Source organism: Puntigrus tetrazona, chromosome 10, assembly GCF_018831695.1.
Source record: "Puntigrus tetrazona isolate hp1 chromosome 10, ASM1883169v1, whole genome shotgun sequence".
Classification (NCBI taxonomy): Eukaryota; Metazoa; Chordata; class Actinopteri; order Cypriniformes; family Cyprinidae; genus Puntigrus; species Puntigrus tetrazona.
Window position 1 is genome coordinate 15,537,637 of NC_056708.1, and position 66,884 is coordinate 15,604,520.

Consider the following 66,884-nt stretch of genomic DNA (forward strand, 5'->3'; position numbering starts at 1 on the left):
TTTCTTTGTAATAATTTGAGAACTTTACTAGCAATTGCAAAGTGAAAATATCCACACTAATTTTTTTTGTTCAATTATAAGGATCAATTCTCACTAATTAGCATGCTTTATTATTAACATATTGGTTGTTTATTAGTACTTATAAAGCACAAATTCTGCATGATCATATTCTGCATCCCTACCCAATACTTAAACTTAATATCTACCTCCCTAACCTTTGATAAGCAGCAAAATATAAGGTTGTGTATTGCAGTATATTTACACCGTTAGACTTAATCTGTATGATTTAAACCAACAATACATCACAGGAAAATATGATAGAAGTTAAAAAGCAGACATAAAATTACTAGAGACGACAGTAATAATCGTGACGTGAAAATTTTAGTGAAAACACCCATGGGCACAAATATAAGACAAATTGAATTAGGCAGCATAGTTTTAGACTGTGCATGCGTTTGACCTCTTTAACAAGCATTTAAGAAGGTGTATTAAAGGGTTCCATCACTGTTACTATTTTTTTGTTAAAATACTAATAGAAAACGTGTGTGTGTGTGTGTGTGTGTGTATAGCATATATATGATGAAAAACTATAAAAATTATTAAATTACATTTTAAGAGGCGTAAAACATCAGTATGATAAGGGTATGTGAATAATGTATGATGTTTTAGGCTGATTAAAATTGGGTTTCAGTAATTTACAGTAGCACACTGCTTTTATAAACAGTAAAGTACCCCAAATTCTGTAAATTACTGTAAATTTAATAGAAATTACCCATAATGCAGTGCATATTACAGAGTTATCTGTCATTTTTATATGTGGTATTTCAGTGAGCTTTTTCTTTTTACTAAGTTTAACAGTATATGTGTCTGGGAGCAAAAAGCACTCTATGCAAGACAAAAATTAAACTGCTGAGTAAGATTTTGAAGTGAACATTTTTCATTTTACATTAGCCAAAGTTAAACATTCCAACTTTGTCTAATTTGTTCAGAACACACATTTCTGATTCATACTTACTGTAGCCCACCATACTGTACTGTTTGCTTGGACCTAATTAAGGGCCGGTTTGTTTGGAAAGACACGACAGCCGCAGCCGACCAATGAGCATTAATGCGAAACTAATTTCTCCTAAACATTATTCTCATAGACTTCTAAGTAACTCATCACTCGCTCAGCTAGGGCAAACAATGTGAGCGAATATTCCCACACTGCTATGAGATGTGTAATCCATGGCCATTAAAACCAGACCACTGCAGCAACATCATCTGCAAGTCTAATGATGTTGGCAGTTCATGCCGTTGCAGTATTTAATGAATTTAAATAGCCCAATTTAAAACAATGACATGCGTGCAGGGGAGATTGATGTGCCTGTCAGTTAATGAAGGTTTGTCTGATGATGTGGGATCCCATCTAACTGTAGTTCCCATAATGCATTGCTGGAAATGGGGGTGGGGCTGTTAAATGAGGTTTGGCCGCTACTCATCTCGCATAAAAACGCCTATGAATGCTGAAGCTTGCACACATAGAGTGCACCTACTGATGAAGAAAATTACTAAGATAATCGCTCAGGGTTAATTAGGTGCAAAACCTAGTCTGCCATTTGTAAATAATCCCATCAGGTCTCTTCGTTGTTCGGTGAGATGGTTTGCTAAGAATTTGCTCATTTTAGTAATTCTGCATTCATCTATGTGGAATTTTCTAAGACATTTTTCTCAGATTTATCAGTGTGGGCTATTCATGTTGACTTTAAGGTGGTCTTAACTGTAAATAAGCTTTAATTCATTAACAATACTGAAAGGAATAGTTCACCCAAAATTTAAAAACTAAAAATTTTATTCCCCAAAGCCATCGTGAGGTGTACATGACTTTCTTTTTAGACAAACATCTGAGTTTTTTAAAAACTCCAAGCTTGGTAATGCGTGGTGGATAGTGGTCGTAAATTGATATATCCATAAAGTACTGCGACTTAAAACTAACCTATACGCTTCGGGGGTTATCACATGTCTTCTGAAGCAGATCGATGGGGTTTTGTAACATAAATATTTCAGGTTTTAAAATTATAAGGTAAATAACTGAGTGACACCGGTTCCAGCTTCTTGGCTGACTTCTGGGTCATAGTTGTGCCAGAAGCTAGAACTCGGTTATTTACGTTATAATTTTAAAATTATAAATATTTTTGTTACAAAAACTCAACATTTTTTACAGTGTGATGTAGCATCGCCATACTTATAAATTACTATGATTTTGTTTGTATTATTAAATTGCATCTATTTTTTGTCCTGTCTTCAAATTATAAATATTCATACAAAGACATTCTCCAAACTGCAACTTATGCCATGTTCCTAGATAGTGTTTTTAATACTCTCTATTGTCAAGGATTGTTTATATCTTGTGTTTGGCTTATTTTCATGCTTAGTTTCCTGTCTATTGTGTTTAGGTTTTCCTTTTCTCTAAATAAAATGATTGACTTTCCTAATACTCCTCTCATGTTGAGCGTCTGTTTCACTCAGTTTGATGAGCTCAGGTTTGGCACAAACATTACATTTTTCTGATTTAATGCTCATCAGTTGCAGGGAAAAAAAATCCAGACGTCCCTTAAAGCAGTCGCTTAATTAAAGCTCGGTGTAGGTGTACAATAATGTGCTCATATGTTTGGAATGCATTCTGTTCACTCAGATATTGTTTCTGTCTTGCATATAGAAAACTGACTGACATTTATCTGTTTCTGTTTTTTATTAGGGCTCTCTAGAAAGTAGACAGCAAAAGAAGCTCACTAGGTTTTGGAAGAAGACACTCATTTTTCTTGTTCTTTCTCAGAGGCCTTGAAAATGGCCTTTGAGAAAATAGACTTCATCTTGGAAGAGAATTGAATTGCAGGGCCTTGGATTTTTTTGACTTTGCTTTCATTTAGTTGGTGTTCCCGGGATATTAAGGTTGCATTGTCCCCAAGCAGACTTTTAAGAATCATTTCTTTTCAGAAGTGGTCCATAAAAGCCTTGTTTCGCTCTGATCATTCAGGCAGCCACTTCATAGCCGTGGTCCTGATTGTGCTTTCAGACTGAATCAAGGGAAAATACAAAGATGAACCAGAACCATGAGAACTCGACACTGTGGTGCGGACCTCCTGTTTTTCATCACCACAGATTCTAGCAACACTGCATGCCAGAAAGATTGAGTACATGGAAAAATCCGCTTGAAAAAGAATCATATTCCCACTTTCAAGTTAGGATATCTTTCAAATTCCTGCAATGTCGTACCGGAGAAGGATCTTGATTAATCCCTACTATACTCTCAGGGAAGGTTATTAATTGAGTGGTTTGATGAATGAACACTTGCCTCTGAATTATGGGTATTCCGCAGCAGTAGAGAGCTTGCAGATTTACGGCGCTCTCCCTGGTGATGAGGGGTTTAACTTCTCAGTCTGAAATGCTAAAACCAGAGGAGGTTTTGGTACAGAGTTGTTGTCTGTCCTCCCTTTAATGTGTCTGTCAGAAGACTGCTGGCTAACAATTCAGAAGGAAAGCTCATTTCCATCTAAATCTGAGGCTGAAGTATTATTGGCCGCTCAACGCACCATCACCAGTTTCGCCCCTGACATTTTTCCAGTCTTGGAAATGAATGAATGAATGGATTAATGGATTGTTTTAAAGTTTTAAGGCCTTCGTGAATAATGCAATGACCCCGGTGTGTTCTAAAGAAGCTTTGGAATTTCTTGTAGGGACACGTGGACATTTTGTTTTTAGTCATTTCCTTTCTGTCTGACCTAAATTTAGTTGCTAAACTTGAGTGCCTTGTAACTGAGGCCGTGATGAATTAATAATCATGGCAAAGAACTTTGTCCTCAATCTTCAGAACTCAAAATAGTCGATTGATAGTGGAGTGAAACATATTGTACTTCTTGTGGTTGGCTCCACCACAAGTAACCAAACCAGCTTGGAGACTCTTGCGCTTGTTTTTCGAGCTGTCAGATGCTTTAAGATCTGCCTCGCCCAAAATAAGAAAATTCTGTAAAATCGGCATCTGCAGCATACTGTAATCAGGTCATGGCAATAAGTCCTGTCCTCCTTCGCTGCTCCTTTTCAGGAGACCTTCATGAATAATCAGAGGGAAAAAAAACAGGCCACTGTTGCTCTTTGAAGTTTTCCATGCAACTAAAAATAATCCCATAATGCATTATAATGAAAACTATTTGTTGGTTCCATCACTGCAGATGTAGTCAGCAAACTTCAGCAGTGCACAAACCAAAATCCAGCCGCATTGGAGAGAAACTGAGGACGTTGAAAGTGGAGGTTATTTGCATTTTGATTGACATGTAAGGTCAGGGTTAGCTATCAGATGATCACATATGAGTTATATATATATATAAAACACTTCCCACTGATCTTGTGCGTTTTGCTGTTTCAGTCCTATAACAGCTGTTGAATAGCAAGTGTTCCATTGTGAAATCTTAGTAAATGCAGACATAGAATAACTTTACTTTAATAATCCATTCGTTAATGCTTCTTTATACACTGGAACATTGATGTTTCCATAAGGTGTGGTCATGTGGTGAAAAACTTCCTGAAAACCCAAACAAAGCAGCTTTCCGCTTGTCAAAGCAGTTAATTAGCTTGACCAACTTGAACCCTATAGCCATGTTCTAAAGTAAATAAACATAATAATAAAAAATACAGTAAAAAGTTTATATTTTAGATAGAAAATTTGATGTTAAATGTGACTAAACTGCATTTACACCCTTTAATTCGAGCTGCAGGTGTTACATAATGAATACGTGAATCTATCCATATTTGATGATTATTATTTATTTATTTAGCCACTTGTACAATACATAACTGTCCACCACCTTCACATTTTACTAACAGATAAATGTATGAAAACATTTTTTTTTTTTTTCCTGTGGAATATTGTAGATTTCAGTCAAACATTTTTAACGGTTTAATGGTCACGTGACATGCGTAAAACGGCTTTGGCTGCAAAAACCAAAAATAATAAAGGTGAGTATTAGCCTAAATAGCATATGCTACGTCTAAATTTTGTTCTTCGCACAAAAATATCATATATCTTCAGATTTAGGAAAAAAAGAGAGAAATATAGACTACGTTTATGGTGTTTTTATACTGTCTGGAACTCGAGTTTACATTTCTGAGAGAAGCTATTTCTTTAATCGCCACATTAGTCATTATATGACCACTTAAATTAATTAAGCTATAAAATCCATTCTCTCTTTATAAACCAACTAGTAACATTGTATACTATGTTTAATTAGGCTAGGCTACCGTATCTATGTCCTATATATAGCCTATCACACTACCTACACTTATCATTCATTAATTCAAAATCTTATAATTTAGCTTCACGTCGTCGTTTATGTATTAATTTACATATGCAGCGTTGCACAAAGCGTTGGCTTTTAATTAAATTTTGGTTATTGTTAAGTTTGCTTATTATAAAATGCAATCATTTTACTGCAGGAGCAGTAAAGAGACTCGCATCCAGAGGTCATCTATCTACACGTGTCCCGTAAGGAAATCTGCAAAGGAAAGTGTTCTCCTTTAACTGCAGAGGTCTCCCCATCCTCACACACCTTTACCAGCCCATGCGGTTCCTTCCTACAGAGAGCAGGAGGCGGAGGAGAGGACAGTGATCGTAGATACGCATCCTAGTTGAAGTCAATGAGAACTTCTCTTCGGAGGAAACGGGCGTTCGTGAGGAGCTCCAGACGTTTGGAGATGCTTTTGATGGTCTCAGCCGGCGATATCGCTCCGTTCGTGGTCAGAACAAAACCGAGAAGCCATTTCAATGACTCAATGTGCTCGTTTTGAGGAGCAAAGGAGACGTTTCTGTAGGATTCTCAGTCCGGAGACGTGATGTCTGCCAGCGCTCGTGCCCTGCTCTTAGGTAAGTTTCCTCCTGGTGCTTGCGAGTGATTTTTTTTTGCAGCTCCTGTCAAATGTGATCAGCTGTGGAGATTTAGTATAGCGGTGGACTCTGTAGTAGTTGATTTGGCTGGCGATATCGGTACTTTCTACTAATGTGACTTTTAGATCGCAATTGGCAAACGATAAGCGATCAGATTATGGCAAGCCGTTTTAACATTTCCTTTAAACGAACTAATACCTATTTTCATGGACTGCTACATTTACAATATCTTTGTTTTTCATTTCCTAATGTGCATTCTTGTGTGATTTGTGTCCTTTTGGTTAGCCTAGTTGTTCAGTAGCCTAATGCATTTATTTCTATCCTGGTAACAATATTTTTGCCATTGAATTCTATGGGGTCTTCTTGGTTAAGATAAGAACTGTTTATTTTTAGTTGTTACTGTTTTTTTACTAGGTGCATTTAATTGTTTACGTATTGCATGTGACTAAGTAGTTCGAATAACTAGTTTAACTATTAGCTAAATTAAAATGAAATTAAATGTTAAAGTGACGTGCCATAACCAGGTACACTTCAATCTCCTTTGTGTGCTGTATTATTCAGCATCCGCATATGCATTAATTTATTAATGCCTTCCTGTCCGTGAATTAAGTTATGCTTTTATCTGCAAGTGGTCTTAGACGTATGCTTCTCAGCCTTTTCATAAACTCAACGCGCTGCAAATATTTTAATTGATACAGTGCTGAGCGAGAACTCATTTAAGGTTGAATTTGAAGTTTAAGTTTTGCTTTTTCCATATTTCTTCAGTGGGCATGCAGATATTTAGTGTTTGAGAGTGACGTCAGGTAGAAAAAGGAGACACAGGAAGCATTATAACGTCTCTGCACATTTTCCACACTTTTTTTCGTGTTAAGTCGGATCCCTTCTATCATTTTATGTTAAAATACGTAACAACAAATTACTGTTTAAGCCCAAAAGCTGTTTAAATGTCAAAAGTCTTTTACTGTGCCTGTCAGCACCGCTATGTTCAGTTACAGTAAAATAGGCCAGTGATTCAAAGGCATCATTTTGAACAGAGAAATGAATGATGTGATGTGAAATGTTGCTATTATCCTGTCAGAGTATCTTACATTTTTTCCTTTCAGCCCTCTGTGAAATGATTTGTCCTGTGCACCTCGGCAATCAAATAATTTGTTGAATGTCTGATTCTATCGCGCAGCTGTTAGAACAGAATAGTTGAATCTTAAAAACTGTGACTCGCCAACCTTATCTGGCACATTTTACCTCCTGGCCTATTTTACCTGACATCATCCCAGATATAACTAGAATCGCATGTCCTTAAGGAAATGGTGATTCCTAGTCGCGTGTCAGCAAAATAATAGCGGTAAAGCTTTTTATGAAAGCTTCCGCTTCAGGGCTTTGTTTCTGTGTGAATGAAATGTCGCATCAGCCCTAAACTTTGCTGTTGTCATGACATTCATGCGTGTCTCGTGATCCAGCTGCAGGAAAATCAATACACGAGCTTAGAAGTTGTGTGTAAGGCATTTTACTGGTAAGGTGATATATTTTAGCCTGATTCTGGATGATCAGTGAGGAAAAAAATATATAGGTGAGACACAGTTTTATCCATTGGGAAACGATTGAGAGCGGTTGGAAACTAAAAGGACTCAATGATGGCAAAAAAAACAGTTCAGAGGTGGATCAGGTTATTGTGTCTTGATGAGAAATTGCATTAGTGCTGCAAAAACCTCGTGCAAAAATAGCACCGCAAGCGCTTTAAACCACAACCTGTGTGTGCGTACTTTCACTGAAGTGTTGTGACTAGACAATAAGCGCACAGAGAGCTGCGAGGCGCCGAGTCCTCAGACTCGCACACATACAGGAGCAAACGCCACTGCAATTATCATGATGAGCGCTTTCATTAGTTGCATTAAAACAACTGTGCTAGACAAGCCGTGCAAACAACACAAAATATCACAACACCATCATCCACACCCTGCAGATACGCCAAAACGGCACAAGAGAAGCTATCTGTCTGCCTGTCTATCTAATGGCATTACATTTTCATTGGTTTGGGCTTTCTACTGAAATAATTGACCATTGTCTAATAGTACAGAACATCTTATTCCCTGTAGCAGCAATTATCACTCCTGCAATCCTAAATAGTTGTCTTGTTTGTTTGATTGTTTCTTTCCTCCTGTTGCTCAAGTGGAAATAAGCTTGTGAAGAGACGGCAAAATGCAAGGTGATGACAAACCAAAAATTAGTTACTCTTCAGTTTATATTATAGATGGGCTGAAGAGATTATATTGTATTATATTATATTATATTAGTAGTTATTTTTGTAGATTTATATTAGTAGTAGTTTTAAGGGAAGAAAAATAAATAAATATATACATATATATATATATATATATATATATATATATATATATATATATATATATACATACTGATTGTCACTGTATTTGTATTTAGATGACTTTTGCAATGATGCAGTGTTGACTAAAATGAATAAAAATAATAATATAACAACATTGTTAAATTTAATAATTAGCCAGTTGCAAAATGTATGGGTAGTTGAGAAAGAAAAATTGAACTGTGTCCTATGGTGTGACAGCAAAAATGTAAAAAAAAAAAAAAAAAAAAAAAAGATACACAAGTAACATGAGAACATTTTTTCTTTGTTCTTAGAGTTACAAATAGCATGAGAGAAGTTTATGTTCAATGTTAGAGTTTTTTTCTGTCACACCATATCCGTTTTTAATAATAAAAACACAATATAATTTGTAATTGATTGGTTTAGTGTTTTACTTTTCATTTATTTTGTCAAAATAGTATAAAGATTAACATCAGCCTGTTATTAGTTTTTTTTATCGATCGAACATTAGCTTTTGCATTGCTTAAATCCACATTTGTTGCAGCATCTCAGATAAACAGTACGTTATGAAGCAGATCTTAGATCAGTCTATTTTTAGACAAATCTCCAGGGGCAGCAAAGTATCTGTCAAGTATAAAGATGACATGGGCATCTAGAACCAGAGGTCAGGAAGTGACATCCTGCTGTGTGCTGCCTCTCCTCTCTCTCTCTCTCTCTCTCTCTCTCTCTCTCTCTCTCTCTCTCTCTCTCTCTCTCTCTCTCTCTCTCTCTCTCTCTCTCTCTCGCTCTCTCTCATCTCTCTCCTCTCTCGCTCCTGTGAATCTCTCTGCCCTGTGAATGTTGCTGTCAAACAGACTTTAATAACAAAAGCTGCGTGTAGCGTTGTGAAATATGGAGTATCTCCTTACTTGACCTCAGTGTCTCTAACCCCACCCTTGAAGAGACCACGACCCATTCACCGCCAGCATCTGCCCTTACTTAAAACAAATGCAGTGAGATAATGGATCATTTGTGCGTTGTTATAAAATGTTTTTCTCTGTCATAGTAAATGTTTTTCTCCCTAATATTTCATGGCAAAATAACATTAATATTGAATAGTTTGTTTATAATTTATTAATTTATGCTTGCTAAATGGATGTCCCCGCATTACTTTTTCAGATTCCATAAATACTGTATAGCGCCTTCCTTAATGAATCCATTTGTACAAAGAAACTCGATACACTTCCCACAGGATTAGGAACCATATTAAAGCGCCACCACCAACAAAAAGCTGGGAGTGACTAGCCTGTTTGTGTGTGTTTTTGGATGGCTCTCTGTAATTTAGTAACTTAAGTCAGGAACTGTAGTGGGGTTTTTTCAGCACCTAGCTCTAATTTAGCTTCTGATGAGCCTGGCTTCACATGGACCATGTCAGCTGCGTGTGTGTGTGTGTGTCCCACGAGGCCCCAGCGCTGTCTTTAATTAGTAGAGCACATCACAGCAGGGCCGGCCCTTACTGAGAGTTGTGTCATTCCGTTCAGAGAAATCACAGTGACATCCTTTCTCCCACCAGACACACAGCACCAGCCACTTTACCTCCTCTGCACACACACACACACACACACAGTTTAACATGCACAGGCTCGTACGCATGCTGGTATCAATCACACAGCTATACATGTGCACAACGCTTCTTGAAAACAGTCCAGCAGTGTTGCTGTATGTGTGAGTGTGTGACAGACTGAGTGTGTGAGTGTGCGTGTTGACGGTTGTTATGAAAGTGTGTTCCTTGTCTTATTGACCGTATGACACCTTACCCTTGAAGAACAAAATGACTGATAGTAGGTAAAAAGTCATCAAAAAAAAAAAAAAAGTAAAAACACTATCAACATTGATCATAAGAAATCTTTCTTGAGCACCGAGAGAAAAGGCATTGCACACTGTGTCTAAATTTTTCGACTGACATTTTTGCATGTTGAAAATTAAATACAACCTCAGTTTGAGTCAATCATGTTTATACACTGCCTCTGAAATATTTGTCAGTTTAAAAAAAAAAAAAAAATTAGACCAGGTTAAAATTTGCGTTTTTACATCCTTCTGATATGAAAAGACGAATAAAAAAAAAAAAATGGAAAACGCAGGCAAATATGTTGATGATGCACAAAATTCATAAGAATTCATTAAATGTAACATATTCAAATAATAGTGAAATGTAGTATTAAAATAATATATATATATATTTTTACAGTATTACTGTTTTTAATTGTACTTCAAATGAATGATTTTCTTTACAATACAGTTGTAAATGATGTATGTCTGTGAGAGTGAGTGTGTGTGCACCTTGTATTTATCACGTAATGGCGACCAAATGTCCCACAAGTATAGGAATAACAGTAAATTTTGACCTTGTGGGGACATTTTTAAGGTCCCGATGAGGAAACAAGCTCATAAAACTTTTATTACATTTTTTGAAAATCTAAAAATGTCAGTAGTTTCCTGTAAGAGGTAGGTTTAGGTGTAGGGTTGGCGTAGGACAATAACACATACAGTATGTACAGTATAAAAACCATTACGCCTATAGTGAGTCACCATAAAACATGGAAACACAACGTGTGTGTGTTTTGATAGACAGACAGATAGTAGATTTTACAAATAAGTAGAAAATGAAAAGTAACACATTGAAATACACATGAAATTACCAAAAATGTTTACTAATTAACTAATTAGTATCAATGCACAACACCTTTTTTTGGATAGATATATAGTTGTCATGAGAGCACAGAATGATGTTGTAAAGGATGTTTTCCCGCCCCTCTGCCTGTCCCTGTGCTTTTAGTGTATGTTGGTCATCATTGCTTTGAAGTATCTCATGGCACAGGCCGCTCTGACCTACAAATCTCCCAGCACTCAGAGACACGGGTGAAGAAAGCGCCAGCAGATTGCAGAGGAGCTTTTCAGGCCCAGAGCTGGAATGATCTCCTTTACTCCTGGTTTTCCTGAGACACCGTGAAACGGTTTCGGATTTACTGTAATCCAAACACATGCTCTCACCTCACGCTTTCATTGTGGAAAGACCAAAGTATTTCTTTCAAAAATATTTGGCGGCGGTTTGCATTTCAGCGTTAACTCTGGATTTATAGGCGGCACGATGGGATGATGTTACCTGAGGTGCTGGCAATGATTCGCAGGGTGTTTTTTAACAAAACACTTCTGATACACTTTTAAGGGTATCTGTATTTGATTTGTATTATTAGATTTTTTTTTCTTTTACTTTTGACCACCTTGAAGGTGAATTTAATTTTTCCATTTGGATATTTCTGTAAGAGTCGTGTTTCTTTAAAAACAGGGAAGAAAAACAAGCACTAGTGTGTGTATTTTTTTCTAAGCTTTTAGTGCCAAGAATGAGAACTGAAAACTAAAATCACACAGGGTTACAAACTATTCACATTAAACATTTAATAACTGCCCACTGACACGCGTTTTGATAAATGCGCAAAACCTTTTAATATGAGAAGCTAGAAAAACAAAGTGATGGATGTGTTTAAATGCATTCATTAGTCTTGTGCATTACTTACTTCCAATTTAGTGTCTATAAATGACATCTGCTGTTAACACTGAATTTGTATGTGTGTGTATATATATAATTCTGATCTGTCAACATCAGATCATCAGTCATTTATGTATATATCGCAGTAATGTACACAAGTCATAGTAATGTAACTTGTGGTTAGGTATGATGACCCATACTTGGGTCATTTGTGCTCTGCTTTTAACCCATTTAAAGTGCTCACACACCAGAGCAATGGGCACCCAGGGAGCAGCTGGGGGTTTGGGTCTCACCCTCTCGTGGTATTGAAGGTGGTGAGAGCAATCCCTGTTGGACCTGGGACTCAAACCCATGACCTACAGGTTACAGGTCCAGCTCTCTAGCCACTACTGCCCCAAACCTGACAAGCAAGAAAAGCAGAAATATAAAGTTTGCTTTTTTTCTTTTTTAAAAGCATTTATGTAAATAGGTTTTTTTTTTCTGGGAGTGAATTTGTTTTTTCTCCGTGGACGAACTTTTGGTTATGCATTTCTGATGCATAACATTGTAGCTGGCACACATGCTGGAAGAAGCTAATGAGGTTTTCTCATTCTCTGCCTATTTTTATGTTTTCTTGCAGAACATATGGCACCAGCACTGTTTTTTTACGAGTCGTTAGACAAAACTCTTAATGAAATTGAGCCGTTCCACTGCACCGCATGTGTGAATTTTTTGCTCTAATTGCTCCTGTTGCATCAATGCGTTTGTTCACCTACAAAAACAATAGCAGCAGCAGTTTTTGCCATCTCACATTGCTCATTCCTTCACGGCTAATACCCCCAGAAGGAACACCCACAGGCTGCGTTTGGCAACTTTCTGATTATGGTGCAGAATTCAAGATGTATTTAAAATTAGGTGTCCCTTGAACATAATGCAGCGCAGAAAGCCCTGGGAAAATGCTAGTTCATTTGACATATTGTTTTTGGGCTTTTGCCACTCTTTAATGATATATAACATGAGACTAGAGCGAAACTGTAGTGGAAAGACAGATGGAATGGGATTAGAATGTATGCGCAGATGAAATCAAACCTATCTCTGCATCCCATTTCACGTCCTGAATAGTGTGCAAAATTAAAATGAGTGCACGTTAAAGCATTGCATGTTAGGAAATTAGGCCAAAAATATCCATATTATAAAATATCAGTATTTATCACATTATTCAGTAATGATTTAAGGAAATGCTTGCATGTGTTTGTTAGGCGTGAGTATAAATTAAACATAAATTGTTCACAGTTTTTAGCTACCTCGAATTTAAGGGGATTCTGTTTTGTGATTGGATAAACATTTATAATCAAATAGGTATCTAATGAAATTCAGTAGTAAACATGTAACAATTTAACCAAAATGTAATCAAATTAAAGTAAAACTTTTAATTTACAACAAAACATCATTTTTAAAAAAATGTTTGTCAAGTAAGATGCAAATTCCGTTTTGTTTTTTTTTCAGAAATACTCTGTTGTGGATTCGCAATTTTCTGCTGAATACATTTTCCTAAATAATTTTTCAGGTAAAAATTCATTTAAAGTAATGTTTTAATAATAATGTTTTCAGTAGTAGTACTATCATTATTACATTAAGTAATATTTCTGCCATTGTTTCTTCAGTTAAACCAAGCTTTTATTTTGACGGGTTGCTGTGAAAACCTTTAGGTTTCTGTTTGTATTTGAAATGATGATAGTATGAAATGCTGATGAAGTGACTCTCAGAGTTCATGTGCACATATGATGCTTCAGAAAAACCATATGTGCGTAGTAAATAACATCTGCGTAATTCAGTCAGCATGCATAACATGCAAAAGTAATATATAAACGGGCACTAATCCATATCGTGTGTTGACTCAAGTCTACCGGCCTACTTTGATGTATCCATCTAAAATTTGGCAAATTCCGTCACGTTCCTCATTATACAGAGTATTCCGTGAATCCTTCTGCATTTTTCACATCGCGCAAATCAATGTGCCCTACTCATTTACACAGAGACGCGCAGAACATGTCAATTTATCACTGACGTATGGAATGACCGACCGACCTGGTCGTGTTTAATTCTGATGTGTGATAGGCTGTTTGAATAATCCATATTGAGTAAGCTTATTATAATCGACTTACATTTTATCGCTCGATATAAGCCATATAAGCAATAGTATTCTGATACCGACAGGTTGAATTCACACAGTTTCCTTTTCTAAACTGCAGTATTAGCATGTAAGTGGACCGCTGAAGGGCCTGCCTGAAATAAACCGAGTCTCTCGTCAGTAAAATTGGGTTCAGCCTCCCCAGCCCTCAGGAGCTGACACCTTCCTCCTATTGTTCGTTAAATACAGAGGGCCTTGTGTGTGTGTGTGCTGTGAAAAGCTGTATTTTAAAAGGACTGTCTGGTGTTATTTGCGGTACGGAGGAGGACGAGTCAATACAGGTGCTGCCGCGGCCGCGTGTCGGGCTGCTGTTTCCTGCTGCGTCTATTCTGAGCAGCTTTACCTTGGCGTTCATGCGGTGTGACAGCTTAACTGCAGCGCGTCCCTGCCGGAACAGACGAAAGGCGAAGGTCTCGCTTAGATGCCCGGTCTTCCTCTGCGTGAGACGAAATCTGGCATTTAAAAAGAGGCATGCCATTTACTGCGTCCAGCGGCAGAGGGAAAACAAGATTCTGGGAGAAATCTGGCATTGGATAAAGGTTATGTTGATAATGTCATTTCTGTTTGATTTGATTGCTTATAGACTCCTTTTTGAATTTCTAATGGAAATACATCGAGTTTTGTCGGCCCTGAGGGTTAAGGTGGTTTAAAGCAATATTTCACTTGGAAATAAAGAGAGATGGAGAGAAATCAGTCATCATTTACTCATTTTCATGTTATTCCAAACCTGTGTGATGTTAATTCTCTGGGGAAACTGACGTGAATGTTAGCAGTATGTTGACGCTGCTCTTTTCAGTGTGCTCCACTCAAGTAATTGTAAGTAAATGCAGTCAATGTGTCGTATTTAAAGATAACTTTGTGAGAGAAAAATACCTGTTATAGTAATTATTAACTAAAAGGATTTTGTTCCATAAAAATACCAATTTTAATAAACATAATTAGACGATGTGAAATGATAAAGCTTTGAATATAAAAATAAAACTAATTAAAGGTTTTCATAAAATCTATTCCTACTAGTATTTCAGTGATACTAGAAGAGAAAAGAAATTGTAGCTGTTTTTATCATTCACATTTTTATTCACATTCATGAATACTGGAAAAAAATATTATAAAGTATTTATTATTTGTTTATTTGTTTTCTCACGCAGATGTGTTGCATGTGATTTTAAATACTGCACACACGTATTAGTTTTATGGCATTTTATGGTGCATTTTTGCATGATACCCTTTGGTAATTTAATTGTATGAAAAAGAGTAGCTGGAACTTACAGTATATGAAGACGCTGCCAAAGATCTCCTTTTAAGCAAAAAAAGAATGACATGAGAGTGAGCAACTAATGACTGTTGCTTTAATCACTGGAAAACATCATAGCTGAAGTCACAATAACAAGAAGTCCATCGAAGCGAGCAGGGCGGTATGGAATAACAAGGGTCTTCCATCGGCTGAATGTCTCTTGATTAAACAAACATTAGTCATGTCAACAGCGTATGTCTCTTTCTCTCTCTCCATTGACCTCTCCTCTTACTGCTTCTGTGACTTTGACTAATGCTGAAACCAGGGCAGAGTTTCCACTGCTTCCACTTAATGAGCTAATTAAGTCCGTGGCTTGCGGTTTTAAAGTAGCTGTTGGTAGGCAAAGGAAATCTCAGCAAACATGCCGACTTTAGGTTTGCATGGAAGAGCATATCTGGCACTTACATGGCCAGCACAGGCCATTGGAGGATATTTTTATACTTCACCTTTGGTTTTATGTGTGTCTAATCTAGGGCTGGGCGATAAATAACGATTAATATATTATGCGCATCTCGTCAGTAAAACCATTTTTTAATTAGCGGTTTTCAAAAGCCATAGCTAAGACGATATTGCAGAGGAGTGTACAAAGTTTGCAAGAATCGTTGAATAATGCTGTTATTTTGTTTTCTTTGCATACAAAAAGTGTTCTTGTCACTTCATAACATTCAGATTAAACCACTGATGACAGATGGACTACTTTCTGGATCGTGACAGTGTTATTTACTTGGCAGTCAATGGGACAGTGAAAAGCCTCCTGGTTTCCTTCTAAAATACTTTCAGTTGTGTTTCGAACAAGTACAAAGCTTGTACCGTTTTGGAAAGTCGTGGAGGACAACTTTAATGACAACTTTTTTCGTTTTGGGAGGAGTCATGTAATACCAGGCCTATCAAAACTTCTTGCATTGCACTTCCTGTTTAGTAAAACTGGCCCTTAATGTTTTTTTACAATATTTTAAATCAAATAAATGCAGCCTTAGTATGCATAAAAGACTATATATATGACAGGCTACCGACTTCTTGACCGTAGTACAAGGGGACCAGACTTTATGCAAGTAGTCAAAAGCATGGCTGTGTGAGACTAGAGCAAGCGAAAGAACTGCATTAGCTCATCTCAACACTTCTGTTCTGTTACACAGATTATTTAATGATGATCGTTTTAATCTAGTGTGTCAGTTCTACGTCTGCAGAAAGACCTAAACAGTAACTCTAAAAATAAAATAACAGTTGAAACGTGTCTTCAGGGGAAGTTCGTGTCTTCTCCTCATTAACGTGTGAGGATCTACATGACACGGGGGATTTTGACCAACTTTGACGGCGTCGTCCGATCTCGTCTGACTCATGCGAGATGAGTGATACATGAGGGGTCTGTTGATAATGAGTCTGCATTCTTTGATGTCATGGATCAGCATTAGAAAGATCCGAGATGACCTTGCGTTATGCAAACTCGGGACACCGCGCTCTTCGTAAGGGGAATGACTGTATAGATTCTATGTGCATCGTCGAGTACGTGAGCGGAAAGCTAGCTGGAGGGAACGACTGTGTATGTGTGTGACTGCTCATCCCATGCTGTGAGTGTGTGAGAGACAGATGTCAAGGTTAGCTGACATGAAGGCACAGTGCATTCTGCCATCAGCGTGTGATCTTCAGAAAAGAAGAGGAAGAAAGAGGCTGTGTGTTGAATGCAATACTTCTGCTCACTGCGTACTAGACAGTATAACCTGCAAGCTTTCTATTATTTTAAGTTAGCACATTCAACAATATGTCTAATTATTATAGTTTTTTTTATTTTATCTTTATTTTGATGTGTAATTATTATATCATTTACTCATCTTCATCGCATTCCAAACTTTTTGGTTCCGAATGCAGATATTATTCATTTTAATAAAGAGTTTTGGTTCCCATTGACCCCCATAGTATTTTTTGTCGATACGGTGGATGTCGGTGGAAAACAAAATTGTCTTGTTTCCAACATTTTTCAAAACCTTTTATTGCATAATTTCTGACGGCATAAAGGGCGATGACAGAATTTTAATTTTTTGGGGTTGACTATCGCTTTAAGACATACACTGAATCGATACGAACGTTCTTACTTTTTAGATTCACACAATTTGTGATGTCACTCAAGTTATACATATTATATAATAAACAAATGTAATATTTGTAATATGCGCCGCTTGGTGAGTTTTCATTTTGAACCCCAAGTGTGTATTACGCAACATACTTTCCAAAAAACAGTTTGCTACATAACATCATCATATTGCATGTTTAATTCAGCAAGTTGCATCTAATTAATTTCAGTAATAGCTGTAATTATTCTGCATTTTAATTCAAGTTTGTTTGCTTTTAGCATTAAAGAGTCCAAAGGTTGCATAATACTTCTGATTTATTTATCATATTTGGTATGGAAGGTCATGCTGAGCGCAGTGCTTTGCTGCGAGATATAATATAATACTGCGTGATACGCTTTTTGTAGCTACCAAATGCTGAATAACAGAATGACAAAAATTCCCACAGTGTGTATATTTTATTCTGCAGAATTAGTAAGAGTAGTTTTGTAGGACCGAACAGGCAGAGAGAAAGCGAGTCTTGCCTTTTTGGATTTAGAATATTCGATTTCCTTTCATTATCCGCCAAATTGCCGCTGTCTTCTCTTCTAAGTAGAGCCAGGTGTTTGGCAGGCTTGTCTCTCTTCTCTTCCACTTTCTTTCACCTTCTCGTCGGCCTACCTGGCTTCCTGCCTCTCTGCAGCACTCTGGCTCAGCTGGAGAGGTTCGTCTCAGAGGACATCACATCGAACCCCTCCTCGCTCTGTTATATTACAGCATGTCATGTTCCCCATTTAAATGTCAATTGGACTAAAGATGCCATCACTGCAGCATGATCACATCCTCTGTCCGTGACACTTTTATGAGAAGCAGAGTGAGACTGTAATCGCAGGACGCACAGCCACTCTTACTCCTGTGTGAGCGACTGAGAATAAATCCAGGTTACATTTCATTTGAAAATTAAGCCTGTTTTAGCTGTTTTACATTACGAGATGCACATTTTGTGCATTTGTATGATAATTTAGTCACAAATTCTCATTAACATATTGTATTTGATTGTTGTTGTTATTATTTTCAATATTATTATAATATAAATCTTTTTTAATTTGAAAATATATTTTTATTATTTTTATTTTATTATTATTAAATTACTGTAATGTGTGTGAGATTAATATCAAGGCTCATTGTCATTAGTGTTATAATCTAATAATATTTGTCTATCTATCTATCAGTCTATCTATAAAGAGTTTTATTTTTATACTTTTTAATAATGTTTCCTATATTTTTATCATTTTACAACAAACCAAATGAGACAGAGTTAAACAGAGTTATCTGTAGTTATCTATTTTGCAAATAAATACATTATATATGCATATATAGCATTTATTTTTAATCTCATAAAATAAACATATACACAATATATGTGTGTGTGTACTGTGTATATTTATTATGTATATTATGTATATATAAATACACACTTGTATATATTTATACAAAATGTGTATTTTATAATGTATATATATATATATATATATATATATATATATGTATATTATATATATATATATATATATATATACACACACACACATGTGGCTACTAGTTGTAAAATCTAAATTAGAGTTAAGCTTGAGCCCTGTTTATCAATTCACCTGAAGTCAGCAGCTTTCATAATTAATGTGGCTTTTTTATGTTTGTTTGTTTGTTTTACCTCTCATGTGCTCAGAGAGAGATATGCTTGCTCAAGTCAATTAATGCTGCAAGGGTCCTCACAAAATCAATGCAAAACTGCTGTGCTGATTTAATTATTTCCTGTCTCACACATGGGAGAGAGAGAGAGAGAGAGAAACAGAAAGAAGCTCTTAGGAAGTGAACCAGAAAAAAGACATACTCAGCCCGACCTTAAATTTTTGTCCATTTTAGCAGCAGCATCTCCTTTGTGATAGCATTTTTGCTCAACCAAAGTTAAATGCTTTATTTTCGTGTTTTGTTACAGAAAGGAAGTGTGCTAGAATACTAAAGCCGCATGCTTTTGTATAAATTGGGTTTTGAGACACATAATCAATAATACATAAATTCTAATTGCGAAAGGTCACTTATTGAGCTCATTTCCATAGTAACAGGATTTAAGTACATCCCTAAAGCTTCTGACTAATTTTAACACGACGATTGCGCAGAATCTATCAATTACCAGCATGATGCAATCGATTCAAAATGAATCAAGAAAATAACTTAATAAATATCGACTCAGCTCCGTTGGGTTTATTGAAGTCAGCACTGTGTTTGCTTCAATGCTCAAATTTTGCTTTTCTTTTTCCATTATGAAATTGTTCAATTAAAGTTTAATTTAAAAACAATTACATCTGTAGATACAATATTTTACAATCTTTCGTGACTTATTATTTGATAATACTGCCAAAAACCCAATTGTAACTCTAGTTAAGAGTATAAATAAATAACAATATAATAACTGGACACCACATGCATTGTAATGAGGTGATGTGATTTAGCATTTCTGTAAGAAACAGACAGCAATTTAAGATGTTATTCACTTAATCATTCATTCCATTCCAAAATTGCTGCTGGTTTTTATGCATCAGATTTAAATATGCAAATACACAAATGAGATTTAAAGGCTATGGAAGAGGTCATCTTAATTACCCATCATCCCAGTGGTGAAAAGAGACACACAGTCCACGGTCTGACCAGATGCTAGAATTGATCATTGGCCAGGTGAAGACTTCCTGTTGCAAATGCTATGCGGTTAAGGTATTTCAGGTTTTTAAATGTGTTTTGGGTGGTTTTTTTTGTGTGAACAGCGGCAGTTTTTCCGTCTCTTTTCTGGTGGGTTTAGGTTTTGTTATGACGGCTCTGTAATGAGCTCACACTGTAGTGCCTGCTCATAATAACTCCCAAAATATTTGTATTTCTCCACAGTCTCCGGTGGATATCGGCGCAGGCCTTTGATGTTCTCTCGCACTATTCTGAGTTCGCTCATGTGATTCGTTTAGCTTCAGTTTTGGGTCCTCTGTTTTCGACACATTCCTGAACTGATGCAAATACGAGAGACGTCGGAGCTCCAATTAACTCTGAAGCTCATTAGGAAACCAAACAGTATGGAGTGGCACCTACGGTAATGGTAATGGAGAGTGAACACAGAGGAGAGAATTTGTTTGCCTTTTTAAGTTCTCTGCTCTTTTCCCAGAGTTCCATAGCATTTATTAAGAGGTGGTTGGAGAAGTATTTCACATTATTTCACAATGAGCTTTCATTATCCTCCTATTAGTCTCATAAAATGATTTATGCTGCAGCTGCTTTGTTAGTTTTATCGCAGACTTTCCTTAGGCATTTTTGGTTTCCAAATGAATATTTAACAAAAAACAGCTTTTCACCCCAATGAATTCAGGTAGATCTCTACTAACATCGATAACAGAGAATCTATTTCCTTTATTTTTTCGAACGACTTGTGCACCATATTCCCAGTCTGTCAATTTCTATTAACTTAAAAATGTCTCCTGAGTAATGGCCATCACATGCTACTCAAAGCCACTGGATTGTGTAGTCAGGCTCAAATGTTTTTATGCAACAAATTTGAACATGCAAATGCACAAATAAGATTTACAAGCTTTTAGGACAAGCTTTTCAGTGAGCAATAACTAGTTGGGATGCTTTTTGAGCTCATCGTTGATGGGAGGTGCTATTCAGAATGACTAAATGTACTATTGTGGTTTTTATTGAAGTTTTTATTTTCAGATTTATATATTTTTTTTTTATTATTTTACCTAGTTTTAGTTTATTTTTATTATTTTATTTTTCATTATTTTATTTTAATCTAATTTCAGTGTTAGTGTTTATATTTTTTTAAATTCTATAAAAATTTTTTAATGGTTTTACATTTAACTGCAACTCTAGTAACGTTGTGGTTCACGTTGTTCTTTTTCATAAGTTCTTCAAAACATCTCCTTTTGTCTGAAAGTGAGTGCCATTTACTTCTTTGTGGAATAGAAAAGCTGCAGTTTCACTGCTGCAGTTTTTGATTTCATACATTGTCTCTTGTGTAATGAAAGCAAAAGCGGAGACCATTCAAAGAGCAACAGTAGAAATGAGCTCTTTTAGTGTCAGTCTTCGTTTCTTGAAAGCGCAAGGCCGTCTGAGTAACTCTCCATATTTGGATGTTCCTCACACATTTTCTCTGTGATATTAATGAGATGCTACAACAGAATTAATCACCGTCTTTGAGGCTCTCCACTGTGAAAAGCTCTTCATTAGAATACAGCTCCTTTATGCTGCAGTAATTCAGTGCCTTTCTTTCATAATTCTGCTTGACGATATAATTCAAGCGTTTATCGTCTACAGACAGAGAACAATGTCCGTTATATTTTTCTCGGTGGACTTTGTGTTCCACTGAGCACTGCAAAAATTTTATTCCACTCAATAAATTCCACTAAAATCAGGCTGTCTTAAATGGAATGAGGACTCCTGATGGGGCTGAAACAGTGCTGCTCGTCATGTACTTTCACAGGGTTTAAGGGTTATTCCAACCCAAAATAAAGTTTGTCTTTAATCACTCACCCTCTAGTCGTTCCAAACTTCTAAAAGCTTTGTTCGTCTTTGAAACAAAACCGGGGGGCTTTCAAGGACACTGTCAAAGTCCAGAACATTATGAAAGAATAGTCCATCTGTAGTTCAAAGGTAACATGATGAAGCTACGGTAATACTTTTTGTATGCTACGGTGCCCAATTTATGGGTTTGGAATGACAGGGGAGTAATGAATTAATTAATAATTATTTTCATGTTATTGCCATTGAAGATCATTTGAAAAAAAACAAATTCGATACTACTGTAATTTGACTAAATTAATGTAACAACTAAACTGAAAACAGCTATTTTCAATACTACATGTGAGTTTAGTCATCACAGTGTTATGAATAAACACTAAACTTTAGGGTCATGCTATTCTTCTGAATTTTATATTCATCGAATAATACGGAAAAAAATATGTCCTGGTTTCCACACAAATTATAAGCAGGGCTGATGATAGAGTGTTTTCAACATTGATAATAATTTGACATTTGTATGAAAGTAAATATGTAAAAAGGGATATTTATTTTGAGATTTGACGTTTAATTGAACAGAAAAGGTTATCAGCTGATAACCAGTATTGTGCGTCAACTATACTGCACTGTACTTTTGTAACTTTGTTTTTACTGAACTTTTTCACTATTTTTTTCACTGAACTACCACTGTGCTTCTGAGCCTGTAGTTAGGAAATAGTTGAAAGTGTCACTTCTGTTCTTGTACTTCCACCACCGGATATTAGTGTGCAGAGAAAGTGAGAAAGAGTCAAGCTGGTCTCGGTGGAGCTCAGTATGAATCCTGTAAGCCCATGATCTGTGGCCAGTGGTGTTGGCAGTGTAAATGGTAGCCTCTCAAGGCCTCTGTGAGCCCAGACATGGCACATTGACTCAAAGGGGACTGAAGGGATCAACAGAACATGTTTCTGACGTTTGTACAAACATGTTCCACAGCCTGAGCCTCAGAAGTCACATATGTTCACAGACATACCGCCAACACCCCACATATGTGCCAGCTTTTGGTGCCATGCTTCTGGACCATCAAGAGGTGGGTATAAAACCAGAGTGGATGAAAGCAGATTGTTGTGTGTATCTTGTGGGCATTGGCTGGAAACGCAGAATGTCCTGGAAAAAATAATTATTGGATTGTAAACAAGCTTCTCGTTACTAACATACTGATTTGATCAAGCTTGATAGCTGGAACGGACAATGACGCTGATGGGATGTTTGCTTGAAAATACGGATTTTCTAAAGCAAGAAATGAAGCTCATTAGGGTAGCGTTGGGAATTAATATGTCCATTAGGCGTCATGAAGTTTTAGTATTGTGGCGACTTCAAAGTATTAACTCCTGTAGATGAAGTTTCTGTTTTGGCATTGATGGTTCCATTAAGAACCTTCATGAAACATTCATGAAATCTTTTCATTGCACAAAAGTTTCTTTGAGTAATTAAAAAGCTTTTTACAATTAAAAAAACATGTTGCTTTTAGAAACTGTTCAATGAACAGTTCATTGGCAGGCTTTGCCCTGGTCATCAAGGTCCACTCTCCTGCAAATTTCAGCTCTAACTCTAATCAAACACACCTGATTCAGCTAATTAAGATGTTCGGGATTACTAGTAAGCTACAGGCGGGTTGGAGCAAAACTCTGCAGGACACTGGCCCTCCAGAACCAGGGATTAAGAACCCCTGTTCTTTGGCCTCACTGCAGAACCCCCTTTTGGAAGCTTTATTTTGAAGAGTGTGAGTTTGGCTGGCCAGAGCACTGCGGTGTTCTCAGAGACGGCCAATGACGAGAAGTTTATTAAACACATTGAACAGGCTGTTAATAACAAATAAGAGACGCACTCTGAGGCCATAGGGAGCTAGAGACAACTATTTCACCAGTGTGTGTGTGAGAGAGAGAGAGAGAGGACATTCTCTACACACAGCTTGAGGTGTTTCCCATCTGCCACATGGTAATTCCGACAGCTTTCACAGTAACAGAGATGGATGAACTGATTACATTTACAGTTTATAGATATCCAACATCATTCTTTCCTCATCTGATGCTTTTCTCACCCCATATTTTGTCTCCAAACATACTTTACAGAAAAACTTAAAGACGTCTACATGGATAATTCATACACTGTAAAAAAAAAAAGTTTAAATTAATAATTTACGGTAGAAAAAAACAGCAGCTGTGGTTGCCGGAATTAAACAATGTTTGAAGTACTATGGTTCTAAGTTAAGTTTACAGGTAATTTAATTGATTGATATAATGTTAACATACCCACCTATTAAAGTACTGAGATCTGTTTTGCACTGATAACCAACAGTTTGTGATGGGAAAGTGACATGATGAACCAAAGCCCATCACAAGCAGCTTTTAAATATGAACATATGTAGAAGGTGCTCTGTGTCATTCACAAAAGCACTAAACACTATCATGGTGATTATTAAACTGAAATATGCAATGAACATTAATTTAACTTATTATTACATGTAACATAATAAACATAACTGATAAGAAAAAATAAAATTCAAACATATTTTGAAATGCAATTCAGGGAATTCTAGGAATGTCAGTTTATGTTTTTCTCCTATAAGCTTTACAGGAATTTACCATTAATCATTTAACAGGTTTTTACCGTAGCATTTTCACAGTTTTTTAAAATCATGGTAATTTTTAGAGTGTAGTTTTCAGTAATGCGACAGGTTCAAAGACCTGGAGGGCAAAACATCCATAGAAGCATGTATGCACAAGCATGTCACTTTTCATCTGTCACAGCCGTAAAGTTTTAGCAATTTGCAATCCATGTTAAGCCCTCGTGGCAATACCATGTTTAAATTATTAAGCAGCACGGCAAAACATTGTAGAAACACTTATTCAAGTGCCTTAATGTATTTAAAGCAGTAATATTAAAATATAAAATTCAGTTTTCTCTGTATTAATGATTAGTAGTTTACATAGGAATGCAAATATGCCGGAATATGAGCATAATCCGCTTAATTGTTTGTGGTTTTCTTTATAACAGTTTTCAATGGGAAACTGCTTAACTTGAAACTTTGATGGTTGAGTTTATATTCTGGCTTATGTATTATATATTATATTATATCTGCTTTGCCTGTACAAAATATACATCATCAATGTGGTGTTTACTGAATTTCAGCTTTTAATTAGCATTTTAATATGCATTTTACTACATTACTACTTAATGCAAACAGCGTAAAAATAACTGGCGGTCAGTGGAGCTTCACTTTGCACTCCGGGTGGGCATTCCTATATGGTGTGTGGCATAACGTGAAATCTATCAATAATAAGAAATGTTGCTTGTTTACCAAATGAGCAGATTAGAATGATTTCTGATCATGTGATCCTGTAACGACTGCTAAATTCAGCTTTGCATATAAGGAAAAAATTACATAAAAAAAATATTCCAACAGAATAATGTGCTGTGATTACCTTAAATTTAGCTGTATAGTAAAACTTAACATATAATTGTGTGTGTGTATGTATATATATACACATACGCATAATATATATATATATATATATATATATATATATATATATATATATATATATATATATATATATATGACAATGACCATATTTATTGCTAGAAACCGTGATAATACAGTGATGTTTCAGGCATTTTTAACAATACTTTACTTGAAAGTACATGCCTTGTCTTCACCATTAATTATAAGTTTGTTCAATATACCATTATTTAATTTCGATTATTTTTGCCTGAAAAGAAGCAGCACATAGCAAGACGGAAACTCCATCGCCTCCTTGAGTACTGAGGTTTGCTACCGCCACAGTAATAATGCACGAAAGCATGGTAGCTATGTAACTGACACCACACACTTGCACAGAATATGTTTCTGCCATTAGTTTGGTCTCTCTTTCTGCTCCACATACTTTTGTGTGTCAGACATTTTCTCTCCTTTTCCCTCCCTCCCTTTCAGTTTGTTATTATGATTCCAATATTATTCTTCACCATTCATTCATAGCTTTACCGCCCATGATTCCTTTATCGATTTATTCATTTACCCATTCGTAGTCGTGAACTGAAACCCGTCATACTGGGAAAAAAGCGAATCTTGCGTTCAGGATAGAGACTGTTTGTCCACATTGATAGTTTGCGTTTTTCTACACTCAATATTCCATTACCATCGTGGCTCATAATATCCTGCTTTGATTGGTTTCAATTGTCTATTTGTGAGTAAAGTGATTGCAGTTTACTGCATCTCAGACCGGAGACCACCTCTCATCGGTTTGGAAACCGGATCAATTTCCATATCCATCAAAACCGGTTGCCTCTCGGATTAGCTGCCAGGGCCGTCGCCACGGCTGATCTATACGTGCCTCGTTGGCGGGGGCAGAGGCAGATTGCTCTAAGGTTTGCGACTCCTAACTCACACAGGCGTTGGAGTCTTTCCGCCCACCTGACAGACGTGGAATGCCAAGGGCTCTGAATGATGATCATAGTTAACATGACAAGCTGTGGCTATCAATCGCTTCGGCCTGATTAAAATACTACGTGACGAATCGTATTTACCGGCCAGAGGTGCTTTTCATAGGAAGCGACGCTTGGTTCCACACGTGGGTGTGAAGCTGAGGTCAGCGGCGCTCTGTCGCATTCCTCATAGATCTCCAGAGAGCACGCTGTCATTCTGCGACGAACACACTCACGTTATGAAAGAATAGTAGTGGAAAACGTCTTTGGTGGCAAGCCGTGATTTGTCTTTGGTAAAGAGAGAGGAATGGAGAACAAAATTAAGAGCAAAAATCGTCTACTGCTGCATCTGCGCTTGAGTTACAGTGCGTCTCAGCGGCTTGGTGGTAGAACATAAATCTGAGGTGCAGTCTGAGTCATAAACCTGGCGGGATATGAAACCCCAGTGTAGTGCATGATGGGATATTTTACTGGGTGCTGTAAAAGTGCCTCAGATCACCAAATATCCCAATTACTATCTCTTAAATACTTGGATACTCTGTTTTTATTTCTTCCGTAACCCAGAATTCCACACCAATGTCCAACAAGACATTTTGACTAATGTACGCCTGACGTATCATTTCAGAAAATTAAACAGTTGATTGAACCTAGCTCGACCCAAAAAATAAATAAATAAAAATACACTACATAAAAAAATACAGTTTTTAAAAATGTTAATTAAAACATATGCATACAAATAAAATAAAATAAAATAAAATAAATTTATTACAGTTGTCAGTCTATATCTCCCCGCAATTTTAAACATGTTGTGCATTGCAATACAATGATGTCGGAGAGATGAACAAATAAACATTCCTCAAAAACCTCATTGAATTTAATACATTTAATTTATTTTCTAAACGAATGATGTATGGATAATCAAGTAAACCTAACATGCTTTACTGCAGTAAAATGTTTATCTTGAAATATTACTTGACAGTATAAAAGTTATTCTAAAATTTGCTTTTGTATTTGCTTTTGTATGCTTTTTTTAATTCGGTAATGATTTTATAGAAGGACGGTGTGTAGCATGACCTGAAGGGAGACATTTTTGCAATCATAATAATAAACTGCCTTTTATTTGCTAAAAAGTATGAACCGTCAATTAGATAACAAAAAATTAGATAACACAGTTTTGGTAGCTGATCATTTTAAGGCCTGAGAAATTTAGGATTCAATACAATACAGTAGGCTTTTTAGGGTTAACCTTGGTCAGTCAGCAACATAATCAGAAATTTTGGCAGAAAATCCCATGCTCGTCGTGCCTGGTTTATGCTAAATAAACCAGCATGACATTTTCAGCAGAGATTTCCGTAGTGTTGCGCCTGCAATGCAGCATTCCTGTGAAGGATTTTGTTTCGTCACGTCTTTATGGAAGAAAAGACATTCAGCTTTGACAGTCTATGGCTCGCTGAACATCTCTGCCCCTTTCCCGCGTTTAATATGACCCAGGCTCGAGAGTATGTGGATATTGAATTATTGAGAGTGGATAGCTTGACCTTTGCTAGCGATATGAATCAAACATTAGCGAGAGATCCAGCTGAAGAAATTTACAGGGGCCACATCTAATAAACGGAGGCCAGCAGGGTGAAGAGAAGTGCTGAGGCCGGAAAATCCAGAGATCCATTACCCAATAATTCATCTGGAGGAAAGGCGGCCCGGGTAACCGCAGAAGCAGTCGATCCCGGGGTGGAGCGGCAGCAGGAATGGGTGGGAACAGTCCTGTGGGAGTCCTGTGGCTTGCTGTGATGTGCTTTGGTAGAGTGCTGTCATGATATGTTGTGTTAAAACAATCTCCACTGCGTTAATTATTGTATACAGCCCTGTGTTTTTGATTTAACTGTAATAGAAAAGCTTCAGAGTCTTATGTTTCCTACAGTATGTTGTTAGGGCTGGTGGTGTTCAGAAAAATAAGAATTTCCACATCCTTCAGTACATGACATGAGAATTTGGATTGATGTTGGAATGAGAAATTGATTTAATTGCATTTTTTTTCTGACGTTTATTGTTTTATTAAAAATATACAATAAAAACAGTAATATTGTAAAAAAATTACTGCACAATTTTTTTCCTTTTTTAATATTTTTGTATTTTTTCCTGTGATAGCAATGTGGTGGTAATGCTTCATTTTAGTGTCTCTTACTAGTTGCTTATTAGCTTGCATATTACTAGAATATGAGCCATTTATTAGTAGTAATTAAGCACATATTAATGGCTTATTTTACATGATCTTATTGTACATCCCTAATCCTACACAATAAGCAGCAAATTAGGAATCTACTAAGGGAAAAGTCGTAGTTAATAAGCTTTCCCTATTTTAAAAGGTTACAAAACTACATTTTGGCAAAGAAAACACGATTCTTCATAAATCATTCTGATATGCTGCTCAGTGAACATTTCTTATTTTGCTGTCAACTTGGAAAACAGTTGTGTGCTTAACATTTCAAAACAACAATCTTACTTTCATTTGTCCATTACTAAAAAATGCTTACTGTATCTGGAAATACTCAAATGTTTTGTTTATTGAATATTATGGGTAATTTTTATATTCTACTTTGCACACTTCTTTTTTTATATATATTTCTTATATTTTATATTTATATATACATTTAAATTTTGTTTCTTTTTTGATGCTGGATGGTTGTAAAGAACATTTCACTGCATGTCGTTCATGTATGTATGTGTATGTGACAAATAAAATTTGAATTTGAATTCATACTGAAAAAATTACTATAATGTATTTAAATCTATTTGCATAATTCTACTCCCTCCAGTTAGAATTGTAATTTTGTCTTCTGTTCGCAGTCTCAAATCAAAATCTGGATGTAAATTTGATAGTAAAATGCATTATAATTGTTCATCCTTTAACTTTGAAGGCTGGTAGTGAGATATGCGGTTGCTTGTGTTTCTCATCAAGCATGTCAAGCAAGGAAAACAAGGACTTTCTTGAACTTCTTTCCCACTAATGATCACTGTCTCTATGCCTCTGTAAGGGGCAGTGATGGTTCGTACCACTCCATACTGTCTCCCGAGGTTAAATAATCCAAACACAGCTGGAATGTGTGGTCATTTCAGGATGATGGCTTCAGTCTGTGTACTTTACACTGTCAAAAATTGTAGATGTTTGAGTTTAAACCCTTTGCTGGTCTTGTTATTTTATTTTTGGTTTCCTGAGTAAATGACGTGTCGAACGATATCTTTTTGTAAACTTTAATTTAAGTGTGTCTTTTTTTTTTAAATAACAGCTTCATTATTTGCCAGGGATTGGAGGCCAGGTTGTGTTTCCTGTCTGTGTCAAGCACTAGTTCTATTTTTCAGACTCTAAAATAATTTGTTTTCCAGAGACACCAGAAGCATCTCACCTTTATGCTGTTGCCAGTTCCTTCAACTCACTGAACATAGCATAACCAAGAAATATTTCTTCTTAAAGATGGCAGTCACAAATGATGCTGCCATTTACTCCTCATCTCATTATAGTCGCTGACATTCATGCTTAATTTAGTCATAATGACAACAGATCGTATAGAAAGAGATGATGCATTTAATTTATCACAGGAACCTGAACTTTGCAAAAATCTCATGTAACCGCAAGATAGACAAGAATATGTTGTAAATTATCTTTAATGGCGTCCTCGTCAGAGCCGTCTTCCTCCCGGCCTGACAGTTGACAGACTCCAGGGACGAGGCGCAAGTCAGCACAGATTAGAAAAGCCTGGATGATAAACGGCCTCAAGTGTATGGCAAGACTAGCTTTGGGTGGGGTCAGGCTTGCAACATTGCATCGCTGAGTTTGGTTAACAGCCCGGTCTTGGGAGTCCTTCAGCCTGTGAAGTATGTGTACAGTGAGACTTGTCCTAAGAGACCCGGCTTCTACTGGAGATCTTTATGGTCCTCATAAAAAGCATAGAAGGAATTCTGTCTCCGCTCTTACTGTAAGGTCAACTGCACCGACTCCTCCTGCTGTGAAGAAATGCTGTGTGACATGGCTGAGTGTGGGATGTACAGTATTTCTAACACTATTCACTGAAACTGATGCATCACCTGATATTCAGCTATATATATATATATCACCTTAATTCTTGATTATTTTGCAGTTAATGTGTCTTTTCTTCTCAAATTGTGTGTGTGTGTGATTATACTGACACAACATTATTATTCACACCTGGATATAAGGCCTTTTTGTATTTTCCAGCACTCGTTAACAAACACATATCACTTAAAAATTATTTCATTTAAAGTCAATAATAGTTAAGATATGGATATAGGTATTGGTAAAACATGCTCTTAAAAATATTAATAATTAGAATAGCAACTTAATAATGCTATATATATATATATATATATATATATATATATATATATATATATATATATATATATATAAACAAACACACACACATAAATATAGACTGTACTGAAGTTCTTTTTCTTTGTTGTTGAATCAAGGCAAAAATATTGTCATGGTCTTAGCATTGGGCCGGCTGCATCACAGCCTGTGAATCCTGATCGACAGTGACAGGGATTGTCAGCTCTGCGCTGCACCACATCGTGGCTTAAAATACAGTAATTGTGGCATTTATTCCCTAATGGAGAAATACAACACTTCTGTTCCTCAAAACTGTTTCTTTGGGTTTCCGTGGAGTCTCCGTAGGGATTTCAAATGCGGTCAGTGATGTAGAAAGCTCTCAGTACAAAACAAACCTGTTCACTCCTGCGTCGAGCAGCCAGGTGGACAGACGGTATCCGTGGCTGTCACGTCTCTAACTGTTATTCACCTATCAATGAGTGATTGCACCGTCTTGATGTATCTACTCACGGTTCAATGGCCGTGAACGAGAGGAGGTTGATTTAGTGCTAATGAGTTAAGTGATGACAACACAATTAATACTGTTTGCTTCGGTGAATCCGGCAATGAGTGTTTTGGTTTCCAAGATTGAAGCATGTCTGTTCCTGGACAAGAAGGTGTTTTAGTGCTCTGTTTTAGTGATCTACCTACAATCTTTTAAAAAGTTTTCAGGAGAAGCAAAATATTACATTGGACTTTACAGACAATTTCTTGAATATAAGTACATTCAGTTTCGTTCCATATGCAGATTTCTGCACTAGTTCTAAGCATAAAACCCACTCCATTTATTCACGTATTTATTTATTTATTATTGCCTAAGCCAATTTTTTGCAGAGTCGAGAATATCTAGTGTTTGTCTGAGCACACCGAGGCTGGGGTTTGCACTGGGTCTGCCTCAGGGATTGTGTTTTATTTATTTGCAGGCAGATTTAAACAGTGGGAGGCTCTTAAAGGATTGTTCCAGGTTAATTACAAGCTAAACATGGAGATTATTAATTTCAAATAATCAATCACTAGAAATAAGAAAAAAACTGTGCTTATAATAAAGGTCTATGGGAAAATGCACACCATTTAATAATAAACTGTATATATATATTAATTATCAGTATAGACTCCGACGCTGTTCTTTTGATTCTTTTATTCAGAGAATCCTGAAAAAGATGTATCAGCACAACAGTTTTCAATATTGATAATACAAGGAAACATTTCTTACCAAATGAGCACCTGAAGGCTTTGACGCCGTAGTAATGCCTGTTGAAAATGTAGCTCAGAATTTCATTTTGAAATACATAAACATATTAAATAATTATTCAAAATAGCAATTTCACAATATTTACTGTATTTTCAGTCAATTAAATTGAGCATTAAAGACGTATAAATCTATCTGCATGTTCTCTTTCCCTTGCCTTATAGACTTCCAGCACAATTTTTGCTTGATTCAGAATAATTTACTGTGGTTTTCGACAGCGGTGTTGACCTGATGCTGTTGAACGAAGTTGACTTGTTTTGAAACTGGAACATTCCTTTAATAAAACATCCAACAAATGGCCCTGTTTTTCCTCTGGAGACAAAATATATCTTCTAGACAAATGTGTCAGTTCAGAAGAGTTCAGAGAGTTTGGTCGCCACGCTTTTTATCCATACACTGTTCTTTGTTGTTTTTTTTCTAGGGAACAACAGAAGTGCTCAGCATGTCCAAGCTGAAATTATTATTTTTTTTTTATCCTCTGTTGTGTTTGAGAGCAGCGTCTAAGAGCAGAAAGAGGCTCCGGACTGATTTCATTTGATGGCTCGTGACGTTTGGAGCACTCGACTGTTGTCTTGCGGCTGTGGATTTGATGATGAATCGTGATGGAGGCGTTTGTTTTCATCATGGTGAGGGTGAAGATGGATGGATAACAATCACAGCTGTAATGGCATGACTGATTCTTTCCCTGCACATACTGCAAATGTGTTGTATTACGGAGTCTTTTCATGTGCGCTTTGTTTGCTGGAACTCGCATTTACTGGAAAAGAGATTGGACAAATTGGCAAAGCATTTCACATCTCAATTGTAACTGCTGGGTGGAGAAGGTAAAAGGTTGTTTTTTTTTTTTTGTCTAGTGCCCTGCAGGAACAAGAGGCTCCAGCCCACTTTCCCCACACATTGTTTTAATCTAGCTGCAGCGGCTGAAACACTAGCCCAGCGAGGGCTTAACATGAGAGCTTCATTCATCTGCTTCCAGGCTCCCGGCGTGCTTTTGGACTCCTCGCATGTGGAGAATGGTGCAGGTCATGGCCGTGAGCCGCTTGTACCTGAGGGACAAAGGAGGTCATGATCCCGCTGGTGATAAGAGCTAAAAAAACGGCTTGTTTTGGGTTGAATTAAAATCTAATGCCGTTTTATTGTTTTCGGAGAGGACATCGTACGACAAAAAGCATTTCCTTGTTCTTTTTGATGTTGTTTTGAACACAAGGCTCCAATGCTCAGCGCTATTGTCACTCATTTTATATGCAGAGATGTTAGCCAATCATAACAGAGGACATTTAGGATACATATAGGCTGCGTTCCAAATCTCTAAAACGAGTGGGCATTATAGGCACTCGCCCAACGCAAAGGCTGTTCCAAATGATAATTATATTCAGCATAATTATGCTGTTTTTTTAAGATGCCCTGCCAAATTCCAGCATATGTATCCTTCGAGGAGAAGGCGAATCCAGAAGGTATAGCAACAAGCTTGATGTGGAAAAAATCCTTCCAAAATATCAGATGCCGCAAGAAGTTTATATAAATATATAATTAAATGTAATTTAAATATAATTAAAACCGAATATTTTTACTAATGACAAACCTCTAGGAACTGGACATTTTATGCAGTTTTCACTTTTTTGTACAAGGTGAAGAGTTTTTACTTATGTAGATCACTCAACACAGCAAAGTAGCTCATTAGGTTTTGCAACAAGGCCATAAAATGTTAGCTTTATGCAGCCACATAGTTTTTCAATTTCATTTATTTTTTTTCTGTAAATGACTTCAGATTTCCTAGATAAATAGGTAAATCACTTAATTAATATATTAAGAATAATTAAGTGCATTTAACAGTAAACTATTTGTTCCACAAACCAGTGTGTTTAAGAATACGCAAATTAATTTAAAATAATATGACAGTAAATACCTGTATGCAATATCAAGCATCGTAATGGACGTTTTTGTACAGCCAAAAACTCTGGAAGCCATGCACATTCAAAATAAAAAGATTAACTCATGCTTACATAAAAAAAAAAAAACAATATAATAAATATATATATATATATATATATATATATATATATATATATATATATATATATATATATATATATGTTCAACATTTTAATATACATATATTAGATTCTATCTTTTAACTTGTACATTATTTGGAGAACATCGGGCAAAATGATTATTAACTGATAAATCACTTTTTTTTGCCACTCTACAAGAAAACTTGCTACAGTAATGCTATATGAAACATCTATGAATAGCAAATTTGCCAAAGAAGCCAGCAGATTGTTGTAGTGACCCCATTTACCCCAGCTGAGCAGCGTATCTATTCATGGCAGTAGGCCCATGATGCCATCATGAAAGAACACAATTCAGAACCAGTTATTACTAAGATGACTAAAAAAGCTGGTCTTACCTTTGCTTTACTTAAACAGTTTTATTACAACAGTAAGCGATTTTTGCTGTAATTAAAAGTTGTGTGAGCCAAGCACTGTAAATGAGATGCTATAAATACATGCAGATAATAAGAATGTTATATTACACTGAGAGACGCTGGATATTTGCAGAGTTACGCTGATGTGCTCATTTTTTCAGAGCAAGTTTATTACCCTGAGATCACCAGAATTCAGATGAATCAAGATGAAGGTTAAATTAAATGAAAAATTACTCTTATGTCATTCTGTACCTGTACGAGAGTTGACGTTATGCTAAATATCCACCTTCGTTTTTTTTTGTTTTTTTTCCCCACACGTGAGGGCGAGAAAATGATGACAGAACACTTTTGGCAGAATTATCACAAATGGTTCGGTCTTAAAGCTGGTTTTAATGCAAGTGCTGCTTTTGAGTGCTGCGGTGTACAAATAAGAGCACTAAAAGTCTGTTTTTAATTAGCGTGGAATGTCAAACGTTCAGCAGTTGAGTCGTTTCCACATTGCTCTCTGCGAAAACCCTGAATGCTTTGGCTAACCTTGCTGCCACGCTAGTGAAAGGCACCAGACAAATTGTTCTTGTCACTAAAGTGGTTTACCCGTACCGCACGATTTTAAGAGCATCTGTCGTTCTTTTGTGCTGCAAACTGCGAAGTCCAACCAGACGATCCAAACCGCAGTCTTTTTATTGTGTGCACCAGCAAATTTGTAACAAAACTGTTTAGACTTCAGGGCTAACGTGCCAATTAGTAAACTTTTACACACTATTGTCCGTGGTATTTATTTATTCATATTTTTGTACCACTCTACATGTGGTGTATCAACCCCAGCCATGTTGTCTAACCCCTAGCATAGTAAATTGCATTAGATGAAAAGGAAACTCGACATGACCGCAAGGGAGACGGTAATTTAGCTTTCGTACGGGCCGAGTTGTTTGTGTTGAGCAGTCAGCAGTGGATTCGGGAAGACAAAGATGCATTTTCCTTCTTCCGCTCTCCCCCACAGTCAGCTAGATTTTCTACCTAATGGGCATGAAAGTTGCAAATTGCAGCAAAATGGACGTGGCAGGATAAAAAGTGTATTAAAGTATCGATCGGAGCAGGTCAATGGCGAACTGTAGCCCTGCATCAAGCAGACAGTGAAACGGGAACCAGTCTGGTCTGTTCTTTTGTTCGCACTTTCATTCTGGGTGACTGCTAATGTCCGGTATTGATAGATATGTTTAGCTATTGATTTGAGGACTTCTGTGGGAAATGTTATTGATCGCGATGCGATTGTGTTGTCTCTGGTAGAGGAAAATGTCCCAAAAGAGAGAAAGCTGTCAAAAGGATTTATGATGTTGGCTAAAATATATTTATGGGAGATATGGGGATTCGCTAAGAATGAATCGCGGTCTCTGATAGTGCTCTTTATGTGCAAGTGCTGTCTGGGTTCACTAAAATAATTACGTGGCGATGCACACTTTGTATGCTGTGCTATACGACGTTGCTGTACCACTGTGATCCAAATACCTAAATCGGCTTTTTAAAATGCTGAAAGTGCACTTGACTACGGCGCACGTCTTGAGATGTAAATGATTACCATACTTTTCTCCCTCATTTGATCACATGAATTACTACTGTCAGGAACGTTAGAAGGGAATACCAATGTGCCATGAGTAGCTGACACTGATAAGGAAATAAAGAATGTAATTGTATTGATATCGTGATCTGTCTGAATACTCGATTCTGATTGGATGGCAGGTATGCGTTAAAGTTGTTTAATGCACAGGTGGTTGCACAGTAGTTGCTGTCTAACAACGCTTTAACGCGTCACGTAACTTTTATTAATAAAATAGCTTAGATAATAGATAACTATGTTATATTGCTCAGCGATGAGGTGGTTTTTAAACCGTTCTCTCTTTATGGATAATGCTATAATCCATTAAAATAAATGCGATCTTGCTGCGCTATTTTATCTCTGTGTCTAATTTATAGCAGGCAGAATGTTAGAGCTATGGCAAATTACAAACGGCCTTTTTGCGCCCCTTTAAAGCAATAGTTCAACCAAAAATCACAATTATGTCATCATTTACACGCCCTCAAGTAGTTTCAAACCTGTGTGAGTTTCTTCGGCCGAACACAAAGGAAGATGTTTTGAAAAGGAAATTCTAACCAGGTTTTTAGTCACCGTTAACTTCCACAGTAGGAAAAAAATGACATCAAGATAACATCAGTATAGCATCAAGATAACATCAGTCATTCCCTTAACTAACAGAGTTTCAAAAGCTTATACGAGACAGTAATGCCCTACACCCTTCAAAGAACTCGCTTCACCCATGAAGCGTCCTTCGAAATGAGGGACGCTCACGTCCGTTTGGAATTCATCCCTAATGTGCCTTCATTTTTCAATCCGATCAATATTGCACTGCAAACATCATAAACAGCTTTAACTTGTCAGTGTTGGCAAATGATCACGTATAAACTGGATAATGCTAAGTTAGCCATTCGTTATCCCTTCTTTAAAGTTGCTGTATGCTGTAAGTTTTTGACTCTTCGAAACCAAATATGATAATACAAACATAATATGTTGGTATATAGGAAACGCGTTATGTTTGCATAGCTGTTTCTCTGAAATAGTCAGTAATTCTATTCTGAAATAGGCATCCCGGGGCGGAATCCTATGTTTGTGCAATATATGTATATATATATTGAACAAACCTGGTGCTTAATTATAAAGGGAGTCGGTTTGAAAGGACTGTAGCAGTTGCAAGGTGGACTTGATGTTGTCAGATACATCAGAAATCAGATTTCCCACTGGGCTTTGATCCTGTGGCTGATCCAGACCAGGTGGAGAGAGAGACAACCTAGTCCAGCTATCAGAGTTCTCTTGTGATCAATCTTTCTTTTTCATTCATTCCTTTGCTTTCATCATCAGTACACCAGGAAATCCTGAAGGGTTTGTTCGATCTGCTGAGGGGGTGATTCTGTATGCCCAAATTCTTTTTAGTCCAGATGTGCGAAATATTGCATGTGGTCGTGTCAATATTGCAGCGTTTCACACCGCTTTTGTGCTTGATCCAGAGGGATCTGCTCTGCAGTGCTGCAGATTTCTACAACATCTCATTAAAGAAGAGCAGGACAGCATATACAGCAGTGAGTGTGTTCGTGGAAGTGTGCGTCTACATGTGTCTTTATCTGTTGTCAGCTGTGTGTGTCTGTCTGAACAAAAAACTTTATAATGAACAGTAGACATGGTAGTTATCTCTGGATGACCAGCATTGGAAGACACTTTCTGATTGCCATGCACTCATTGACCTCAGTATTATTTTTTCCTAGCACTAGGTGCCTAAAGAAGAAGCTTGTATGCTTTAAAAGTTTAAAAGTTTAATCTTTTAATTGATATTGTTTATAGCCATAAAAGCACATGTGGAAATAAACTTAAAGACTGCTGGATTTCAGATCACCTGCTGTGAGAATGCTGTAACGTTATAATAATATATAAAAGTGACAGTAAAGAGGACATTAATAATGTTAACAAATGCTGTTCTTTAATATTAATAAAATGTATTAAATATATTCCTGTAAAATATGTTTTCACATCAATGTTAAACAACTGTTAATAATATATTAATAATAAGAGATATTTCCTGAGCAGCAAAGCAGCATATTAGAATGATTTATGAAATATTGTGTCACAATGTAGACTGGGCTAATGATGCTGAAAACGTTTATTTTAAATTGTTACATTATTTCACAATTATGCTTTTTATACTGTATTTGACTGTATTTTTGATCAAATAAATGCAGCCTTATTTCAAAAAACATTAAATGCAGACTTATTTCAAAAACATTAAAATGAAAACCCAACCAACCCCATGTGTGTATGTTTTGGCATGACCATATTTTTTGCATAATTTGCAAAATAAATAAAATAAAACAATTTTTTATATATTTTTCATAAATTGTTTACACTTACGTATTTTTTTTACTGTATCTTTCACCAAATAACTGAAGTGCTGGTGAGCAGAAGAGACATCACAAAAACGTTTGAACTGTAATACACTTTATATATTTTGGCATTACCATATTTTGCAAAAATGTCTTTAATTTGCATAATTTATTTAGTGAATCGGGTGCAGCACAGCAGCATGTGTGCAAATAAATGGTTTCATTATTCATGGATTTGGTTTGAGGCAAGTAAACTAGATATTTTCAGGCTAGTCCACAGATTTCAGATGTTGCTTTAATGGGTAGTTGAAGTAAGAATTGAAACAAAACTCTCACATTGAAGATAAACCTCTCTCATGCTATTTGTAACGCTAACAATAAAGATAGTTTTTTTCTACATTTTTGTTATGTCGCATTTTAGGACAGTTTTTATTTGTCAACTAACTCATATATCACTGACTAGTAATGTTACATCTACTAGGTGCACAAGACCAGATTAAGTTAAACCAAATTTTATGCCAATGTTAGTCTTGGTACTGAAGGTGACAATTTCCTAGTAAAGCCCAGGAATTATTTAAGGCCACATTAGTTTGGATTAAAAGGAAATACGTGAAGTTTTTACGGCATAAGCGAACCTGTGGAGCTTCTGTAGTTCATAAGGCAAAAGTATGATTATAAAACTAAGTTCCTTATGTTCCTTGTCGCATTTCTTTTGGTGTGTACCAACAGTGAGGCAGATGATCGTGTTGTTTTCTCTGCGTGTCACCTAGAGTGATTGACACATGCAGTGTTCAGCTGGAGATAATGAGCTTGTCGTCGCCTGCTTGAACACCTCCAATTCAAATGAGATGCTCATCAGCCTCCAGAGGCCCAGCTGAACACCAGAAGAAGTGAAGACAGGAGTCCAATCCCTGCCTCAAGAAGTATTTTGTATTTTGTTGTGCCTTCTTTCTTATAGCGAGCGCCCTGTGGTTTGGATGGCAGCGTGGCGGGGACCAGGGCATCAGGTAGCGTCACGGTGTTGATGCCACGAGCTGGAATCTCGTCAGCAGCAGGAAAGGATTAGAGAATTCTTCCTGCCATCAAAGTGTCGCCTGCAGTCACTGGGAAGAAAGGCTTGGGATTTAATGGGAAGGAGGAAGCATTCCTCACCTCACACCGGCAGGCCTGATAGAAGGCAAAGTAGTGTTTATGCAGAATATTTGATTTGGGAAATATTGGTGATTTCATAAGACGAGATCAACAAAGAAGATGCACTCAGATCTTCCTTTCTGTATATCTGCTACTTTCCTAAGGTGATCACTGAACAATCATATCAGATGAATATGTTTAAGATTTAACACTGCGTGTGAGTGTAGTGTGAGTTTACATTTACATTTTTGGTTACACTTTATGTCCACTTCAGACATTCTACTCACCTAAAAATAACTACATGTCTGTTGGAGTAGGTTTAGGGTTAGTAGAATAAGTTGACAAAGTTTCTGATAGTATGTTGTGTGTTGTGGACCCATCAAAATAAAATGTTGACATGTTGTTGCAAAGTTATTTTTAGTAGGAGGTCTAAACTATCGAAATAAAGTGTTGCCAATTTTGGGGGGAAAATTGAAAGGAAATGCCTTGATGTTGGTGAAAGGGTTGTAAATGGTTGTTAGATGGGTTGCATGATTTAGGGACAACTCTTAATGCAATGAATTAGATAGCAAAAGTCCAGGTTTGCTATTCTTGTTTGTATGGCCTACGAATTTGTTAAAATGTGATTATAATAGTAATATGTTGTATATTAATCTAATAAAAATAATAAAGTAAGAAATAGTAGGGTACTATTGTAATATTGTGTTAAAAAACAGTAGTTAAAAAGAATAATATAACTTGATTTGTATTATTTTTGATTCTTCATTTATTCATTTTCAGATGTTAAACCATCTAGGTTTTATTTTGGTTAAAAATCGTAGGAAGCTCATTAGAAACGTGTTTTTTAAATTGTTTTTCTTATGTAAACACTCTAGATGGATATGTTTGATTGTCGTGTTTGTGTCTTTTGTGTCTCACGCATGTGTCTCACAAATAATACAGTCCGAGTTTCAGCTTTTTTAACAAAAAAACGATAAAAAAAAAAGATACTGAAAACTCTAGATCATGTACTGCTTGAAGTTCTGTGCTCAACTGAAAACCGCTATGAATATATAATTAAATCACAGCCACTGCGATTTAATACACATTCTAATCCAATTGCAGCTTTACCAATTTATTAAGTTGTTATTACTAGGGTGTTCTGGGTGGTTGGGAATATTGGTAATATTCTGGTATTTTTTTTTTTTTTTGCAAGAAGAAATATAGGATTGGAAGGACATAAGGGGAAGTAAATGGTGAACTGTTCCAGTTTAATTTGATAGGTCACTATTTGAAAGTATGATAATGCTTGATTCACAACTAAGCCTTATTTGCGATACTCATCCATTTTAAGCTATAGCAAGACAGCTCTAAATTAGACATGCTTTGCGGTTGTTTTTTGTGCGGTGTTGTGTGAGAATGAAAGAGTTGAACCTGTACTTGACCTGTCACTGCTGCGGCCAAAGAGTCCTTGTATTTACTGCTGCGTTTCTGGACACTTGCTGTAATGCAGCACCAGTCTTTGTCTTTTTTATGGCTCAATGGACTCATCTGGGCAGCGGAAACATAAAATACAGCTTTAATGTGGAGCGTTTCACTCTAGGAAGATGTTCACATGAGATGCCAGACTTTCATGTGTGATATTAAACTTTTAAACTGCGCGGCGTGTAATATTTCAAGAGGATGTCCGATGCTTGACAGATAAATGCAGTGTAAATCGCCTTAAGATGAGCCATGTGCTGCGCTGCACGGTAAAGCACATTTATCCGTATATGTTCTTGCCTTTCTCCTTTCTCTCCACCCCCAAATACACTCAAGCATACATCACCAGCTATCCGCCTCCCCCTCTTCCTGTTTGTGTGCCTTTACAGTTTCCAGCAAAGCTGAGTGAGCACAACAACAGGAAAACAAAGTGCCTTCTTTCATTCTCTCAGTTTTCACCTCTGTCTTTGCTGAATCGAAAAGGCCTCATCACTCTATGGTTAAGTTTTTCCAAAAACTAGAAAAGGAGGAATGACTAGATGTTTGTATGTGATTGATATGTACTTCCAAACCTGCATGATTGACTTTTTTTTCAATTTGTTCGGATTTAAAAATTACAGTTTTCAGACATTTCAAGTACAAAGAAATAGTATTTTTTGTGTGAAACGTAGTCTAGTAAACTTTATCTTTTACGGCTCAAAATATTAAAGCCTTGCATTAATCATGCATTTTTGAAATGGCAGGGTTTCTGCAGGTTTAAAAAACGCCGTGCATGAAATAAAAATATCTTTCTCTGTGTTTTAACTCACTTGATTCTTAACTAATGTTAAGTAAATTTATCTTGATTTTAGAATCTTTAGACTAATCTTTAGTTGTATTTTATTGGTGAACTACCCTTTATACCACAATATCTTATTTAGTATACAACTTGACAACACTGCATTACACTTAGTTTTTGAAATCTAGTTTATATAACCAAAGCTTGTATCAATGCAGTGAAAACAAATCAATGAATAATTTTTTTAAACCTTCTGAATGAACTTACGAAAATGAATCGGCCTCATATGAGCAAGGAGGGGATATTGATGTTTGGTCTTGCTCAGCTGTAGAGCCGTGGAAATGAATTAGTAATGTAGCATAACAAAACGCTTCGTCGCTAGTATTTTTCCAAGGTTTTATTGAGCAACTTAAAAAATAGTTGTGGCACCAGTGGTGTGGAAAAGGTTACTCACAGACTTTTCGAACCCCAATTTTCAGTTCGAGTGATAGTTTTAGTGATGCAAGAACCATTAATTAGATCTCAGCTGCAAGATCTTTCCTCTGTTTTCCTCTTCACGCTTGCTGTTGGGTGGGAGACCGCAGCTCTCTCCCGCGGCGAAGCCCGAGTGCCAGTGTAAAGACAGGGAAGGCTATGTACCATGACTTTGGACAGTTTGAAGGGTATGGATGTGATATGTGCTATTGGCTGCTCTATAATAAGATTGCTGAGATCTGTGGGGAGGAGAATTTACTGGAGCACAACTCCCCCTAGGGCATCTTCATAGAAATCTGCTTTTCCACCAGCTTTTGGAGCATCTCAGCCAAGCTGCTTGGTTCCTATTGTTAATGAGCCGCTCTTTCACTCTCCTTCCCCCCAGCCTGAGCCACGATGCGCCAAAAGGGGCTAGAAAATCTCAAGCTGCAGCTGATGGCAGTCCAGGAGAAGCAGAACATGACAGATGAACACTCAGCCTTTCTCGCTCTGCAGGCATTAACATGGCCATTTCATCCAAACCTTTTCCAGCTGAGAACTTAACATGACCCGGTCCACAGGCACCTTCCTTTTCAGTTTAAAAATAAACACATGGGTACCTCTGTGTGCTTCAAAGACTTCAAACTGGAGTAGTACATGACAAATGCTCTTCGTTTGCATTTACCAAATGTTTTTGATACGCCAGTGAGCACAAAGTGACTCGTGATTGGTTGACATGAACGTCTTTAACTAATCATTGATCAGGCTGTTTTCAGAATGGAATACTAGCATGCTGTTTACTGCATACTAGTTAAAATACTATGTGATATTGTGCATTATGCAATGATTAAGATTTTAATGTACCCTTGATATCAGTGTATATCATAAGTGTAGTAATAGTAGTAGTAATAATAATGCATTCGTAATTGCCCCATTATGGATTTTTGAAAAATGCGGATTTCATGCAGTGACACAGCTCTAAATAAATCAAAATTTGATTTAGTATATAAATTGTCTTTTAAAAGAAAGAGTCGACTCTGAATAATTGAAACTAGTCGTTTTTAAAAAGAGTCCTAAGCCATTCCATGTCGAAGTTATAATATTGCCCATCCACTTGTAGATCTTTTCAAGTTGGTCTGGATGAAAAAGCAAATTCATTCTTTGCCACTAGGTGACTCTTTTGAGGCGTTAAAACTCAAAAACGCTGCTTTAAGTGAAATCAAACAATGACTGGAGGGATTTGGAAGAATTAATCATTGAACTAATCATTTGGGAGTTGATGTAAAAAGAAAGGTAAAAATAAATGCTTATTATAAGAAAATGAAAGTGATTTTTGACCTTGCATGCATGTCAGCCTGTTGTTTGGGACTCCCAAAACCAAAATATAAACCTGTCAGAACCCATAATAGGAGCACATTAATTAAAAAATGTGATATATTATTTATTTGTGACTAATTAATGAAAAAGACATTTGTTTTTTCATTTGTATAAAATCCTAAAATAGATGATAATAATTAATAAAAAAAGATATATTGCATTTGTAAAACCAACTTGGCAGTCCAATCAAATTAATTGTCAAGAAAAAAATATCTTAAGCATGTTGGCAGATTGCTTGTGGTTCATGTCTGGTCAGGTGCATTGCATTATGGGATGCAGCAAATAGTACAATGTTGTATAATGCACATTCAGACAAATTGATCCAGGTATTCTGTTAATACAGTACGAGTCGTTCTGAACTAACACACTTTGTTCTGCCATCTAGCTTTTAATTTTGTTACACTTTATTTTAAAACCTCTGTAAATCACACGTCATTCTCTTAATCGTAACTTCCAGGCAGTGAATTACAGATCTCTATGATTTCACAGCTTATCAAAGATGGATTTCCACGACACCGCGAGGCCATGCAGATGAGGATTTATCTGATCTTATAATTTCCTTTGAAGAACAACCTGATCATCGTAATGCATCCCATATTAAATCTGTGGCCTGCAGAATTCACCTGCTTCCACCAGAACCCATTTTAGCTGGCCTGCATTTTACATCATTTAATACAGAGATGCTTTTACTGAATAAACAGCGAGACAAGTCTATTTGATGTTCTTAAAATATCACATGGTAAGACGTTATCACGCGTTAAGAGGTGAAAATGAAATGTTCACCATTCCGATAATCAACGGTATTGTGATTTTGATTAAGGTGATGAGTGTGTGTTCGAATGAGACCGGGATCTATATTTTTAGATCTCCATCTTTCATAAAAATTATAGTGATAATAAATTCATAAATTAAAAGATATAATTTAAGTCATAATTGGGTACAGACTGTTAAAGAAATAATTGATGTTACTTTTATTTATTTTTTTTTCCAGCCCAACGTCTACTATTATTGGTATGATTTTCTAAAGATTTACCACAAATTTATTTCATTTTTTTTGTATGCTGTATATGAATATGTAAACAAATATTTTAAATACTGTACAGTTCACTAGATTTCTATTAGATTTGCTAAAATGTGTTCAATATACGAGTAGAACACTATGTTCTATTTCTAATGTGACAAATGAACCAGAAGCAATACAAACCATCTCCTTGACTATTATTGTATATAGACTGCCAAAAGTGAAGACATTTTCCCCCAAGTGGATTAATGTGAAATAATTTCACTTAAAACATTCACGCTCTACAATATGTTAACATACTATTTTTATATCCAGTATCCAGTGCACTCTGATCGTTGCCCAAAGCAAAGATATTTGATAATTTGCCTCACATTATCAGGATTATTCAAGCAGAAGGCTGTTGCATATGGCTGAGGTGTAGCGTCGTCTGCTTGTCATCTGCCTGTGTGGGCATTGTTTCTGTAATCAGAATGCATGCTGGGAATTAATTATCTTGGCCTTCATTTAGCTGCCTCCCTGTGTTAATGTAGAGAAGTTCAAAAGCGAAGGGTGTTAAAGTACAGTAGCGGCGCAGCGGGACGTCCGCTCTCCGCGTTTTATCGCTTGATGAGTGGAAAATGTGTGGTGATGGGAAACGCTGGGAGGCTGCAATGGTTCGGAATGGAGGGAAATTGGGGTTGTAACACAGATTAGCGCAGATTGCGTACGCCCACAGATTCAGCTTCAACCTCGATAAATTCAGAAGCACGGCCTACTTCCTCTCCAGCACTTGCTAATAGTCCATTCGCTCCCTTGTGTTATCGAGCTGATTTCCAAGTGGCCGCTTAGCCGTTAAACCGTCGCCCAATTCCAGGAATTTATCGGAGAATATAACAATGATTGTCTTGATGGAGCCTCTGAACTCTGAATCGTCTGGATGAGAGCGCAGTGGATCAGTGGCATAAAATCCCTGACGCTCCTCTCTAAAACCCCCAATCTACCTCTGCAACCTGCTGCAAAGCCAACTAAAGCCCTTCAGTCCTAACTCCTCGCTGGCATCGGGCCTTAACGCTTCCTCTTCTCTCTTTGTCTCTCTCTCTCCACAGTATTGCTGAGTGTGCTTCAGGCAAATGGCCAGACGGAGATGAAGAGGGTGGTCGGAGACAACGCCACGCTGCCTTGCCACCATCAGCTGTGGCAAGCCGACATCTCCCTGCTGGACATCGAATGGATGCTGCATAAATCCAGCTCACGGCAGAAAGTGGTGAGTGCGTCGCGCGCGCGTCGGATTTCCCGCCACTGCGACATTGCGCTGCTGATGCTGGCCTTCGCTGCTCGCCACAGTCCCTGATCTGCAGTGCAGTGCTTTTTTTCGCTGCTTGTCTTTCTGTAAACTGCACCATCAACTGGTGCTGCAATCAGCACTGTAAAAACTGCTCGCTTTTAATATGTCACCGCTTCGCCTCGTATCACCCCTAACAATTACTTTTATGACCTAATGATGTGGAATTGGCCCGAGGACAAGTTTTGCATTTTAATCTGGCCACGGCTCAAGCTGCTCCCCGGGGGCCTTCCTGACACAATATATCCAACAAGAAGGGGTCAAACCTTTTGCAGATTGAACTTCCTGCCAGTTATGAATCATTTCAGAGCTCTTTTTCTAAATGGCATGTAGCTTTTTAATGAGAGTGAGCTCATTTTTTTTTTGACGACAATTTAGGGGTTTTTCTCTCAGACCCTTTTCAAACTTTTAGGTGCAGAGTTTTAGTTTTTTTTTAGTTTAGTTGGTTTTTAGGATTTTATGTTTTTTAAAGGAAGTATCTTATCGCGCTCAATGAATTTTCAGCATTTTTTACTCTAGTCACATGATCCTTCAGACATCATTCTAATATGCAGATTTTCTTTTATTATCAGTGATTAAAATGGCTTTGTTGTATAATATTTTGGCATTAATCCCACAGATTTGAAACTTTTGATTAGTAGTGCAACTTTTGAATTGAATGATCCAGAAGTAACAGTAAAAATATTAAAAACCCTCTTTATACAGATGAGTAAGGTTCTGGGAGTTGTAAATGTTTTAGAATTAAAATAAATATAAAATTCTAAATTTTTTCATTTTATGACAAATATATAAATGTGATGTGAAAAAAAATAGATATTTAATTTAAAATTAGCCAAAGTTGAAATGATTAAAGTTATATATATATATATATATATATATATATATATATTTACATTTACATTTACATTTAGTCATTTTGCAGACGCTTTTATCCAAAGCGACTTACAATTGAGAGTACAACAGCGATTCATTTTATTTAGAGAGACAAACAGACAGTGTAAGTGCTTATAACACCCAGTCACAGGGAGTGTTCAAATTAGTACATGCCAGAAGGGAAGGAATAAACAAGGGGATAAGAAGAGAGACAGAGACAGTGAGAGTGAGAGTATTTTTTTTTTTTTTTTTTTTTTTTTTTTTTTTTTTTTTTTTTTTTTTTATGATGAGGTCAGGTATTGCTGAAAGATGTGAGTTTTCAGCAGTTTCTTAAAGATTGACAGAGATCCAGCATGTACTTTGTTTGACTATAGTGTAGTGTAGTGTATAGTGACTATAGTATATATATATATATATATATCTTAAAAATAATAATAAAGTTGGTGTTTTGTAGATAATGGAGAGAAGTAAAAATGGCAGTTTCTTGTTAGTAAGATAGCTTTAGTGTTGATTTACAGAATGAAGTTGAGTATCAGGGACACTGAAAGACAAATATAACCAAGTGAAGAAGGTCCTGATTCATAGTGACATCAGAGTTTAGCAGACTCCTACTGCAGGCTGTGACTCAACCCTCACTGGACTGGGCCCTTAGCTCAAAGAGTTCCACAAGCCTCATCAGAGCAGTATTTATTAACACGCTATATCTTCCTCTTTCACTAGGTGATCACATACTTCGCCGGTCGGATCTACGACCCCAACGAGAGCGAAGCTGGGCGGCTGTCCCTGGCGGGAGACTATCTAAAAGGCGACGCTTCGCTCTTGATCAGCGACCTCTCGCTCACCGACTCCGGAGAATACATCTGCAAGGTCAAGAACGGCGGGAAGTACTACTGGAACACAGTCAAACTCATCGTACTCCGTGAGTCTTTGGCCCCGCAGCTTGGCTTTAATTAACTCCTCTTGTAGGCCTAGGGAATGATAAAGACATGACAGATGCTTATGTCACAGAGTAAGGGGTCCAAAAATAGCACCAGGATGTTGTCCCTGGGCGTAGTGTGCCAGTTTTGCCCCTTGAACTTTGCGTGAAATGACATTTGGCGAATGCGTGACAATAAGAATGACACATTACGCATGATAGCATGGGAAAAAGCAGTCATCACATGCAGGGATGTACATAATTTATGAGACACACTATAGTCAAACTTTCAAAACACATAAATCAGTCTTAGTTACTCATTCAGCATGCATTATTGTGAGTATGTGTCCTGCATAGGAACATTATACGTCTGTTTTCACCCCATTGTTTCTATCTATATTCCCTCATTCCATCTTAACCGCTTCGCCAGCTGCATAAAGACATTTAAGAGCACCACAAATTTACGCATGCATTTGTATAAATGGTCCGTGGCTTTCAAACGACACGTTCGATTCCGAGGGGCAAACATTAGCATTTGTCTTGTTCAACACAAAGATAATGGCTTGGCAGAGAACGCAACTGCAGCTTCCTCTGTGCGCCGTAAGTGATCCTGACAGAGTTGGGAGATGGAGGGGACCTGCAGCCCACTCAGCGGCTGTAATTGCATCCCCCCCTGCGAGTGCCGGGGCAAAATTGTCCTGGCTCAGCAGATAGAGGCAGCAGGAGCAGATGCTGATGGCCGGGGTGGGCAGGAGCGGGGGGTCGAGGATCGAATGGTGAATGGGTTGTTTTACAGATTCACGTTATAGAGCTCGCTGGCATCACACTGCTTTTTAAGGGGTTGATGATGAGAGGAAAAATAGATCTAAAGGGGGAAAGATGCAAAAAGGGTAAAAGTGCATGTGTGAGTGCACAGACCTGGTTTTATTTACTCTAAATGCTTGTTCCATTATAGTATTCATTTAAACTATGTTTAGTGTTTTTAGTATTTTACTAAATGGAGCGTTTCACAATGTGATGCACTTCCCTACTAATTTAATATATAAATATTGGCTGTATTATAATATAAAATTCAAAGGATAATCTAAAAATGTGCATTGCTGTGTAGATATTTAATACATTCCAGCATAAATGGTTATATTGTGATAAATTCACAGGATAATCATAAAATATGCATTCCTACATGCAGGAGTACTATTTCAAGTACATGCATTTAAAATACAAAATGCTGTTTTTAAATAACTTAAATAGATTTAAGCTTATTATTTTTGGTCAAAATACAAATACATTTTTAAATACATTGTTTAAATACAAAATACATTTGACTTTTTATTAAAATATTAAAGATATTAAAATAAATCAGCTATAATACCTATATTGTTGTACACATTGCAAAGAATTATCCAAATATGTGGTGTTTATCTCACCATTGTTTGTGTGTTTTCTGCTTTGCAACGTAGTGAAGCCATCCAAACCACGTTGTTGGATGGAGGGTCGTCTGCTGGAAGGAAGTGATGTCAGACTGAGCTGCAAGTCCACGGATGGCTCCGATCCAATCAGCTACAAATGGGAAAGAGTTTTAGACAAAGGAAAGTACGCTGGCAAGCTGCCACCTCTGGCCCTCATAGGTGAGCAGTTTATAATGTATGTCATAAGCAGCTAATTTTAACAATATCAGTTTTTATTACCTGTGCCATATTTAGATAATGCGATATAGGTTAAGATGATCTTTTGACTGTAACCTGTTGCCCACGTTTTTAAACACTTAACTGACTCGCTCTGCTCGAATCACTTTAATACTGCTTTCCCATGAAGAAAAAAAAATGCAGTGTTAAGTTTATCTTCCAAGGGTGGGGAGTAAATCATGTGGACATCTCCTCTCTGGAGAAGCAGAAAATAGATGAAGACACTACAGGGCCAATTTAACACCGCAAGCATTCTCAAATTAAATTTACATCAATTCCATCAGCACTTTTTACCCCACATGCTTCACTACCTCCTCAATTAGCCCCTCTTATGAGATCGGCTTGGAGATCTGACGTATGTGTAATGTAATGTGCTCTCTACCCTTCACCAGGCTTTATGGAGAATTTTGCAGAACATGCTCTGTTCATTCAACTGTACGCTTTCAGTAGATGTTTCGCGTCAGAAATGAGGTTTCGATGAAATCAACACTAACCAAAAGGTTGTAGGTTCGGTACTTGAAGCTTGAAGTGTGACGGCGTGTCCTAATCAGGCCGGTTGTGATGAAATGACAAGCAATTAATCTTTTCCGAGTCCTAACCAGCCATAAAAAGCAACATTTTGTCGAATGCTTGTTTTTTATTCGCCATGTACCTTACAGTTTGGTGACGCCGCTCGACACGACTCAATCACACACGACGAGAGCTTATTTGATATTTAATATACAGCTACACTGCTGTTCCAATTTTTAGGGTTTCTATTTTTATTGTTTGTTTGAAAGAAATAATTGTTTTTTTTATCTTAAGATCTGAAGAACCCTGAGATTGTGACATTGAAAAATCTGACGAGGGAAAGCGCGGGTGTTTATAAATGCACCGCCAGCAATGATGTCGGAGAAGAAAACTGCACTTTAGAGGTCAAAGTTCACTGTAAGTACTCGTGTGAATGGATGCTTTCAGAACGGCACGCTAGCATAGCGTACTGTGAAAACCTGCTGTTTTCTAAAAATAGTGCACAGTATGAAGTGATAAATGCTTCAGACTGTAGTATGCTACATTGTTCGACACATTACCTAAATTGCTCTGCATTTTTTATTTAGCGTGTGCCATCCAGTTTTTCATTAACTCAGAAAAAAATATTTAAATTGAATTTTTTACAGCTAATTTGTCCAAAAAAAAATTCTAGTTTGATCAAGAAGGAGATGCTACATGTTCTCTACTGTTTTATTTTTCAAGCTGTGAATGGTAGGTCAAACGGAGTGCATTGCTTTGCATTGTGGGAGACATTAGGTAATCCGATGCATCCGGTGCTGCATAACACAATATAATATGAATAGTATTTTGTACTTAATTTGAACTTGGCCATTGTGTTTTTCTGTTTGTTTGAGCATTCAGATGAAAAGCTTTATGCAAATCATAAACTCTTACTCCAAGTTTTGTTTTCTTCTCGCTTCTGACACCTAATAGAATTAGCGTCAACACGCTGTATATTTTGTGAAGATGGCAGAGAGATCCTGACCCGTTCTGCTGTGCAGTGTGATTTTTTTCAGTGCTATTTAACGTCCAAATAAAGAATTCATTCTTTTCTTTATCACAGTGTTCATTGATTTAATTCCTTCCTCCAAACCTTTCTCAAACAGCTCTGCTGCATAATTAAATATCAGATGATGGAATTAGAAGAAATAATTAATTATGTGGCGGAAACAGGGAATTTATTCATGCAAAAAATGGCATATTATTAAAGGAAGGAACGTAGTGAGTGCGGTAGGTTGATTAATGCTGTGCTGTTTGCTGGAGTATTCTCATGGTGAGATACACTCCTTCAGGTATCTGCAATGCAGAGGGGGCTGCTTGCTTGTTACGGGCTGTTTGTTAGGCTATTCTGAGCATGGAAACTTTCTTTCATGTGTCTTTTCAAAGAACGGAGTGTTTTCCGTAAAAACAGTGGTGGTTACTGAGTGTGTGATTTTGTTAAACAGTTTTACACACTCCTGGTTTACCTCTCTCAATCTCTGTATATGTGTTGTTTGCAAATAGAATAGAATTGATACATTTCCTGAAGAACATTTGGGTGGTTATAAATAGTTGATTACTGGCAAAGAGTCAAAAGGGTTCCCCCTCAAATATCCGTTGAATTTTATTCCCTAGAAATTGCTTGTTTTTTTAGTTCTGAATCAGTTCCGGACCGAGTTATACACCAATGTTTAATTGTATTTTTTTTTTTTAACCCTTAAGTCAAAGTATGAACATCATCTCCTGTAGAATTGCTTTATAGCTTAATCGATTTTTATTTGTAGGATATGTAGGACAGTATTGAACTAAACTGAATCAACACTAAAGTACTTAACGACACTGTTATGCTCTATAGAGATAGAAACAACAAAAACAGATATTCTAAAGTTAAATTCATAACTAATGAACTTTGCAACATTTGTACTAAACTGAATCAACATTTAGCTAAATTGTGATGAATAATGACACTGTTATTTTCTGGACAGCTGCTTTACAGGTGAAATTGTATTTGTTTCATAAATTAAGAATTTTGCAACATTAATACTTTTAATTTCCTGTTTATTACAGTGAAGCTGCCATAAAAAAAAGAAGTGTTTCTGTGACTCTGTACCACAAAACCAGTCATAAGTGTCAAGTTTCCAAAATTGAATAAAATATTCAGCTTTCCATTGATGCATGTTTTGTTTAGATAGGATGATATTTAACCGAGAAATCTGGAATCTGAGGAGCAAAAAAAAATCAAAATATGAGAAAATCACCTTTAAAATTGTTTAAATGAAGTTCTTAGCAATGCATATTCCTAATCAAAAATGAAGTTTTAATATATTTGCAGTACGAAATTTACAAAATATCTTAATAAAACATGATCTTTATTTAATATCCAAATGAATTTTGGCATAAAAGAAAAATCTATCATTTTGACCCGCACAGTGTATTTTTATTGCTACAAATATACAGCGATTTTTTTGGTTCGCATATATGTAAAGACATTATCAAACTAACAGGATAACATCTTATAAAATGTTTTTTGTCTCTTTTGCAGATGTCCGGGGGATGGGTGTGGTGGCCGGCGCTGTGGTGGGCGTGTCCTTCGGCGTTCTCCTCATCATCCTCATCGTCTGGCTTGTTTTCCGCAAGAAAGAGAAGAAGAAATACGAGGAGGAGGAGGCACCCAATGAAATAAGGTACTAAAGAAAAAATAGCATATAGAACATACGTGCGAATTACAGCCTGAGACTATTTATAATGCTTGTTAAAACAGCAGCTCTATTTCTCTTTGTTGACATGCATTCATGTCTATGCTAATTTGCGGGTGTCAGGATGAATTATGCACATTTGGAGGATGAGTGAGCATTAACAATGCAGACAACAGCGAGAAGCGCACATGTACGCCGCTCTCGCTGAAGTTAAAGAGATACATAACAAGGCACGAGCGATGCGGAAGTCATTTTCCCATTTTAGTGTGTTTATCAAAACATTTTGCAAAATGCTGAGCCCAAAACAAGTTTGGGAATGCTAATTATTTTAGCTATACAAAACTCCGAAGCTTTAGAGAAGTTTAGCAGATTTAGCACAAACTCCTAGAAGATGTATTTAGGTCTGAATGCACTTCATGCAGGTTGTTGAACAGAAACAATTTTAGCAGGTTTCTGAAGCAGTATGGCAAAAGTATATTTTCAGATTTATTTTTAAATACATTTCAAACTGTGAACTATATATATATATATATATATATATATATATATATATATATATATATATATTGTAATATACTTTACTTACATTTTCTCATACACGTACATTTATATATATGTTGTATTATACTGCTGAAAATATATTTGATCTATTAGTTTATATTCATATCCACTGTACAGTCAACAAACTGTGACATATTATACCCCAAAAATTTGGTTAAGAGTTTTTCTTTCATTGCTAATGCGATCTATTTACATACTCTTAACCTAAATTAGTATTATCTACATGCACACTTTAATTTAACATGTGACTCTTCTTCTTTACATACAACTTTCGTTACATACGAGACATTATCAGGACGAGATGTCATATTTATTAACGTTTTCTAAACTGCAACAAATAAACTGAAAAAGTAAGAAATGTTAAAGGTGTCTGAATAAATTTTGGTTTGATTGTGTATTTAACAAAGATCACCCTAAATTTAACATTTGGATCATTTATTTACCCTCATGCTGTTCAAAACACATGTGACTTTTTTTCCTTGCTGTTATGGACCACACACCTTTGACTTCAATGTTCTTCAAAATACCTTCCATTAAGACATGAAGGACACAAAAACAATCAAATCATTTTCATTTTTGGGTGGACAATCCCTGCGAGCTTCTTTTACATTTTTGCCCATAAAAGCAATAGCCGTACACCATACATATATTTTTTGCTTTATACGAAACTATATTTCATGCCTTTACGTTGATAAGTCACACAGCAATTTATATGCTAACACAAATGCACACTGCATTCACAGCATTCCTGGGAAAGGGCGTATTAATAGGAATTATTTAGTTTCGAGTCAACTACTGTCCTGGAGGATGAACAATTTAAAAATAAAATGCTTTAGAGGGAGTTGACGTGTTTATAGCTAGCCGTCTTAATAACAACACTTTCAATTTGGCACAGACATTTGAAGGCCCCTTGAGTACAGACGCTAAGTACATACCAGACCGCATGCCTGCAGTGCACTGGCCGAGCCAGATGAAGAATCTCACAGTCTCTGTCTTTATGTTTTAGGGAAGATGCAGAGGCTCCCAAAGCCAAACTGGTGAAGCCGAACTCTCTGTCCTCCTCCCGATCTGGTAGTTCTCGCTCCGGGGCCTCCTCCACTCAGTCTATGGTGCACAACAGCGTCCCCCGTGGGCCCAGGCCTCGACTGCCTGTCGTGGCTGCCCTCAAAGAAAGCGGGCAGCCCGAAAACTTCCCTCCGGTCCCACCGCCGTACAACCATGTGGTTCCCAAACCTCCAGAGCCCGGCAGTAGCCCCAAAGCCAGCCCGGCGAAGCTCAGCCCGGGGAACCTGGCGAGGATGGGCGCCACACCGGTGATGATTCCCGCCCAAACCAAGGCATTCCAGACTGTGTAGGAATAATAAACGCCCTGAGCATACACACAAACAGATAAACACACGCACCGCACCGAGCATCCCACATCTGGTATCAGGAACATTCCCGAAGGATTTCCCATTCCCTGCGGAAAACCCAGGTGGTCAGGCCTTTTGATTCAACAGCTAATAAATGCTTTTGTCGTTTTTATGTGCACGCTGAAGTGGAAGAAGGCCCCTTGTGGAGTGTAAAGGGTAAAGACAGAGGAGAAAAGCAGGGTGGGGGGGGGGTTTGGATGCGGTGGGCTGCGCCTTGTGCTACGATGATGGTTTGAGCAAACAAAAGAGGCAGATATGAACAGAGATACAACTCTGCCTTTACCCAGACAGACAGCCTGTCTACCTGACCGCACACTTCCTGTCCTCGCTGGGTTTGAACTGACAGCTACAGAACTGGAGGAGAAACTCACAAAAGCGGACTCTTTCCGGCACCTGCTCGTCCGCCCCTACGAGGATTCACATCTGCCACTCATTTCCTCGGCCAATCGGCATCCGCCAGGTGGCCCAGTGGGCATCACACCTCAACAGCCAAAGGCAGGTCTCCTGCTGGGCACAGACGCCCGCGATTGGCCCAGAATGAGGAGAAATCGACACACTACCACATAAACAGTGACAGTACATTTCTTTGTTCTTCTTTAAAGCTATAAATGTTCCGTATGAATAGACGTATTCCATATTTAAGAGGTATGAATAGGAATTCCATATATTTCAGTTCATTCGTAATGTGTGTGCACAGTCCCTTTAAATCATTCAGGATCATTCTAACAGTATCTTCAGTAATGAGGTTGATGGTCTCAGTGGAAAAATGGTTTGGCTCCGCTTTGATTCTCGGTCTTCGCGATTAAAAGCAGATGCCTGGTTGGTGCATCCTGTTGGATGCAATAGTGATGAGGTTGGGTCTGGCTTATTCTATGCTGGTTTATACGGATTTAAAGTGTCTAAATGATTATGATGAAACCGAACAAGCAGGCCCACACACAATTATGCATGCATGGAAAAATCCAGTTTCCTGAAGAATTCGAAGGGCTGCCATTCACAAAGCTCTGCATTGGTGGTTCTCAACCATATGAAATCATTTTACAGTTAACCAAAATCCCTGTCTATATTAGGATATTTCAATTGGTATTCCCGTTTTTTCAGACGTGAACTTCACGACACTAGAACATTCTTTCACAGTTATCTGCTACTGTTCTCAAAACATGAACACAAAAATTTAGTTTAGTTTAATTAGACGTTCATTAACATTTCCTTTTTATATTATGATTATTATTTATTTATTTTTTTTTAAATATAAGTAGTTCTTGTTTCAGAATGCTGAGAACCTTTGAGAGTAATGTTCTCATGTTTGTAAAATTATCAAATTTGACAAAATGTTCCCTTAACATTCCAAAAAAAATATTTAGAACACATTCAGAGAACGTTCAGAAATAATATTTTTACAACATGGAACAAAAATGTTTTTAGAAATTGTTGCGTTAACTCGGTTTCTGCTGAAATTACGAAACTTTTTATTAGTGTAAACTGGAAATGTTGATATATTAGATGTAATTATTTAACCACAATTTGTTGATCCGGTTCCAGAAAAAAAAAAAACTGCTAAATTCTAATATGTTCTTCAATAAAAACAATAATTATTCAGAAGGAGACAGGCAGTTTACAGTCCTGTTTCTCACAAGAGTGTTTTTAGTATTTTTATTGTTAATTTTAATTGTTTATATAATTCTAATAAAAAAATCATCCTGTGACCACTTTGGACGTTTGCTGAGGCCACTCAACCCTTCATTTTTGTGTGTATGTTTATTTCGTATATTACGGTTAATTTGCAAATGCTTTCAGCTACCAATAAGAATGTAGTACTTTTTGCTCACTTTAAAACATTGCACGTCATTTTATTCAAAAAATCAATTGACAAAATGTAAAACAAAATCTGCTAATTTTGTCTGGGCCTGTGAATGAGCTTTGAATGTGTTCGATAGCTGACTATTTTGTTATTTTCCTCATTTCGACAGTTAAGTTTTAAGATTTAGTTTTAGAAAAAACACATTGTAACTGCAGTAGGTTAGAAGCTTTAAATTCTCGAGTGCGGATTTTTATATACGTGAATCTTTTTTGTATTCTACTATATTCGGGTTGCTCTAAAGCCATTGCAAATATATTTTCTCTATTTTTCAGTTGTTTTCCCCTCTTAGATTTCAATGTTTGATGTATTCAAATGCTCAGAGAGGCATTCATACCCAGACCCAGCTGGAAAAAATGTGCTTTTTGAGTCCACATTAGTGAACAGCAGGGGACCGTAACATGGATTCCTCCCCTCGAAGAAACATCCTTGTTATTTACGTCTTCAGAAATGAATTAGATGGACGAACAAGATGTCAGAAAATATTCAAAGTGACAGGTCACCCTTAAGGACAGAACAATGTCTTCTTGCCGGATAACCGGGGAATAAGCGTCTCTGCGTGGAACAGGACTTAGATGCCGATGCTGGAAGAGGTAAAGGAACCAAAGTCTGACCTTATTTATCTAAATCCAATTCTTCACAACTCTTGAGGCCAGTGCAAAAGTACACAGAATGTGCGCCGGTTCCATTGATTTAGCTTCAACCCCCAGCCCGGTCGATGAAGGCACAGGGAAACTGAGAAAATGAAGTAATATTAGTCGGAGTGCTTCCTCGCAAACCCCGCTGTTCCTGCTGTACGGCTGAGTCTGCTGTTGATATGTGCTGAGACGCATGGTTCAGTTGAGTTTGTGTTTGGTCGGTCGCAGCTGAACGGTTCGAATGCTGAGCTCTAATGTTAAACGCCCTGCATACAATTGCTTGAGAGAATGTGCATCTAAACAACGGACCTGCATGACACCGATAGCTAGAGAAAGACGAATATTTCGGCTAATATCAGTACATTATATACTAAGAATCGCACTATTAAAGGGTTTTGGTTGAAATGTTACTAATGTAAATACTTTTTTGTATTTATACGTCATTATACCGGATAAACATCGAATGAAGTCATCCTTTGCACTTCTACAGCTGTGCTTCTCTATACAGTAGTTTTGTCTGGTCAGTCTGGTGTTTTGACTGCATGAGTAAGGAAACCATTTCCCTCTGTTGCTCGGTTTTTGGGTTTTGTTTTTCTTTTAACATTACCGGCTATTATTTGATAGCGAATTACAAGAGAAATTGTGCATACTTCCTTTCTGCATTACAAATGTATATTTGTACAGTATCTTAATGATTTTCTGTTGGTTTGTAATAAAGCATTCAGTGGCAAGGCAATGAAAATGGTGTGTTTTTCTGCTCATTGCACAGTTTTAGGGGTTTCCCTTCTCAAAAGTAGCATGGCCGCCTTTTGAATTTGTAGAGGGATGTAAATACAAACCCAAAGCTAATTTAAATGTCTGGAAAAAAAAAAACTTTTATTGTGGCAGCAAGTGTTCCTGCTCGAAGTTGAGAGTCGAGTTTGTTTGGATCACGTTTCTGGAGTGTCTTATGGGCCAGAAAAAAAAAAAAAAGTAGTTAATTATTCATTCCTTAATCCTTCCATTGTGGTGTAATTGTTCTCTCGGTCTCATTGTGATTCAGGCACTTTTCGTCATTAACACGGAGGCTTTGAGCGCCTCACGCTGCTGACCCAAATCTCCTACACAAAAATATCATCCATTATTTTTCAATCGATCGCAGCCGCCGTCGTGAGTAACAATAAGATTATCTCGTAAGGAGTTTTAGGATGCTTCGGTGCAATTGTGCCATCTACTGGACACCGTGTGAATTTACCTGCTCGTGTATGAAAAAAAAAAAAAAATCAACAGTGGGCATAAAATAGGGGGAATAAAAACACATGTGGCAAGGTAGATATTTTGTGTTTTCTTTGCTGAAAAAACAGCAGCAACAAAAGCAACACTACTTGTATTAATGGTAAATTTAATGCACCCTATGAGTTTTTACCTGGATTGTTTTGCCTTGTTAAAGCCACTAAATAAAGCAGGGTTTCGCGTTTTTATTTTATTTTAATTTTATTTATTTATTTTTTTTAGCAGTGGCATTTGTGTGCTGGATTCATACGGTTCAAGTTTGGCGGAAGAGTTGGGTGGCTCTATACTAGTGCAGTAGTCTACTAATAATTAACCTTTAGAAGACAAAAAATATGTCACTATCTTAAGGGAACTGGCTAAAAAAATTACGACTAATCCTGAACTACAAATATCTTTGGCCACTCATAAAAATGTCCTGCTCTAAAAAAAACACCGGCTGCTAGCCTAGAGTAAAATACTCTGAACAAAAGACTTTGTCCTAGTGCATATAGTTTTAGGGCAAATAAAAATGCTCAGACGCAGATGAGCGAAACTAACAAACAGGCATTTTTTATTGTCTTTGATTCGCTGCGGATTCGACAGAGTTAGAAGTCCAACTCGTTTTAAATTTGAACAAAAGATTCACTTAAAGAACTGGTTCGAAAGAATCATTTGTGATTTACGACGGCACGTGATCGCGTGGAACGTTAGGCTACATCAATTAAACTCATATTTGTTAATAAATACATATATCAATTTTATGTTTTTAATTGATTATTATACTGCAATTTCAAGTGTTGTTGCAAGCCACAAGAATTTTATAAAAAAATATATCTTGACTAAAAAGAACACAATTTGAGTTGAGCTCATTTAAACAATATTAATAATAATTGTATTTGCATAAAACAACTCATAGTAAGACACTCAATTCATCAATAGGATTTTCGGTTTAATGAACTCGACTCAACCGCTAAACTTGTTTAGATTCTCCAATGAATCTTTGGAACGGTGAACCGGTTGAACCGATTCACTAAAACGATCCAAATCACATCGATTCTCTCGCGAATCGGACAACGCTTTATAGCGCTCTGACTTATGGGACAAAAATAACGTTGAGTGTGTGGGATAAAGCATTACGGTGCTCACATCACGCAGGACTCTTTTATCACTGCGTTATGGTTTCGCAGGAATTGCACCAAGTGTCACTTCTCGAAATCGCAAACCATTCGAATCAGTTCGCCAGTTTCCCAGCCCCTGCGGTCCAGCCCATGTCCAGATCCGCAAACGGCACCTCCCGTCCTCGTTTCGTCCTGAGGGGAACTTTCCGTCTCACGGGAGGTTAGAAGCGCTCGAGGAAAATGGCTTGTACGGTCGGTGGTCAGATCATACCGCAGCTAAACGTGGAGGAGGCGACCGAGGACAGCAGCCCGTCCAGGAGCATCTCCACCCGGCGGAGCAAAACCTCCTTCTCCCCGTTCAGCTCGAGGAAACACCAGAGGTAAGAGATAACCCAGATAACCCGGTATCTAACGACTTCTGCCGCATTAAGGCTGACGATAGCTGTGGTGAAGTTGAAGCTCTTGCTTCAGACAAACGTCAGTCGTTTTGACAGGTGTCAGTCATCTGGACGCGTCCGGACGTTTGTTACAAAGTTCGACCACTTCAGCCTAAACCCTCGAAACAAGCCACCCATTTATTTCCTTTTCGAGCGTCGCGTTCGATTTCCGAAAACAGAAGAACGGGATGAAGACTAAAGCTTCCAAATAGATCTCCGAAGTCGTTTCAATCTCCGCAGCTTTATTAAAACCGCGGGGTGTCCAAACATTCAGAGCTCGCGGGAGAGCGGAAGCGAATTAGATCGCGAGCGATTACGGCAAACGCTCAAGAGGACCTCCGAAACCTCGTTAGCGGAGTGTTGAATTAAATGCTTTTAGTAGATCTGTAAATACACACACACACGTTTTGTTGACCTCTGAGGGCTGTGGCTGAAACACGTGAAACTGTGCGCTGGGATTGATTGATTGACCATTGAGCCGCTGCATGTAGAGGACACTGCAGAGGGAACGAGAGCTGCTCGTCTGACCTTCACTACGAGTTCGTGGGTTCACGGGACGCTGTCTTCAGGCCTCCTTGCAGTGCCATCCTTTATCCCTCCCTCCACACAGCAGAACGTGTCCTAGCAAAAAAAAATAGTGACAGTCGTGCGTTTATAGAAGAGGCATGCTCCAAATTTGCCACTGTTCGTCAAACCACTAGTTTTACCCATTCATTATGTGTTTTTCAATCATTTAAGATATAATAACATTCACTAAGATAGCTTGTGCATTTATATATTTTCAGAAAAAGCATGTATCCGTTACAACGATTGATGATGGAATGCCTTTTTGACAAGTTTCTAAACGTTGAAGTCGATGCTTCACTTGCATTTAATATGCATATATGAAGACTTGTTTATGTATGGTAAATAAATAAATTGCTATATTTAGATTATGTATTTGAATATAAATGAGCATATATAGCATATATGTATAAGTGCTAGATCAAAATTTCCTTTAAAATCGTACAATTGTTTTATTTACTGCATATTTCATGTTCTTTCTATCCGACAAGTCCACGCTCTTTGTTTCATTGTATCTTGACAGTGTTTGGTTTTATTATCAGAGCGTGTAGAGTGGAAGTCAGACGGTTTTGTAGCACGTTTTTGTCCTTGTGCTGTAATAACGTGGCCTACAAATCTTCTACATGCTGCTAGCTCTGTAACGCTGCAGTGAAAGAGGAAGCAGGAGCGGCGGACATCAACACTTTCATCAGCTTGATTACCCGCTTTATTACCGAACAACAAAGCACAGTATACCAAATAATCGAAGCCGTCATCAGTCGGACGTTGCTAAATCGAAAGATTCATTTACTGGGATGTAGCCTGTTGTTTTGCCCGGCTCATTGGTTCTCGTAACCTTCTCATTTAGAGGACAGTGTGCTTTGGTTAAAGCGTGACGTTATATCAGCTCCTGTAGAAGACGTTTCCTTGGCTTCTCTCCAGAGAATCCCAAGGCTGATGAATCGTGACAAGGCTTTCTAAATGATGGAACTTGACTTTTGCAGCTATTTCAGGCGCTTGATCTATCCTTCGGTGTCTTGATCAGTGAGCATGTTGATATAGCATCGGTCTTTTTTTGTTTTGTTTTTGTATTTCTTTTTGGACGAGATTCATCATAGACCTCTGATCTGAGCTTACTCACCAATTAATAGAAAACAAGTTGACGAAATCCAATTGAGTTGATTGAATCCAATATTTGGTAATGCTTTATTCTTTCTCAGAAAAAGATGGGGAAAAAATTATCGGAAAGTTTGGAAGTCATACCCGCGTCTGAAGTTATAGGTCTTACGTGATAACATTAAACGATAGCATTTTTTGGAAAAATACGTTTTCACAATAATGTGTTTTTGTACTTTCTTGCCTTTGCCATTACGAAGCCACCTAGCAAGCGCTTAGAGTACCATGGCACCCAGATCCTGCTCAGCAAAATCTATTTACAGGGTATTTTGACCAAACTGTAAAAGGAAGCCGTACATACATTGAAATCAAATCGTGAGGATCATTATTTCCCCAAGCCCCATTCTGGCTCGATTTACCCATTGCGCATTGCAGCCCATTACAGTTTTATGCTCTTTATTGATTGTTAGTCCATTACCTGTGACCTCTGTGAGACACCCAACACAGCCCTGCCCGAATTAGACATGGGTGACGACATATTCTGGCTGTGCTTTGGAGCGATATCATATTTTGCTGTTTCTGCATTAGACAGTAAAGAGATAATGAGTCTTTTTTAGTAGAAGCATCAGACAAGAGCAGAAAAAGAGTTGCTGCTTTTTCTAGAACTTTGTTCCTTTGTGTGTTTAATTTAGTGGCTTCCTTTCTGCAGACTGACTGATCTATTTCAAGGCAAAAACGATGAATATGAAATGAAGTCGCTGTTTTGCAAGTCATGACGGTTGTCCTTAAGAGCTGCTCAGACTCACAAAAATGTGTCCTTGGTGAGTTTTTGTGAGTCAGATTGCGCAGAGAGCCTTGAGAAGCCCACCTCTCCCAGGGACCTTCGGCATTCCAAATAACACACAGATAATAACAGAGAGATCAGCACCACGGACAGCGGCCTGGCATTAGTCACGAACGCTCCACTAATCAACTGATAGAGCACGATTACTTGAGTAGTGACCAAGAAATGCAGATACCTCCTACATGAATAAATGCTCTTTCCATTTATGTGTGGTTTGTTAAGATAGTACAATATTTGGCCGTGACATGTATTTGGATATCTGGAATAAAAATGGTGAGAAAAGTTGTCCAAATTAAGTTCTTAGCAATGCATATTGCTAATCAAAAATTTAGTTTTGATATATTTACAGTAGAAAATATAAAAAAATATCTTCTTGGAAGATGATCTATACTTAATAACATAATGATTTGACCCTAATTCCATAAAAAAAATTTTTGTAGTTGTTGGCTACTGCTGCAATTATACTCATACAGCTTATGTCTGTTTTTGTGGTCCAGGATCACATATACAGTTTTGATTTTTTAAAAATCGATGTCATGATATATAAAGAATAAAGTATATATAGAGAGAGTATTTATTATTTTATTTTAGTACCCCACTGTTTTTATTTTAAAGTGAAGCGTCTGCCTCTCTCTCTCTCTCTCTCTCTCTCTCTCTCTATATATATATATATATATATATATATATATATATATATATATATATATATATATATATATATATATATATATATATATATATATATATATATATATATATACTGTATATACACACACACACACACACACACACACTCACAGTAAATTTCATTACAGGACACCAGAGGGCAGCACTTTTATATACTTGCTTAATACTTATCTTGATTGACTGCCGTATCAAAACCAAAAGATCCAAATGAAGAGCCAGAGTCAATATAAACTGTGTTTTTGCATGCATGTGGCATTTTCACGATGGTGAATCAGGCCGGTGACTCAGAAAGAATAAAACTCAATTAGGTCATTGTAAAAAAACAATTCAGAGTGGGTGTTTGCCACATCCATATAATAAATAAAAAGATGAGTGTATTTTAAATTTTTTGCGTCTTTCTTCTGCCCATAGGATGGTGTTGTTACTCATTATGTCGTGTAAGTTCCCACACGCTCATCCAGTGTTATTTGAATGCCGCCGGATAACCCACATTTCAAGTATAATAGCCTTTGGTGTCTGCGGTAGCAAGATGCTTTTGTCCTCTCTCATAGCGTGAAAAGAGGTTAATACGTTCATAGAGCGTCATCTGTACAGAGCACCGAAATGATGAATAGGCTGCATAATCGTTCTTTAGCTATCTAACAGAATCTTAGAGGAAACAGTGGTATTTTTCAGTGACAGCTGTCGATCCGTTGTGTTAAGCAAACGCGCATGAATCAATGGCAGTGAAGCTCGTGTAAACGGCCGCTAGCAGTCCACACTGACTGTACGACCTCCATTGATTTAACCAGCGTCATTGTGAACGGCCCTTGAGGCTGGGAATAATGCTACATCTGAATCCACTTATGGTGGTTTAAAAAAAAAACACAGTATTTAAAAATGTAATGTTTTTAATCATTTTTTTTTTTTAGCTTCACTGACGGTGTCATTTCTGAGTCGGGCTGAAAGTGGTCACGCTGTTATGTGTCATTTTCTCTTTTTCAGTTCGTGAACGTGCCACGGGCCCCCAGAGGCAAACGCTGTCTCAGGCATTAAGCTTAACGCCGCCGGTGTCTGACTATGAATTTCACATTTCAATTTCACAGCGTTTTAAGGTGGAGGAAGCTTTAGACGCGTCACCCCATGACGGATACCGTATAAGATTACGCTGTCTGATCCAATCCCGTCGGACCACGATAATTCCACTACTGTTTAAAAGTTTGGGATCAATAAGATTTCTGTTATTTATAGTGGGTTTTTGAAAATGACCTTTCGTGTAACGCAGCTCTAAGTGACCATCCTGCAAAGTTTATTTAAAATGTTTTTATTTTTGTTTACGTTTTGCGTGTTTATGTAGTTCTGACACGAAACTCTAGATGGTGCTGCGGTCCGAGACTTGCTGTTTGTTTGACCTTTTTTTCATTTAAGTATTTGAACAAAAACGTATTCACAATTTTTACAAATATTTTTTAAAAAAAAAAAAAAATATATATATATATATATATATATATATATATATATATATATATATATATATATATATATATATATATAAAACTAATAAATCACACATTTTTCTGTAACTGATCAAAATTGATCATATTTCATTCTCCTGCATCAGTGGCAATGAGCTCGCCGCTCAATATTTAAATATATCACTAGTGCTTCAGAAACCCTCCACCTTCCCCAGCTCCACCTGTATACATTAAATTAAAGCTTTAACAGGTTTGGAACAACGTGAGGTTAATGCATTAATGGCACAATTTTTATTTTGGTTTGGAGTAACCCTATTTTACAATATTACTGTTTATACTGTATCAAATAAATGTTGCCTTGGTGGGAAGAAGTGTCTTTTTTTTCAAATTATGATTTTTATGTTCTTTAACAGTCATTTTAGTTTTTAGGATTGTTGGTGCTGTTACGAACCTTGGATTTTGGCAAAGATATTCTTTGTGCAGCAGTGCGTTGCTTGAGTGTTATTGGAAGTTGTTTAACAACAGATAGCCAATCACAAACAATACGCTGATCGCCTCATTTAAATATTCATGACAGTTTGAGGGAAACAGCTTGAGATTGCATTGTTCCTACACTATGTTCTTATTCGTGGGCTTTCTACATGCAGGTAAAAGCCACCAGGCACAGGATGAGAAAAACCAGTGTTATATCCAGCCTCAGTGAAGCTCCTAAACACTGTGATCTGTTAATGGGCTTCTTTTCTTTTGTGCATAATAAACGCCACTTTAATTACCTGCCAGCAGTAGTTTTTTTGGCAGAAGTGAAGGCAGAGGCAGGTTTGTCCGCCTCTGAGCTGCAGAAGGAACATTGTGTGGGTTTCTGTTTATCATAATATGCTAATGGTGGAAATAAAGGTTGAACCGTAGAGCCCAAAGTCAGTTGCTTCCCTTATTTACACAATGAAAATATCAACTAGCTCCAGAGACATCTGAACAGAAGCTCTCAGTTGGAGGCGAAAATAAACCTAATCCTTTAGTGAGCGGTTTGTGACTGTGTCACCAGTTTTGAGTTCACTGGGAAGATTCTGGCCTTCAGCTTGTGAACATCAGAGCATCTTCTCTTTTGATAGGGAAATGCTCTTAAATAAAGCAATAGAGGGTTTCAGTTAAAGCTTTGCTCCGGGATCTTTGGAGTTTACTGTCAACCCAGAAGTGACAGCTCTGCGCAAAATCTATAACACCCTGCAACAACAGACTGCTATTTTTAGCACGCTCACAATCCCGTCTTGGTGGTCCTCCTCAATATAATGTCAAGCTCACTGTAAACCTTCAACTCACCATCTGTAGCTGTAAGAGAAGGCATAATATACCGTGGCATGAATAGGGATTCGATGTAGCCTGTCAGTCATTTTTGAAGCTTGATGGTGCTGATCCACATTCCAGTGCATTGTTCTTATTCCATGGAAGAAAGCAAGTCATCGGCACGAGGATGAACTGAATCTTAAAAGGGCTTGCTGTGTATTTGAGATCGTTTTTTGGATGTTCGGTCCCTTTGAGAGCTGGGAGATTTTCAAGGATTTCTCATGTCTTTATTTTCAGCACTTGTGTTGTGATCTGCATCCTAATGTTACTTCAGATACTATGTGTTTTCTGTGTGTGTGTGTGTGTGTGTGTGTTTGTGCGCGTGTGTTTCTGCTCAATACATTTTTAAAAGGGCTCGATTGAATATGTCAGTCAAATCCCCAGATACTTAAAACTCTTTTAAATGGTGCCAACTTATTTCTGTTTCAGCCTGAAGAGTCTGTCTACCCCCATTACAGAAATGAACCGGCCTAACCGGCGAGTGAAGACTTGTGAAAATGGAGTAAATGCCTCTGTTAGATAAATTCATTTATGAGAGATTTCTGTCTTTGATGGTTTAGATCTTGATGTCCTCTTGGAAACCAGCTTTAAACAGTATTAAAAATAAAAAAAAAAATTACTTAAGACTGCACTTTTTAAAATTTAAGAAAGTTCAAGAATTACACATAAAAAAAAAAAAATCAGCAGAGGTTAGTATAAATCCAACATTTATACATCAGACTACAAGTATAAAATAAGAAAAAAATACTGAGAGGACCTTTACATTTTCCTGAAAAACAGTGCATAATATTGTTTGAATAATAATATTACTCTAATATATAAATATGATTAAATATTGTTAAATTAATATTAATTAAATTAAAATAAATGTATAGATTACAGATAATGTATATTGTATTTCTTAATTTTAAAAACGTTTATATTACCAGTCTTTTGCCAAATATAAATGAATAGTTAAATTAATATTAATTAATTATTTAACTAAATTAAAATAAATATATAAAATCTATACAAAATAAAATATATATTATATATTGTAGATAATATGTTCTTTTTATATCTTACACTTTTGACATTTTAAATAACAAAATTACTCAATATTTTTACATATT

The 66,884-nt window shown here is 37.0% G+C and overlaps 1 protein-coding gene across 1 annotated transcript; it reads left to right on the forward strand.

Moving 5' to 3' along the window:
- Positions 1-5,724: 5,724 nt before the first annotated feature.
- LOC122352508 (CXADR-like membrane protein) lies at positions 5,725-57,723 on the forward strand. The gene is made up of 7 exons (XM_043249934.1): positions 5,725-5,896; positions 45,597-45,754; positions 47,426-47,624; positions 49,082-49,249; positions 50,111-50,233; positions 52,359-52,500; positions 54,080-57,723. The coding sequence occupies exons 1-7, from the start codon at positions 5,866-5,868 to the stop codon at positions 54,426-54,428; spliced, it is 1,170 nt and encodes a 389-aa protein (XP_043105869.1). The 5' UTR covers positions 5,725-5,865; the 3' UTR covers positions 54,429-57,723.
- The last annotated feature ends 9,161 nt before the right edge of the window (positions 57,724-66,884 follow it).

Bases quoted from the DNA above. Each gene is read 5' to 3' on its own strand.
- LOC122352508 (XM_043249934.1), top strand. From the start codon at position 5,866: ATGTCTGCCAGCGCTCGTGCCCTGCTCTTAG. The intron at 45,755-47,425 runs GTGAGTGCGTCG...CTCTTTCACTAG, and splicing joins CCAGCTCACGGCAGAAAGTG to GTGATCACATACTTCGCCGG. The intron at 49,250-50,110 runs GTGAGCAGTTTA...TTTTATCTTAAG, and splicing joins GCCACCTCTGGCCCTCATAG to ATCTGAAGAACCCTGAGATT.